Source organism: Danio rerio, chromosome 4 (genome assembly GCF_052040795.2).
Source record: "Danio rerio strain M-AB ecotype USA chromosome 4, GRCz13ab, whole genome shotgun sequence".
Taxonomy (NCBI): Eukaryota; Metazoa; Chordata; class Actinopteri; order Cypriniformes; family Danionidae; genus Danio; species Danio rerio.
Genome location: NC_141024.2, coordinates 32,320,047 through 32,392,135, shown reverse-complemented (window position 1 = coordinate 32,392,135; position 72,089 = coordinate 32,320,047). Strand labels below are relative to the sequence as shown.

The following is a 72,089-nucleotide window of genomic DNA, read 5'->3' as shown; positions in this document are numbered from 1 at the left end:
GGAGAACAGAGTTTGCTTTAGTTGGGCTCTTAGCCCTGTCATTTTTAACATTTATATATTTTGGCTGCTGCATTTGTTAAGAACTTTGTTTAAAATGCTCTTTTGTTGTGGCAAGCCAGCCAAAAACCTAAATAAGATCTGGTGATGTTCATGTTGCTATTAAATGGCAGAGTCTGATCTCATTTAGTATAATAAAATTTACTGCTCCTATTCAATGTTAAATCTATTGTTTTACATTATATGTCTATATATGGCAATGATTTCTGGAAGTTTTTAAGAATATCTTGGACAAAAACACTGCTCTATGGTGTAAATCGCACTCAAAGAGACATCAATAATCAGCATATGAACCTCAATAATGGTGAAAACAAATTTAACAAAATTAACAGTTTAACTCACAAACAGGCAACTGAAAGTCTAAACATAAACAACAGCAGAATCAAACACAAATAAAGAAAACTGTTAAACCATTATACAACATTTATTTATATTACAATGCATGCTGGGATATTTGTACCGTGCCACTCCCAGCATGCATTGCAGCATGAAACATTTGAGATGTTACCATTGTTGAGATACAAGGTCAGATTCATGAGGTCTGAGTGTGTATTTGTCATAACTGAACTGTTTTTGTATGTTATTTCTTAACTGTTAAGTAATTACGGAGGTATTTTTTCTGTTTCCACTTCTCATTAATTACATTAATACCTGCAACTAATCATAAAATCTATTGCACGAGGCCCTTCTTCCAGATTTATAACAAAACATTTATCAGAACTAATTTCAGACAAATAGATTTCTCTATTTATTGACTTTCCAACTTGATTGCTATAATACAAGTATTTTGTTAACTCTTTATTACAGTAATTGGAGAGTCTGAATTAATAAGTTCAAGGGTGAAGAGCCCAACTAAACCAGCCCCTCACTCCATTACGGTGACACAAAAAACACCTTAATTTCTGTTGGATCTCAATGAGAATAGTATGGAAGTCAAATCAGTCAGTAATAAGTGTGTGTCTGCTGTTGTTTGTGGAGTTGTTTAATGATCCTCTGCTGAGACTGAAGCTGTTTTATTTTACTTGATTTTATTTAATGTTGTAACTCAAGTCACTGTTTGTGTTTCTTGTTTATTTTCTTCAGTAATTGTGATTATTAACAGCAGGTGTTCATCAGTGTCTGAATTCACTCATTAGTGTTCATTAAAACTGTCAGGTGAACTATATTAGTTAACTAGTGTATGAAATAGTGAACAAGAACACAAAGCGTGATTTCAAACACAGACTTCAAAACATCGAATCTGAACTCTGATAGCTCACAGTTTTCTGCAGTTGGTTACTTTCTCGAAAACAAAAATGTTACCCAGAAAGCACTGTTTTTAACAGAATATTACTGTTTTAGTGAAAAAACATTATTTTACCGTAGAATCTGACCGTTTTTTAACAGCAATTTTTTACAGTGTACCAATGATTTCCTATCTGATCCGATACCAAGTAAAATGTAGGCGAGTATCGGCGATACTGATCGGATACTGCCCAAAAATGACTGTTTGGGAAATTAAAGTGACAAGTAGTGTACTTAAATGTGTCACTTTATATTAAATATGAGCCACATTACAGGTTATTCTTGTTTATTGATGAAGAATTATCATGCAAAAAAAGCCAACTTACAAATTTATTGACAGCATCTGAGCATGTATATCTTAAAAAGCCTGCCTGAACATCTTTAAAAAAAACATTCACTCTTTTACATTTAGTCCGGTTCCCATGAAAGTGTTTTAGATCTTTTTTCGTTGTTTTATCAAAGTCAAAAAAAAAAAATGAATAAACCAAGGCCCCTAATAGGCAAGGCAAGTTTATTTATATAGCACATTTCATACACAGTGGCAATTCAAAGTGCTTTACATAAACAGGAATAAAAAAGACAAGTTTAGGAAAATAAAATGCAGACAATAAAAATTATTAAAAACAGATAAAAACAATTTAAAATGTGTTAAAATAGGTTATAAAAGAATGAAAAAGAAAACGAAAAACATAATAGTGCGATCTGTCGGACGCAGCACAGTGCTCATTCAGTAAAGGCACAGCTAAACAGATGTGTTTTCAGTCTTGATTTGAATGTGCCTAATGTTGGAGCACATCCGATCATTTCTGGAAACTGATTCCAGCAGCAAGGGGCATAGTGGCTGAAGGCAGATTCACCCTGCTTTGACTGAGCTCTTGGAACTTCTAGTTTATATGATCCTAAAGATCTGAGTGATCTGTTAGGTTTGTATTCAGTGAGCATATCTGTAATGTATTGAGGTCCTTGGCCATTTAGTGATTTATAGACCAGTAATAATACTTTAAAATCTATTCTGAATGTAACTGGCAGCCAGTTTAGAGACCTGAGGACAGGTGTGATGTGCTCTGATTTCCTGCTTCTGGTCAGAATTCTGGCTGCAGCATTCTGGATGAGCTGCAAGTGTCTGACTGTCTTTTTGGGAAGGCCAGTGAGGAGTCCACTACAGTAATCCACCCTGCTGCTGATAAAAGCATGAACAAGTTTTTCTAAATCTTCACTAGAAACAAAGCATCTGATTCTTGCAATATTTTTGAGATGATAGTATGCTGATTTACTGACTGCTTTGACATGACTATTGAAACTGTTAATACAGCCACATCGCCGCATTTTATCCCTATGTACTTAGATGGTGCCTGCCTGCTGCACCTATTACTCTGAAAGCGATGTCTGTCTCGCCCTAGCAGCATCTGTACCTCTCCTTTCCTCCTCTTCTGACTGCCTAGTCATGTAGTTGTCATAATCTGTCTTGTGATTTCTATGTAGATGTTTGATTAGATTTGTAGTATTACCACAGTACCTCACTGTTTTGTTACTTGTGTCACAAACCGCATCATTTCAGTTTATGGAAGTGAAGTTGCTCCACACATAACTTCGCATGTGACAGGCCAGCAGACTGAGTGGCTAGCTAGTGTGATCTGCAGTTGTAAAGTGCCATATTACGCACATGACATTGCAGGCGGAAGAACAAGTGGTCCGACTAAGTTGACATTATTTAGAGAAAGGCTGTATTTCTACTTCCAATAAAATATATTTGCTCTGAATTATTGAAATATTGATATTTTGATAAGACAATCGATTCTAGAACATACAAAGCTGGTATCGAAGATATCAATATTTAAGTATCAATCTGCACATCACTACTCTTAAACGTGATTCTGTTCTGTGCTTTCACTTTGTTTAGGAATGAAAACATGAAAACATTTATAAATAAATATAAAAAACGTCGCAATTCACTTTACTTTTCATTACAGGTGCCGCCCCTCCTATACAATCATCAAAATAGTCATATAATGGTGCATGACTGTCATCTGACGTGCTCCATACTGATAAATAGACGATGTTTCCCAAACGGTTTCTGTACACGTGATTTGAAGCGAAGTGAAAGTCTGGCTTTTGGGTGCGTGTTAAAACAGCCATACATATAATAATATTAATAGCTTTTACAACTGAAGTTTGTATTGAATTTTTTTATTATTGCGAATTGCATATCTTTTTCTTTGTCCTGCCTTCTTGTAGTTGTTTTTTGTTATCCCATAGGCTCCCATACCGGCATTATCCCGTGTGCTGATTATCTGATGGTCTCGAAGGCCTGTATAAAAAGGAGCTTCTGGCAGGGTTAGGGGATTTTATATGTGCTGCGTTCAATGCTGGAAGTGGAGCTCCTGGATTTCCCTTACTCCTCCGGCCGATGACCAACAATTTTGTACCATTGTTAATACGTTACCCTATTTTGAGAGTTTGAGCATGTAGGGGTGGCCTGCCTATTTATTTGAATATTTTTGAATATGTTTATGTTTAGGGAGAAAGGGAAGCTTCCTGTATTTTTCTTTAAATAGTAATAGGTAATTTAGTGCATTTTACTTTATAGATTCTTTTGTTTGTTATTTTGGCCTGTGATCACCCAGAAGAGATGCTCATTTATATTTACTACATTTATTTCTATAATCTATTCAAATACTCTCAACTGAGTGTCTGAGTTTGGTTGTCGACCGAAGGATCTTTTGCATTAAGTTTTTGTTTTATTTGGGAAATCCACCACCCCAACACATTTGTTTTCTTTGTTTACTATGCCCTTGTTGTTTTCCCCTAGACTTGGGGCAACGGCGTAATAATAACATATAAACATATCGATTTTGGTGTATTTTTTTTTTTAAACACAACTAATTTCGTCTTAAATGAGCATAAAAGCTTAGGAAAGCAGTCGAATGCTTTCATTATAATGTTAGATGTGTGCATTTTTAAAGTGAGACCTGTTATTTAATGTAATAAAAAAAATCTAAACAAGTGAGAGATTCATTTGTTGCTCTTTAATCAGAATGTGTAAGTTATACAGTGGAGAAACTGCTAATGAGATTTAATAGCTTGATTATATTTCATCATAATAACTATTAATTTTAATAAGCTGACCTGTTTGTTAATGTACTTGTGCTAGCGTATACAAATCATGAAATATTTACAAATATATATATAACATTTATCAAAAAAAAAATCTTATGGAAATAGAAACACATAACTCTCAAATCAATAAAAATTTTGGGAGGAAAGAAAGTAATTTATTTGATATTTTAGGTGCAAATACAATGACAGTCAGCACGGACATGTGAAAATTGTTATGTAATCATGAAAAAGTATTAGAATGACCTAAAATGTTTACATTAAAAGTTTTGATCAACTCCAAATACTGAATATATGTGTGTCTCTGTATGTGGGAAAGTGGCAAAACGAGGGAGAAATGTATCAGTCATGACTGCAACAGTAAGTGGCAATAAAAAGCTAACCAAAAATGACTTTTATTTTGGCGTGTCGTGTGACGTCATAAGGATGCGCCGCTCCTGCGCTGTGATTCAACTGGAGAAAGGTTTGTTTGAATGCTTTTACATATATTTAAACGGATTGATTAAAGTTTCAGGTTTTCACCCAATGCTAGTATACCTGCTGTTGACGATAATAATTCTAATTTTAACCCTTTATACAACGTAGTACTTTTTCTCTCACATTATTTGAGGGCTTGTTTGATTAAAGCAGGAGAAATGTGTGTAATAAGTGTTTTAATGAAGGTTTTATTAAATAGCATAATGTCATTCCATTCTAAGTATACATCACTATATAAGAAATGGAGTACTAGTTTTCATCAGGTTATTTGTGGCTATTGTTTCTTGCTCGGACTTACTCTTTTACCTGATTTCCTGTTGAAGAGAAGCTATTTTGTTTCTGTTCATTGTTTTATTTATTTTAAACAGGATAGTGTCTAAATGCAGAGAAAAACTCCTGTTGAAGCGACTGATCTCCACACTGTTATAAAGATGGCGTTTATTAAAGAGGAGAGTGAAGATGTGAAGATTGAAGAAACATTCACAGTCAAAAAGGAAGATCTGCAGGAACAAACAGGTTGGTGTTCATACCAATATATTTTTAATAATAAGAACATTAAATGAAATCCATCTTGCAGCCCTGATTGTGCTGCCTAGTTCTCCTGAATGCACATAAGGACTCATTGAAAGACGAAAATTAGTTTCTTTCTTGTTACTTGTTCTCATGTCTTTTGTAATTATTTTATGTATTATTAGTCTCCCATTTTCTCAACCATTGAAAGTTTATTGATTTTCTTGTTCTCGTACTGTTTTTTTTTTCCTTTCTTTTTTTTTTTTTTAACTGTTTCATCCTTGAGCACTGGCGCTATATAAAATATATAAAAACAATAAATCAAAAAGGTTTAACTGTGCTGTGATATTTGATCTACAGTATTCTCATAGAAGATATCTGCTATTACAGTAATAGTGTTGGCTTCGTACTTTCTATTTGCATATGTCACGTTGATCACAATTCCCTTTTTTCATCAACTTCTTTATGAGTTTAAGCTTGTTTCTAGTAGTTGTTGCTAGTTCTCACAGATAGTATCTGAGTTAGAACTAGATTCTTAAAGTTTGAGAACAAACTTTGAGGCTGGCTTGTGAAAGCCTGATGGTAATAGTTTATTTAGTTTAAACAGTTTTAAAAAGTATGAAAAGATAGATAGATAGATAGATAGATAGATAGATAGATAGATAGATAGATAGATAGATAGATAGATAGATAGATAGACAGATAGATGATGGAGGGATGGATGAATGGTGTGCTAGCATAAGTCAAACAAGTCAACCCCCGCTTCTCTACGATGTTCTGATACTACGATATAGCTGCTGTTATATCGTTGCTAGGTTAGTCTGTTTTGTTGCTATGGAGTGGATTGACAGCTTAGACTGATGATGTATCAAAGCTTCTTGCCAGTATGAACAGTTAAAAGCAACACCCATGTCTCTATCACACTGCAGCATGACAATATCAATCTAAACCTCTATAATGGCAGTCTATGGGACCGTTGCTAGGGTGCCGTATCTGGTTGTTAGGGGTGTGGCTAGAAAGTTAAAAGCTCATCAGTTATTGGTAGTTTGGTAGTCTGAGTTAAATGAGCCCAGTTAGAAGTCTGTGTGACAGTCTGATGTAGAGTTATGAGCTCACAAAGTTTGACCCCATGTAAAGTCAATAAGAGTCTTTTGCAGTGGAAGTCTATGGGACAGTTTCTAGGGTCCCAAAAGTGGTTGCTAGGGTGTGGCCAGAAAGTAAAAAGCTCATCAGTTATTGGCAGTTAGGTAGTCTGAGTTAAATGAGCTCAGTTAGAAGCCTGTAGGACAGTCTGATGCAGAGTTATGAGGTCACAAAGTTTGGTCCAAGGTTAAGTCAATGGGATTTTTCAGAAGGTCCCGGGACGTTTTTCGGAAAACCAAAAGTCGGATCAGTCGGAAAAGATATAGCAACCCGAGTCAGACCAGTTTGGAGGTCTGGTGTGAGTTTGGTGGTCATAGTTTGAAAGCTCTAGGAGGAGATAGAGTTTAATTTTTAGTCTCAGAAGAAAAATAGGATAACAATAGTCTGGCTTGCTACACAAGCCAGCCTAATTACATCATTATTAAAATAACTAATTACCACCGCTATTGTGTTTAAACAGGGTTTTTGCAGGGTCTTATATTCCAAAATCTAAATTAGGGACCTTAAAAAGTCTTAAATTTACTGAAATATTTTGTTGTAGGTCTTAAATCTTTTTAAACAAGTCTTCATTTTCCTTTGTTTCATGTTTTGCTGTCAAATCTGGCCTAAACCCATACAATCACCAACATGCCATCACAATAAAACTTTAAAGCTTTTATCCAAAAAGGTAATTTTTACTCTATCATAATGGATTAATAATTTTCCTCACAATAACATTTGTTTAAACGTGCTCCATGTATTTACTGCTGAGGACATCGACATGGAGATTGTTGTGCAAAGATTTAGTTTATTATAGTTTTTAAAACATTTAAATGTTTTTTATTTGAAAGAAAATTTTTGTTGAAAAAAATTGTATGGATACAAGTAGAGCTTGCTTGTTTTTACACAATATTTAAGATCTTTTGCTAGGAAATATCTAAAATATTTAAATTTATTATTATTCATTTACCAATTTATTATTACATGTATTAAATTATAATATTTTTTGATAGGACAAATAAAAATATTTTCCATCTGGGCCATTTGAAAAATTCCTTAGCCTTATGAGTCTAAAATTTCATTTATAATGGTCTTAAAAAGTCTTACATTTAACTTGCAGAAACCCTGGTTTACAGTATGTCAAATGTGGACGCCCCAATAATAAATATGCTGAATGAAACGGACACTAAAATAATTAATTATTATAAAACATTGTACAGTATTCTAAACTATATGTTGATGTTGTGGGACAACATGAGACAAAATAAAGTATAGTGGAACAATACAGTTTAGCATTTCACTAACTACAACTGGCCAACAAACTAGTCTAAATGACTTTTGCTGATTAAGTGGATTATGGATTACAGCATGCTGATGATATGCAAACATTTAAGTGTAAAGTTCATCAGTATTGACCATATTCTTCACGTACCAGCAGGCGCCGCCATTGAAATCTTGTTGCCTGAGACTTTTTTTAAAGAATACATTTTTAGATCCTAAAAACAGTGTTATGCTGCTTAGGCATGGGATAACTTTTTCAAGGTATACCACGGTTTGAAAAAGTCAAGGTCTAAAACTGCCAATATTTTCTTCAAATTCAAATATATAAATATATATTACATTTTTGTACAACTGTATCTCAAGCAGAAAAGATATCCAAAGATGCCGTTTTAAATCTTAAAGAAATCTATGTTTCTGAAACAAATGAAGACAGCAGAAGTCAATGATTCATTATAATTATTCAGCATGTTTACTGCTCAAACATATTGTAAAAGTTTCTCAAAAGAAAATGTTTTGTGTTCGATGGGGAAAAAAGTGTTTGTTTTTTACCTAGACATTTAAAAAGAATAGATTTTAGAGTAGTAATCACAGTACTGTGAAACCGTGATATTTTTATTTAAGGTTATCATACCATCAGAATCTTATACTAGCCCATGCTTAATGCTGCTTGATGTTGCAAACTCATATTTTCTCATTTTATTATTTTTCTTTGTATGTATAGTCATAAACACATTTTTGTGGAGCAAGTACTTTAAGTAGCCGTTTATTATTCCTGGTCATTTCTCTAATAGGAAACTGAAGTTCTAAAACAATAGCATATGAGATCAGGGGCCGTTTCAGACAGAAGGTTAAGTGAAAACTCAGAGTATGCTAATCCTGAAATTAGAGAAACTCTGGGTTGTCTGTTTCAAAATAGGTCGAGAAAGCAGGTTAAGTCTGTTTCTGAAAGAGAGGTAACTTTAACTCTGGGTCAGTTACGTGGTAACTTACTCTGTAAATCTAACAGTAGCAGGCTTTATTATCTAAACTCCGAGTTTCTGTCGGTGTCCTTCCCTTTTTATAAAGATGAAGCGGTATTTATCACTCAGCTTTATGTCCAGCCACCTATTTTTATGTGCATTTTGGATAGCTATGAGCATAGAAAAAAATTAAAAATTGGTTGATGGAAACTTCATGATGCACATAACTTTTGAAACATAGGCATAAAAGCATGCGCAAATCTGAGCAGGATAAACTTTTTATTCAATAAAAAAAAGATAAACTTACAGTACATAAACTACACTAGTACTTTTACTGAACAAATTCAAGTATGTGCATTAAAAAAAGGTTTGATATACAAGATCATATGATGATGAAAATCCGTGTGAAGCAGACTGAGCGCACTGTAAAACATCTGAAATGTTGTTTTGATCATTCTAACACGCCTTTACCGTTTTTGTATTAAAGTTATTATATTATTAATGATCTCCAGTGTGGGGTTATTGCTGTGTATCTATAGGTTGGCATTGGCTATACAACGCCACTAGATGGAGCTATAAGTACACAAAAGGTCCAGCCGGATGTATGTATATTATGTTGTTTTGACATCCAGAGCGCCCGGAGCCTGTCAAGAGTGTCTGTTGTCCGTGTCTCATGGCTTCATATGCCACCACGTGTTAATTGTGTCGCCATTCATTAAATAAAGAAAAGATTTATGTAGCATCTTCTACCGCAGAAAATTCTTTTTTTTTTCCTTTTAAAGAGCTCATATTTACGTTTTTTTTAAATGCCCTTCCATGTAGTGTGTAAAGCTCTAAGTGAAGTGAAATACCTAGCTAAGGCTTAAATCTGTAAGTGTACATTGTTTGAAACCGTTCATTCATCTATAAAAGAGTCGACTCAGAGTGCTTTAAACGAGTCGTCTTGATAACGAGTCATTAGGTGTTTCGCGGTGACGTGACAACGAAACCAAGTAGTTATGCATGCAAACTCGGGAAATTTGGATAAAAGCATGGATGAGTCTTTCAGCATTAGGCCTCGAGAGGAAAGGACATAAGCGGGCTATATTACGAAGATGATAAAAAGCCATTTTAGTTGCATGTTTAAAATGAGGCTTCAGACTAAGCTGAGAGTCAAGGAGAACACCAAGATTACGTACCTGCAGAGATGGTGATAAGACAGACCCATCACTGTTAACTCAAATTCACTACACCTCTTGACGTTAGAAAGAGTGGCAACCAATAAAATCTGTTTTCGAACTATTCAGTTTAAGATAATTATGTTGCATCCAAGCTTTAATTTCAGTTAAGAAAGCGTTAAGCGATGACATTGATGCAGATGAATTGGGAGATGTGTTAATGTAGATTTGTGTGTCATCGGCATAACAATGATACCTAATACCAAATTTCTGCAAGAATTGACCAAGAGGCAGCATATAAATACTAAAGAGAAGTGGACCAAGTACTGACCCTTGGGGGACACCATGACATAAAGGAACAGTCTGTCCAACAGTATGCTATGAGAAATTGTATCAAAAGCTGCGGTTAAGTCTAAAAGCACTAAAATACCACAAGCCCCCGAATCGGCAATCAGGAGAAGGTCATATTTAACCCTAACCAAAGCAGTTTCTGTGCGATGTCCTGATCTAAAACCAGACTGAAATGCATCAAACAAAGCGTTTGCTTGCAGGTGTTCTTGCAGTTGCCCCACGACCACCTGCTCAAGAACCTTCGCCAGAAAAGGTTAATTAGAAATCGGCCGATAATTAGTCAGATCAGAGGAGTCACTGCCAGGCTTTTTTTTTAATCGGTGTAACAGCAGCAGTTTTCAGTGCAGTTTCAATAAAACCAGTGCTAAGTGAAGCATTCACAATAGTGTTGGGAAAGGATCAAGAACATAAAATGAAGAGTTCAGTGACATAACAGTTTTCGCAATAAAATCATAATCAGCAATGTTAAAAGTCGAGAAGCCGGAAGCAGGAAGAACAGAGGGTGAAGGCTCAACATATGTGGAATCAGGATCACCAGCAATGGAAGAGAAAATATTGTCAATCTTAGTTGTAAAAAAATGTTAAAAAATCCTCACAGTACTCAGCAGTTGTAGGGGTGTAATTCTTAGGAGGTCCAACCAGCTTAGTGACTGTTCTAGAGTTGGAATTTTGACTACCAATGATATGCGAGTAGTATTCCCTTTTGGGTAAATTGGTTGTTTTTGCTTTATTTCAAGCAAATTCGTACTTCCTGTTTGAAACTAATTTTTGAAGCTGCGTCACGGTCATGACATAATAGCGTGTGTTTCAGCGTGCAGACTGGGCGTCTGTGCCAGAGTGAGTCTTATTATGTCTTACAGTGTGTTGCATTAATGCATGAGTAAGGCTTGGTTCAAACCAATCAGCACGCTCTATTGTGCAACTTCATTAATATTCATTAGTGTCACCGTGTTTACGCCACAGAGACGCCACGTTGTGTTGGCAAAACAAGCGTGAAGTGTTGCTTTTATAGTTTGCTGCCATTAAGTTTCGTTTTCATTTTCTCTCTGTGAGAGCTCAGCTGGATCACGTGTGGATTAACAGTGTACGCGACGCTCGACAACAATAACTTACGTGTCTAAGGAGGAACATTGTTTAGCTGAGAGCTGTTCTCATCTGCAAACGCTGAAATCCGGATTCACTTGTAACGTTAGTCTCCTCTTCATAAAGACGCGGCTCTTGTTGCTGGTGATTGTCCTGTCTCTACAGATTTGGTAAGTGAGCGACCAGTGCTCTTTGTTTATTCAGTTTGTTCGTATCGAATTAAGTTAACTATTGCACTGAGTGCAAACATAGCACCGCATTTTGTGACCGGAATAACACACGCGGCTTTCTGACACTACCTGCCGTGTGCATCTAAGTTTCTGGGAAATGCAGAGTTTTTTTTTCTCTCATTCGCCGTGCGGTATCAAACATTGCATGAAAAATACACGCTTAGAGCAGATCCTCGAATCAAATATTGCGTTTGTCGCGAGGGGCATGAATGAATTCCATGAATGAAAGAGCCAAACTGCAGTTAAAGTCCAACATTTAATAATCTGGCAAATAATTCAACTACAGATGTCCATGTAGGTTAAACACCGTCACTTTCTCGTGTGTGTGTATTTTGACTGAAACTCGCGCGTGCCCAAATAGACACTCCCACACCATCCCACTTTATTTCCTCCGACACTCCCCCCTAAACAGAGCTGGACATGCCCACTTTTCTGACTTTTTCCAAAGTAGAGGTGTGAAAACACCCTGCTGAAACGAGGGGGTTTCATGGCCCTTTAAATACTAATCCAAAGTTTAAAATAAGTTAATATATAAAAAATCTATTAGTAATGTATTGTAGTAGAAGTACATTTTCCCAAAAATTGTACTTAAGTACACCTGACACTGTTTAGCTGACCTCCACTGGATGATGAAGCCTTCTGGACGGGTGCAAGATTCGTCAAACAAACCCATGCTGAAGAGTGAGGACGAACCACTCGCCTCCGAGACCAGACCGTGTTGATAGACCCAGCCTGGTGAGCCAGAAAACTCCAGTGAGAACCCCTATGAGTGTACGCGGGGCGCCGTAGTAGCTTTAGAGAGCGAATCACTTGTACCAAGTCCTCCGCAGGAAGCATAGTGTGTTAAAGTTGGTAAAGATCCGTTCCAGAATAAGTAAACATGTTAAAATCCAAGCGACCACTGTAGGCCTTGTCCAATTCTTTAATAAAAACCAGGATGAGGAAAAACAGATGAGTTAGCCGCATGCTAGCACCAAAGACTCAAGGTTATCAGGTTAACTCGCTATATTCTCATATCGCGTGCAAAGCCACGTTAAAAACGCGACGTGTACCGCTTTGTTTACGGACCTCCGTGGAGGAGGGTAATGTGTGTATGTGTGTGCGGTGTCCTCCTCCGAGGGTAATGTGTGTGTGTGTGTGTGTCGTCCGAGGAGGGTAGTTTGTGGGTGTGTGTGTGTGTGTGTGTGTGTGTGTGAAGAGCAGAGTGTGACAAGCTAGGAAATCTCTTCGCCAATTTTTGGAGTTTTTGCTTAATAAAATAGTTAGTCTGTATATTCAAATCCATCGTCTGTATTTACATTCACCCGCTAGCAGTCAAAATCCACGCCTTACACTATGAAGCGTGTTTGCACTGTGACTAATTTTATATTGTTGATTAGCTGCTGGGCATTTCACATTGGCTCGCGCTGAAGGCAGTCAGTGTCGACCAATCGCAACAGGCTGTCATGTGTAATTTTATGTGACATTCCATTTTTGCACATAAATTTAAATAACATTTTTGGATGGAAACACAGCTATTGCCTACATTTCAGTCACACAAAGAACAAAGTCACGTACAAGAATGGCCTGTCATTTTTTAATGAATAATTGGCTTAAATTCACAGACCTTCGACAGGGACATGTACTGTAACTAACGGGATCATTAGTTGTTCTAAAAACTATTTTTTAGTACTGCTTACATTCTTATTTTCAAATATTTTAATTGATTTTTTTAAAAGTCTTTAATTTTTCCTTAACACGCATATTAAACAACAAATTAACATGGTACATAGCTACAAACATAAGCAGGTCGCAAACCAGAAGCGCTGCTCGACGACGCATAGTGTTGCGCCACGCAGTGATTTGCATTTTAGAATTCTAAACATAGGTTTCTGGTTATAAAGTTAACAATAATAAAAGTGCCTTGCTATTACTAAACAAGGATGAAAGGAGAAACTATACAAACAATAGGCAATTTTTCAGTTCACAAGAAGAGCTTACGTATTTAGGAATTAAGATAGTCACAAATATAAAAGAGATTATTTCAATTAATTATGACCCATTGTTAAAAAAAGTCATGGACTCGCTCGAGAGATGGAATGCAATGCCAATCTCAATGATTGGACGTATAAATATTATAAAGATGTCAATTCTACCTAAATTCTTGTATCTCTTTCAGTCAATTCCTCTTCCACTTCCAGCTACATTCTTTGTAACACTCAAGTAAATGTTCACAAGGTTTATATGGAACAACAAGCGTCCTCGGTTACGTCTGTCCCTACTTTATTTACCGTATGAGCGGGGAGGGCTTAAACTACCTAATATAAAACTCTATTATTGGGCAGCTTAATTATGTTCTGCTATGTATTACTTCATAGAAACAGACCCTCCAGCATGGATAGATATAGAAAAAAATTAAATAACAACTCCATTACAGATGTATCTTTATTCTTCCCCAGTTAAAGTACTAAAATATACACAAATAATACTTTCCTTAGAAACTCAATTTGTGTATGGTATGAAGCTCATGACTTTTTAGGTGAAACAATTAAACTCTCAAGTCTGTCGCCAATTTGGGGTAATACAATGTTTGTGCCTGGGAGAAATGATGGGGGATTTAAAAATTGGATGTATAAGGGTGCAAAACAAGTAAAAGATTTATATAAGGATGGTACAATGATGTCATTCCAACAATTGATATAAGAATATGATATTCCTCAGAAGCACTTCTTCAAATATCTACAGATAAGAAGTTTTATACACTCTGAAATTAAAACTTATGTAGAGCCCTCTTTGTCAACTATAGAAGAACATACTGTGAAACATTTAAGGGATAAAGGCATTGGATTCTTGTTTGTTTGCGCAAACATATAGTGTAAATACTAGATGCAAATTGCTGCAATATAAATGGCTCATGCGGACATACATTACCCCGGTTAAATTACATAAGTTCAACCCAAATATTCCTGACATCTGTTTAAAATGTAAACAAGATATTGGAACCCTTTATCATTGTATGTGGGAGTGTACTGAGATTCAAACATTTTGGAAGAGTATTCTGGTTATGATTGGTAAACTGACTGAAGAAAATGTACCTTGCGATCCCAAACTCTGTCTATTTCATATATATCCAGTAAATTTTGTGGTGAGCGCCAGTAAACGCAAACTAATTGATTTTAGTTTGCTTCAGGCCAAACGGGCTATTGCTTTAAAATGGAAGGAGATACAAGGTCCTTCCTCTATACTCTGGATTAAAGAAATGACTAACAACCTCGCCATGGAAAAACTGACTTCTGCAGTTAAAGGGAAACTTAAAGACTTTTACAATATTTGGACTCCATTTTTATGCTATTGTAACCAAGAGGACTTGACAGGGATGGACGACTAATACTCAACATTCATTTGTATTGGGTATCTCCATTACATAATGTGATCTCCTAAAAATTACCGAATACTCAGTAAAGGTAAAAGGTTAAACTGTAAATTGGATGGCTGTGGATGCTGGTGTACGGAAACTAGTGAGAGATGTTTTTTTTATTTTTATTTTTTATTATTTTTTATATAAATTATTATTATTTTTTTTTTTTTTTGGGAGGGGAATTTTAAAGTTCTGCAAAGTTCTCTTACTTATGTGTGTTTTTTTCACTTTTATTTAATGTATTATGTGTTTAAAACAAATGCAAATAAATATATTTTGGAAAAAAAAACAAAAACATAGGTTTCTATCAGGGTACTTACACCGGCACCACAAGTCAGTGGTGCTATAAAACTCGACCGGGAAGCCATCAGGGCCTGGTGCTTTTCCGGTTTGCAATTTTTTTTATTGCATTTCAGAAGGTGTTATATTTCCTTCTTATGCCTACTGATCTGAATTACAGAGGGATGAAAATTCTAAATAGTTAAAAAAGCTCTCAATATGTTCAATTTCGTTTATCTCAGAGCTGTAATGAGCTGAGTTTTTTTAATTGATTATTCTCTGTTGATCAGTAATAATACGGTCACCATCCTTACTAACTGCTGCTATAAAACCAGCTGCTGAGGATTGTTTCACTTGGTAACACAATAACCTGCCAGCTCGTTCACCATGTTCATAATGAATCTGGCATGACCATATGTAAAGATCCTCTGCAGTTTCACTTGTCAAGGAGTCAAATTCCATTTCTAGAAGTAGTCTTTTTCTTAAGGAGCTCTTCGAAAGGTGATGTTGAGTATATCTGATCAATTTTATTAATTTTATTCATAATCTCTGTAAGCCGTTTTGACTTTCTTTTATTTTCACTAGCTTGATATAAAATAATCTGTCCTCTTACATAAGCTTTCAGAGTATCCCATAGGATACTATAACCTATCTCTAGGGATTTGTTTTTCTCAAGGAAGAAATCAATTTGAGCATCAATACATTTTTCAAGAGTCTGAAAAGAGCCAAGAGTCTTAAGTTAAACCGCCATGTAAGTTGGGGGATTACATTGCCTGGAAAACATAGCTTTAGTGAGACTGGACAATGGTCCCAAATAACAATACTACCATACTCTACTTCAGACATTAAGGGAAGTAACTGCTTGTCCAGGAGAAAATGGTCAATCCTGGAATAGGTTTGATGCACAGGTGAATAGAAGGAAAATAGCTTGAAATGGATATTTAAATCTCCAGGGTTCACTTACAGCATATGTCTGAAGGAAGGAGTTGATACATTGTGCTGGCTGACTTAATGTATTACTCGAAGAGCTAGAGCAGTTCAAAATTGGGTGCAAAACACAATTTAAATCACCTCCTCAAATTAAATTGTGTGTGTTGAGACTAGGCAAAATTAAAAATAAATCACTGAAAAATGGTACATTGTTCCAATTAGGAGCATACTCATTGGCCAGGACCACAGACATGTTAAAAAGGTAACCTTGGATTATTATGTATCTGCCATTTTTGATCCAACAGATTTGACTTTAAAACAAACTGTACAATCTTATGTATGAGTGCAGCAACGCCCCTACTTTTGCTATTAAAGTTAGAATGATATATTTGTGTATAACCTCCTCTATTAAGTTTAGAATAGTCTTTTTTTTCAACAGGTGTCTCCTGTAAATATACAATATCAGATTTTAACTTGTTGAGATGTGCAAAACCCTTGTTTCATTTCACTGGGTGATTCAGCCCCTGCACATTCTAACTGGTAAAGTGGCCAAAGCCTCGCTGGTTCTTTTTCAACCATGCCAGGACACGCAGCTAATGCCTAGTTCACACTAAAGGATTTTAAGCCTGATTTGAGCCCGATTTGGAAGTTAACGAGCTTGCCGACAGATCGGGCTGTGATCGGGAAGAAATCTGCGGGTCGGCGCTCGCCGCTCTTAATGTGTGAACTACTGAGCAACGCATCAACGAGGCTCGCTGACGCGTCGCCGACACCTCGCAGACGGAAATCCAACATTCAGCATGCTAAATATTCCAGAGCAGTCGGCCGACTCAACCCCACGTGTGGTCAGATGTAGTGACGAGCTGCAGCCAATGAGAGAGCATATCAGCATGAGCCGCGTGCCTGTGTGTTCAGGAGCTCAGCAGAAACATCTGTGATTGGTCAGAATGGGTTATCGGTGCACTGGCTTCATTCTGTGTTAGCACAGACATGAGAGGAGGATATATTAACAGTGGAACTAGAGTTCTGTAACTATTAGAATTACCATACTGCTCATTCTGACGGTTCTCATATAAAACGCCTTATTGTCACAACATATTTACATTCAAAGCTATTTTTGAGATATTAAAATTAAGCTTTGAATGTCTGGCATCATATTTAATGACACCATTACCCTAAAAATATAATCTTTTTTTGTAATACAGCCTATAAATATGTAGTTAAGATACTAAAACACTTAAAGGTCTTGGCTTTCATTTTCACTTTCAAACAGGAGCTATTTCACAGCACATAACATGCTGTTTTGAAAGATATCTAAAGTAAATTGATGTTTTTGCGATCAGAAAGTTTTGTTTATGTTAGCAGGAAGTTGCTAGGCAAGAAAATGCACACATATTTAAAGTCACAGTTCTTTACTGTTTTGTAATAAAAAAAAAAAAAAACAATGTTAGAAAGAAATACACTGATAGTTAGAAAACGGCAGGGTGTTATAAATATGTTAGTTTTATTTCAAAGAGTTATAAAATTACAAAAATTAAAAACTCTCAGTTTATCTATCCACTGGAACCTGCAGATGAGTGATTAATCCGCTGATAAATCAGCTGATTTGACGATGTTTTTAAATGCTTTCTCCAAAGCTTGAAACGCTGTCAGTGATGTAATCAGCACACAAGCAGCCAATAGTGTTCAGCTTTTTCTGACAACTCCTCCCTCAAAATTTCATTGGCTGTGGTTTGGTAGCTTGAATGAACTGATGGGGAATGAGTTGTTGTCAGATCATGTAGTGTGTGACCATCCTCTTGTGGATCATTCACAGAGTGTTGCGTAGTGTGAACACCACAGAGATTAAAAGACACAAAGTCAGGTCATGTAGTGTGAACTAGGCTTAAAGGCCCGCAAAAAACGGACGCGCTTGCTTGGCTATACAGTCTGGCCAAAGACCCCCTGGTTCTTTTTCAACCATGACAGGACGTGCAACCAAGGGCTTGCAAGAAACTGACGCACATGCTCTGGTATTAAGCCTGGCCATAGCCTCTTTGGTTCTTTTTTAACCATGCCAGGACGTGCGGCTAAGGATCTGCGGGAAACAGTTGCACATGCTTGGGTATACAGCCTGGCCAAAGACCCCTTGATTCATTTTCAACCATGCCAGGAAGCGCGGTTAAGGGCCCCCGGGAAATGGATGCAGTTGCTCGGGTATAAAGCCTGGCCCAAGACCCCGGTTCCTTTTTAACCATGCCATGACGTGCGGCCAAGGGCCTGCGGAAAACGGACGCACTTGCTCAGGTATACAGCCTGGCCAGAGAACTGCTTGGATCTTTTAACTGCACATCCGCCCAAAACAAAAAGTTCATGATTTCACTCCTTCCCCCAAATCCTGATGGCAGGTCAGAGACTACTGTTGTTGGGTACGTACCTCTAGGCACCGGACGTCCCGGAAAGGTGGTCTCCCATCGAGCTTGACCTGGCAGGCTTGGGCTTAGGTCTAAACAACTCTATCGGTGAGCACCGTCAAGCCGTCACCACCAGCCGTTCCAGAGACCACCCATCTTCCACTGGACCTTGCTCATTCCAGATGCTCTCTAGAAAGACCCACCATCCCCCCAAATGGATTTCATCCCTCAAATGAGTGTTTGTTGGCAGACAGCAAAAAAATAAATAAAAAAAACACCATATCCCCAATGATTTATTTTACTTTCTCAGATTAGGATTCTTTTTGTGCTGTCCCCATAGATCTGCTATCTATTAAATCAAACAAAACACTGTTCAAGTGAAATTTCGTTTTTTTTTTTGTTTTTGTTTTTTTCGCCCATGTGGCACAGATCGGATATGGCCCATGTATGTGTAAGCCGGAACAAATCATGTGGATTCTGATTTACTTAAATCAGATTCAGGCCTTGTTCATATGTGAAAATTTATCCGATATGAATCGGTTCTGTGTTCTCGTGTCTGCAGTGTAAGCAGGTAGATCAGATTTTCACCTGTCAATAAGAATTGCGCATCATTAAAAACCATGATGTTTAGTCTGACACTTTCTTTTCAGAACAGACTTCAGCAAACCCAAAGTCCCAAACCTTAAATCTCATACACGAGAACTTAAACAGCTTTTACATTGTCATATAGCACAGGTATTTAAGCATGTTAACGAGAGCGAAAGAGCGCAATGTTTGCCACGTAACCAATATAAACTTATATAAAACTAGTGCATACATCACATGCATAAATCACACCATGGACATTACATTAAGATGCCTAAGGGTTTAAAAAAGCTTAAAGGTCAAAATAAGATGAGAACCTTTCTGTCCTAAACTATAGCAAAACAGTTTGTAAAAAGAACAGATTTCATACAGATTTCATACAGGAATAGAGAAAAGAGCACGCTTTCATTATCAGCTGTAAGTCAGCGTCCGCTCTTTTTTTTTTTCTCTCTCTTAGTCATTGCGCCTTTGCCGTGTGCTGTGTAAATGCAGATGATCGGATACGAGTCACTTTTAAAAGATGATGTAAGCAGGTCATCAAAAAAATCGGATACAGTCACAAAATTGACCATTAAAATCTACTAAGACCACTAAGAATCTCCTCGAGGAAAGGAGTGTGTTGAATATAGGAAAGACACACCCTTCACAGTGGTTCAAAAGATATCTAAAGTTATATATTTATTGTTTTGATTGTCTATTTCTGAGGGAATGAGACCATTGTACCAGTCGCACTGAGACATTCAAAATTATATCAAACATGATAAAGTCACGTGGGTTGATATAGAACATTCATATTTTGAAATGATCATTTTGTGTGAGTAGAGTGAAAAGGGGCTGAGTGACCAAGGGGAGATGTTTCAAATGTAAATAAAGGAAAGGAGGGGAGCTGGTTTTCCCGCATTCCCACCTGCTGTGAAGCCGATTGTCTCTGTGTTTTCAGCTCATGTTTGAATTGTCAAAGACATCAAAATGTTTGTGAAATCTTAAGTCTTACAATGCACAGGTATGTCACGTCTGAGAGGTAAATATTCAGGTGTCTGTTCAGCTGTTACCCCAGAACTTTTTTTTTTCTGATGCGTTTACCAGTCAGGCACAGAATGAACAAGTATTCCCTGTCTGCTTTACAAATTTTAGAAAAACATTTTGTTGTAATTATGAATATATACAAATAAAAATAGCCATTTACAGCTTTCAAATCTCTGTCTTATCAATATGACTAAAATGACTTTTATGATCAATTATGTAAAAACTGACAACTGGACAGATAGTTTGAATTTATTATAACTTTCATGTTAAGCTGCTTTGACACAATTTACATTGTAAAAGCACTAGATAAATAAAGATGAAATGACTTGAATCTGCTTAAATGTGCTCACGTTAATGGACCGAACAAAAAATTATTTGATTTATTTTACATTTAATGTGCATCAAAATTAGTGTGTGTAGCCAATGTTTCCAGTGTCTTCACTTTTCTGCTTTTGATGAGTTTTTAAGACTTAATGAATTTATTTTTTTTTTCAGACATAATTGAAGAGAATATAGGGAGTAAAGAGGAGGAACATCATGTCAAAATTGAGGAAAAAACTCAAAAAAAGGAAAAGGAAAAAAAGTTACAGACTGGTGGTATTTGGAAAAGGAGAGACAGAAATCGTTTCACCTGCACTCAGTGTGGAAAGAGTTTTGGAAGAAAAGTCAATCTTAAGTTTCACATGATGATCCACACTGGAGAGAAACCATTCACATGCACTCAGTGTGGGAAGAGTTTTGGAAGAAAAGGGAATCTTAAATTTCACATGATGATTCACACTGGAGAGAAACCATTCACATGCACTCAGTGTGGGAAGAGTTTCAACAAATCATCAAACTTTAATAATCACATGAGGATCCACACTGGAGAGAAACCATTCATATGCTTTCAGTGTGGGAAGAGTTTCAACCAATCATCAGCCCTTAATCTACACATGAGGAGCCACACTGGAGAGAAACCATTCACATGCACTCAATGTGGGAAAAGTTTTAACAGCTCATCAAACCTTAATCAACACATGAGGATCCACACTGGAGAGAAACCGTTCATATGCACTCAGTGTGGAAAGGGTTTCAACCAATCACCACATCTTAATCTTCACATGAGGAGCCACACTGGAGAGAAACCATTCACATGCACTCAGTGTGGGAAGAGTTTTATCTGCTCATCAAACCTTAATCAACACATGAGGGTCCACATTGGAGAGAAACCATTCACTTGTACTTAAGCTGCGGTCACACTGGACTTTTCTCCTCAGACTTCCATTCATACGCACACGAATACATCAAACTTGAAACACAAGTTCTTGCGTCAAGTTTTGCAGTTCACTTCATAAACTCTGACCTGCGAAATCACATCAATTGACTGTGTGAGACCAATTGAAGATCAAAACATGACCTGTCTGGACAGAAATGTAAATTATGGTTGTCGCCAATAGCCTAGTGGTTAGTGCATCGACACATAGCACCAAGGTGCTCACGGCGACCCGAGTTCGATTCCTGGCTCGAGGTCCTTTGCGGATCCTTCCCCTATCTCTGCTCCACACATTTCCTGTCTGTAAAAATCTCTACTGTTCTATCCCAATAGGGGTGAAAACCCCTAAAAAAAATTATGAAAAAATAAGTAAAATTGTTTAATCCCGCCCCTTTTTGCAGCGCCGTACAACAGAACTTTGCATGCTTAAACTCTAGTGTGACCGCAGCTTCAGTGTGGGATGAGTTTCAGCAACTCCTCAGACCTTAATAAATGCATGAAAACCTACACTGGAGAGAAACCATTCACATGGACTCAGTGTGGGAAGAGTTTCAACCGTTCAGTAAACCTTAATGAACACATGAAGACCCACCCTGGTGTGAAAGAGTATATGTGCTTGAGTGTGAGAAGACTTTTATTACAGCGCCAAAAGTGAAACTGCACCATACGATTCACCCTGGAGAGATTGTACTAGTGTTCACACTGTGACACAGGCCCAGATTGGCTAATCGGGAGAACCGGGACAATTCCCGGTGGGCCGGTCCGTTTTTTGGCCGCTAGGGCCGATGTCCCTAGCTGCTTGCACTCTCAGCAGTTGCACTTTTAAAATTTTAAATTAATTTAACCTCACTCTTTTTAATCATTATTTTGCCGCAGCTCCGCTCTTTTTATTTATTTTCTCGCAGCCCCGTGAGCAAAATGCAGCCCGCAGGTTAATGATGATCATTAACCTGCGGGCTGCACCCCATTCCACCACAAACAGCGGCACCTTAGTGAATATTAATTAATATGAATGAATATTACAGCTGCTCAATGAAAATCAGATGATTCACTACATTAATAAATCTGACATAACTTGAAAGGGGAGGAAAAAGAGTAGGGTGAAAAAAAAAAGAGTAGACATCAATAGCAGCAGATAACGTTACAAAGCTTAACAGCGCCATCGTGGTCTAGTGGTCAGCAAGTTACGCTTTGAAGCAGCCAACCCGAGTTTGAACCTCACTTGTATATAATATGTTTTTTTTCAGTGTTAAGACATAGAATACTGTTTGGGTTACTTTTGTAGGGGTACATTTGTGTGTGTGTGTGTGTGTGTGTGTGACGACCGTTACAAAGGACTGGATATTTATAAAGAATTAATGTTCTCGGATTTATGAAAAACATTTGAAGTTCTAAAGCAGCTGTGTCCTTGAAAAAGTCGTGTTAGTGTCATTTTAAACTGAATTGGAAATGACGTTTTTTTAATATAATCAGTCGTCGACTGAGGTGGGCCGGACTAAGGCTTGAAACTCCAGAGCTAAAAAGGAATCCCACTCCGGCCCTGCTGTGACAAGAGGTTTAATCAGTGAACACATCTGAAAACACAAAAGAGAATTCACACTGGAGAGAAACTGTACAGATCTGATCAGTGTCTACAGCAGGGGTGTCAAACTATTTTTAGCTTAGGGGAAACATGGAGGAAAATCTATTGCTAAGTGGGCCAGACCAGTAAAAACATGGTATATATCACTTAAAAACAATAACGTCAGATTTTTTTCTTTGTTTTAATATGATCAACATAAAACATAAAGCTGGAGCGTGAGGACAACACAATCTCACAGAAATTTGTAACTTTTTGATTTAGTTGCTTACTCATATGGATTCATACAATATCATTCCTACAATTTAGTACGATTTGCTTTTCCATTAATGATAGCTGGGTTAAGGGGTGTGGGTGCCATGTCTCTTTTTATATATGTTACATTTTCATACCACTGAACTTGTACGAATTAGCCCCAAAACTGACGAAATGTGAAATAGTTACATTTCCATGTGAGATCACCTCAGTGTGGTAAGGCAGGGCAGAGGGTCTTTCTCTCTGAGAAGGCTTTAAAACTGAAACTTGTAATTTTGGCTATTCGAATGTAAAATTAATGAAAATGCAAGACAAATACTATTTAAATTCAAAATATAATTCATTATTAGAATTTTTGTTTAACCTGTAACACAGATTTCTTCATGTAAACAACATACCCACAATATCTGTGCACGCTCTTGAATATGTTTACCAACTCCCATTCTATAAAAGCACAAAAGCCCTATATAGGAAATAACGAGAGTTGACAAATTAAAAACTTAAATTTTTTTATTATAATAGAATTTAAATCTACACTGGAAATGTGGGTGCCTGTGTGTTTTGAGGGAGCCCAATAAATAATGAACATAAAAACTGCCTGCTGATGCACACAGGTAATGTTGATTAATAAAATAAAGATAAATAATAAAAGTAATGTGTCAGAGACCCTAAAAAATGTTTAACTCAACAATGAAACATCAAACATAGCTAAAAGATTTTACATTGTCAAACAAATGAAAAATAATTGAAACAATTGAAAAATGACAACAAATATTTGTTTAAGCCCGAACTATAAAACTAAATGTTGCTTAAGTTGCACACTAGTTTGGTCATGTATAAATATAATTACAACCATATTGTATAAATATTATTGTCACTATAAGCCTACATCATGCTGATGATCGAAAATACAATGTCATGATATCTCATGCGATTGTCTTCTGACCGAAGTGCATCTTAAAATACGTAAATGACACCCCTCATAGAGCTTGAGAAGTAGACATTCTTTATAATTTTTCAAATAAAGACTTGCAGGTTAAGGAAACAACATAGGAGGAAGTTGCCGCGGGCCGTGGTGCAGATTAAAAGTAAAAAAAAAAAGTATATTTATATGGACAGATGGGTAACTAGATAGATTGGACAGGTATAAATTCATCTGTGCTCCGCTGCACGCTGCAGACGCGAAAGGCAAGTGCCTGCTCTCCCGCTGAACCGCACGTAAGAAACAGGCATGACTCTCAACTATTTTGACAAATACACACCTACGTTATAAAGCCCAACATGGAAGTTTGTGATTGTGTCAGCCCAATGTCAATAATGAAAAGAACCAATGGGCTGCAGATTATGTCACATGGCCGCTCTGTCAGGAAAAGAAATATCTTACTTTCGGAGTGTGACAGCTCACAGGATCACTTAGGGAGAAAAACATGACAGTGTTTTATAGGCCGATCAGATCATAAGAAGATGATCAGCCCGGCCCAAAAAGTACGACCCAGTCTGCCCCTGCCCACAACAGGAAAACAAAAAAACGGCAACTGTGTTAATTGCTTAAATTTTTTTTAACGCGTTAGTTATTTCAAATTAATCGCATACGTTAATGCATTAATTTTGACAGCACTAATATATATATACATATATAAAGAGAACCACAGGTCAACAGGGAGACTGCAAAGCTTCTGCTTTAAGCTAAACTGACTTTTAAATCTCTACTATAAAATACATCTACTCTAAAATATACAGACAAATGTAAAATATAGTAAACACCCTAAATCTGTTGAAACGCGTCGATCTGATGGCGGTTGAGTTTGCAGCTGGATATTATTGGGAGATCGCTGACAGGTACAGTAAAGACTAGTGGGCCACGGCGCACCGGTTGAGAATCCCTGCTTTATCAGATGAAATTAACCATTTGTAGTTGGCCATCCAGTGGACACAATTGGAACAGCAGCTTCATTTATTGAAAAATTGCAGCTCGTTTTTAAACTTTACAGAATCATCTCGCGGGCCGAATTAAACCTGTTATTTAAAGCCTGATCCCGTACATTTGACATCCCTGATTTACATGGTCAAGAGATTTAGAGATTTTTTTATTTTAAAGCATTCGTTAGGTCCAGAATTACAATGGATTTGAAGTATTACAAGGCCATAAATGTTGCTGAAAACTTTGAACAACAGTGATGTTACAAGGACGCTGTCTGGAATGTGGAGGAAGGAGAGCTGCTGTTAGATCTGCTGAGGACTTACAATTTGTGAAATGAAAAATTTGGTAACGCTATCTTTTACAACCCGCAAAGTACCTTTTAAGTACAGTGAAATAACAGTGTACTTTTCTGTACGTGTAGAGTAAGTTTAATAAACGTATGTGTAGGTTTAAGGAAACAAACTGTAATGCTTGCATAATAAGGGGTAACAACCAGATATTCAACACAAAAATTAAAGCGTATGTACAGTGAAATAATGGTGTACTTTTCTGTATGTATAGTGTATGTATAAATAACGTTTATGTAGGTATAAGGGAACAAACTAAAACGTTTGGGTAAAAAGGGGGTAACAACCAGATATTCAACATGGAAAGTACCGCGTAAGTACAGTGAAATAACGATGTACTTTTCTTTAATTTGCAAAGGAACAAACCGTAATGTTTGCGTAATAAGGGAGTAACAATAAGATTCAACGTGCAAAGAACCGCGTAAGTATATTACGTTTAGATGTACTTTTCTTCATGTATTGTAAACATATGAAGAATTATGCAATGGTGGTGACAACCTAATGCAACCTGCAAATGTACATGCACCTGCGTAAGTACATTAGTACTCTTATTCAGTGCTTGGGTTTTATATGGGGTGTTTAATGAATAAAAGGTTTACAACATGTAAAATTATTAACCCTTGTTGTATACTGTATGTATTTTAAATCTGCAATTTAATATAAAAATATATGTCCTTACACTACTTACCTTATGAATGTTTACTTGTTGATCTCACCACAGCCATCAATGTCTCAACATCACTATCAACAAATAACTTTGCATGATATAGGCCTACCGTCAGGGTTCAATGCAGATGAAAACAGGCTCGCATTGTTGTAAAAAAAAATAAATGAATGAAAAGAGAAGAGAGAACCCAGTCCAGGAGACTCGGAACAAGCAGAATTCCTTTATTGAGACGTGTTGGTTAATCTGCAGTCATACAGCGTCTTTAAGATGTCCGTGTCTGCAAGAGCCTACTAGAGGTCCACAGTCTGCAAGTTCTTTCACAAGTCTCTCACAAGTCTCACACAAGTCTGAATTAGTCTGAATAGTCTATATTGTGTTCTTAGGAGGAGGGGATTTGGCTAAACAAAGCATGCAAATTAAGCGTTGTGGTCGGCAGGGTAAACTGCTCTTTCAGGCATTGATCTCATCATGTTCTGGAGACAGAAACCGCCTGACCATTTGATCGAAAAGAGTAAACAATAGACACCCCATGCTGTGAAACTGATAATTGCATCACTTTGGCTTAGCCTGTAGTCAGCAAGGCAAAGGTTATATGACCCTCCTAGCTGGCATGTCAATGAAATAATATAATTAAAAACCAGAGAATATAACTTTTTAGTTATACGTAGATTATTGTTAATTTGAAATTAGATGATATAAATTTATATTTCCACAGTTCCCCCTTTGAGAGTTATTTAAAAACTCTCACAAAAAAAATATAAATTTGTAAGCTTTCCTAAAACCATTCAATGGCTTCTGTTTGATAACAGAAGCCCCATCTTCTAGTCATGTAACTTGAAAAGTTACAGGCACATTTAACTTATTCTGTGTCATTTCAATATCTACATAGATGTAAGTGTAGATTTCTAAAACTGTTCACACGTTTATGACAATCAGTTGTAATGTCATAAATCCTACATGATGACACAAAAAAAAATCATGTAGTTAAACTGCAGATCTTCTGAAAGTCCATGGCTTGTGAATAGTGTTCAGTCTTTTGTGAGGTGTGTTTCTTGTGGTTCTTCTCCAGCACAGAGTTGATCTGATGACTTCCTTTCATTCATGGATCTCCGTAGTGATCCTCTGGTTTAGAGTGTTTCTTGAGAAGATGCCGTGTTTGTGTTTACCTGCACACAAGAAAACAAGGAAACAGCAGACCAGCAGTATTCATGCATAGACTTGTATGATCATAGTTCGTGTGTCTAGTTATTCAGGTGATCGTATAGTGGTTGTGTTAAGTTGGTGATCGTATAGTGTTGTGTATTTTCTGTCTCCTAATCTTAAAGTTATGACACCTATAAAACAGTGAGGTGAGGATGGGGGGAGAAAAACAAAAAAGAAAAGGGAGTCTTCACCACAGGGTGCGGCCCCTGAAGCCTGTTGCTTTCAGTTCTGCCCTGGGCTCCTCACTGGTTTGTGTGTCCTGTTCTGTCCCTGAGTGTGGTGGGCAAACTTTAAAATGTGAGACACAAACTATCATTCAATGAATATCAGTCCTATCAGACATCATAACATTGAATGGGTAGTGATTGGAAAATGTGTTAAACACATTCAAGGCTGTAAGTGGACTTAAGCAGAGTTCCCCAATAAAAAGGAAGAAGTTTCCTTTGTGTCTTTTTACAAAGAGTCTTTCATCTTAATTGTAAATGAACTGGGACATTAAGCACTCACAGCCAAAAAATGGTTAGCATCTTTGTGGACAGCTCAATGGATTTAGTGATGAGGGGAGGGGTATGTTGAGGGCATTTAGCAAACTGTTCAGAAGTTGATTTACCCTGTTCATCTCTTTAAAGTTCTTTTTATTCTTTCTACACTCCCTCATCCAATGTCCTTTTTTACCACAGTAATGACAACAGATATTTTTCCTAAGACATTTGTGATTTGATGTCTTTTCTGTGTTGACCTTAGTGGCAGCTGCTTCAAATCTGACTCTGTCTTTGATGTAAGAGTCTCTTTCCCACAAAGCTAAACTGTTCATATTATTTCTGAGAGTGGTGGAAGACCAGGTGATGTTAAGAAATGACAAAGCTTGTCTGTATTCAGTTGCAAGGCCATCTGACCAGATGCGGACTAGGGGTCCCTTATCATCTAGCACACTGTCCGAATTATCAGCTAATCCACTGTAAGTTATGGCGGATTGACAAAATCTCTCAGTGAATTCATTCACAGATTCATCTTTCCTTTGCACACAACAAGTCACTTTTGACCAGTCAATCTTTGGGCCAACAATGTTCTTTAGAGCTTTCAAAACACCCTCTCTCAAATCATCCTTACTGGCATGTTGTAGTTTAGAGGTCACAGTATGCTCAAAACTGTTGTATTCAGATTCAGTGAGAATTTGAGACATTAGCTGGGTGACTTCTGTTAATGTCATGTCATAAAGACGCATTTTGCTGATTAGTGCTCTGCTAAACTCTGAAAAATTTGTGCGTGCTGATGGTAAGCTTTGAGACAATCTGTCTATTTCTTTAGGTCCTAGTGTTCTGGAAACTGTTTGAATTTGAACAACAGAAGTGTTGTTGTGTGAACTTTCAGTTCTCTTAGATCTTCTGGCACCACAAACCTCCACTGAACCTATGAGCAAATCACTATCTGATTGGATGGAAATGTCTGTTTCAGAGACAATTTGTAAGTCAGGATGTTTATTATCAGGCTGACTAACCTCCTCAATGTCAGTTTTTGATTTCTTGAGGTTCAGTTGTTTTGTTAATGAGGTTATCTTAGCATGAAGCTCTTGGATCTGTTTCTCTAATTCAGATTTAGCCTGAGCTTTTTGTTTAGCTCGACATAAACTGAATTCTCTGTAGCAGCAGATAATGCCTTTTACATTGTTTTTGCGAATGCATGCATCAAGCACTTTCTTGCATTCTTCTAATGTCCAAACATCATCTGGGTCAATGCTAAATTTCTTTGTCAAATTTAGTCTGACTGACTCTGTAATTGAGTCCATGTGCTGTTGTAGCAGCGATTTGAAATCCTGATCTGACAATAAAGGAGTTTTTAAACTACCTTTTTCAGTTGTAGTGATCAGTCTTGTATTCTGTCTGAACATTTTGTGAGCTTATTATCACAAAGTAAAAATACTAAAACTATATTAGCACATGTTGCTAAAACTTCCTGCCTGAACAAGAGATAACATCAGTTAGCTTGTATAGCTAAACTTAAACTTCTCTGGTTGAACAGAGGGAAAACAAAAAAAAAAAAGAAAAGAAAATAGCGCATAAGGCTTAACTTCTCTGAAAAGAGGATAACTTTTTAAAAGAAAATAGCACGTAAGGCTTTACTTCTCTATTGAAATAGAGGATAGCTTTTTGTTAAACAAACCCTGCAGCTGTTTGTTAACTTTTCTCTGATGGAGCAGAGAATAACCATGTGTATAGACTGGTCTGTATGGTTCTTTTGATAGAGTGAAACTCACCAAATCGAGGTTGAGCTGAAAAGATTCAGTCTGGAGTGATCTGATCTTTGTATTCAGGTAGCTTCAATGTTCATCAGGGTTGCAGTCAGCAAATAGTTGAGAATTTGTGACGTCCGCTGAGTGACTTCAAATTGCCGTTGAGCTGAAGATTCCGTCTGAAGAAGTTTCCTTGATCTTGAAGGTTCAAGTTGAATTCCAGGTGGATTTCAGTCTTTTGTGGCAAATTGATGAGAATTTGTTGTAAGTTGTTGTAAAAAAAAATAAATGAATGAAAAGAGAAGAGAGAACCCAGTCCAGGAGACTCGGAACAAGCAGAATTCCTTTATTGAGACGTGTTGGTTAATCTGCAGTCATACAGCGTCTTTAAGATGTCCGTGTCTGCAAGAGCCTACTAGAGGTCCACAGTCTGCAAGTTCTTTCACAAGTCTCTCACAAGTCTCACACAAGTCTGAATTAGTCTGAATAGTCTATATTGTGTTCTTAGGAGGAGGGGATTTGGCTAAACAAAGCATGCAAATTAAGCGTTGTGGTCGGCAGGGTAAACTGCTCTTTCAGGCATTGATCTCATCATGTTCTGGAGACAGAAACCGCCTGACCATTTGATCGAAAAGAGTAAACAATAGACACCCCATGCTGTGAAACTGATAATTGCATCACTTTGGCTTAGCCTGTAGTCAGCAAGGCAAAGGTTATATGACCCTCCTAGCTGGCATGTCAATGAAATAATATAATTAAAAACCAGAGAATATAACTTTTTAGTTATACGTAGATTATTGTTAATTTGAAATTAGATGATATAAATTTATATTTCCACAGCATTTTTACTGCTGTTTGCAGAGGGGGGACAAACTGTTGCATTTCAGTGAATGTATAGCTGATGCTTTATGGAAAATTGTAGTAATTTGGTCTTCAATGAATAAAAACTGATGCTGTAGTTTTCTCTGTTCTTAGTGTTCAAGTATACACTAGTGTATATCATTTACTACTTCTGATGGATATTTACTTATTGATGGATATTTGCAGAACAACTGTAAAAAGTCAGTAAAAAGTATTGACAAATTAACATGTCAAAATTGAATTGAATTTGTATTTTAGAGCTTTTGTGTTTGCAGTGCAATTTAACCACAGTTAAATTCAGAAGTGGTCTGGTTGAAGAAAGTTAATGCATGGAATTTTTAACATGGAGATCTAGTGCATAAAGGGAACATATCTCAAAGTGTTATGAATATTTGAAAATATTTATTAAAATCTACATCAATCTCAGAATTTACATCTCACCTATCTTTTTCTTAAAGAACTGCCACTGAGATATCATTTGCTCATTACTTTCTGGCAGTCAGTCAAAACTTTACTTACATATAAAGATGTTCAGCAGCTGATTGGTTCTAGAACCTTTGGGCTCCTTTTAAGATGCTGTTGAAAACAAAAGAAAAATAGAGAAAAGACATGACATATATATCATATGTAGACCTTTTTCATGGAACGCGAAATTACCCATTAAAGTTTTGCGCGTACGCGTAGCGAGAATGCGACGAACTTCCGGTTCACACTAGAGATCAATGAATTGCGTTCACGTTAGAGCTATTTAGACGGATTTGAAACGATGGTTGTTACCTATTTTACCTTGTTGAAACGTCCACAATGTCGACAAGATGCAAAATTAGTTTGCGATGGCAGCACGATCAAAATTACTTAACAAAGACCGTAAACGAGGTAACTCTGTCTGTTCCTTACCCCATGTTGATTTGTGCCTCCTCCTGGACTGATGATATGAAACAATGGCCAGCCCTCACATATGTTGACATATTCAGTTATCTTGTTTTGTCCGAGGGTGTAGATGGTGAAGAGCTTAGAAATTACAAAAGCACAAAAGCATACAGTTATCTACACAGTAATAAAATCAGACGCATCCTTTGTCACAAATATCAGCAGTTCACATTACTGAAAGCGGAGGTAGACCCGAGTCAATCTGTAAATAAACCCAACCACATGGCGTGGGTTATGTTACAAAATAACGGAGTAGTAGAAACAGCTGGACGTTCCTGTGTAGCTGGCCCTGGCAGGTCTTGTAGCCATGCTGCTGCAGTGTTGTGGAAGGTGAGTATAATAAATTGCGTGACAAGCTGTTTTGATTTTGATTTTTTACCACATGCTTCCGTTTAAATTCAGTTGTTGATTTTTAAAAAAAAAATTATTTCTTTAAATTATGAACATTCACACCAACTTTTTATTTTGTACTTGTACATGTATAACTTTTTTTAAATATATTCAGTTAAATACAAATCTGATGTCCAAAATTCATACAATGCATCGGATCATAAATAACCATTGTTGTTCTTGAACAGAATTTGTGTGTGGTGAATGAATAAATGTCAAAAGCACTTGCCAATAAAGCAACACTGCTAGTATGTATAAAGTACAGCAAACTTAATTAAACTGTCTGCATGTGATTCAGGAATCTAATGCAAACATATATTGTACAGCAATATTTAACAAATGTTTAGCTATTACAAAAAGTGCTAATGGTGATGTATTGTGCAATAACAAATAAAACAATGTTCTTATTTTTGAAAGGTGCAAAATGCAGTAGCCAGTGGTCTGACAGGGCTATCTTGCACTGATGAGCAGTGTAGATGGAATGCCGCAACCAAAAAAAAAAACCTTCAACAAAAAAGAATTAGTCAGATGACATTTAAACATCACAAAGCTGAAGATTTATAAGATGCATCATCAGCAAAGGAAGGAGAGGCAACCCTCTACACCAGTGGTTCTCAAAGTGGGGGTCGGGACCCCCCGAGGGGTCGCGGGGCAATGAAGGGGGGTCGCCTGGTGATTTCCAAAAATCGATTTATTTTTATTAAACCATAAGAATTAACATATTTTATCCATAACTATACTGAAAATAAAAATAGTCGTTTATAGTTACTATATACTATATAGTTACTATAGTAGCTTATAGTTACAAGTTCTATTGGATTGCGACCCCTGGGGTAATTACATTATATTAAAGGCAGCAATAGCGTCAGATGCATTTTGATTTTATAAAATCAGGTTATACTTTCTGGCACATTTAAAGCACTGACACAAATTTAATTGGTGTGTCTGCGTCATTGCATGCAAGGTTTCTGTATTTATAACCACCTCAGAGGATATGGGGGGTCGTGAGTCACTGGCATTGTTATTTTGGGGTCGCGGGCTGAAAAGTTTGGGAACCCCTGCTCTACACCAGGGGTCTCAAACTCAATTTACCTGGGGGCCGCAGGAGGCAAAGTCTGGGTGAGGCTGAGCCGCATAAGGGATTTCACAAAAAAAGTCCTCAAATGTCTTTATTAACAGTTTTAATTATTTCTTCTGAACATGAAGTGTCCTGAACATTAATAGAACATTGAGTGAAGATTATGAACAGTTCTTCTGAACATGGCATCTTTTGCCTACTCCTTGCTGCCAGAGACTTGACAGCGCTTCTTCTCACAAATCTGAACCACATTTGGCTTTAGAGCGGAAGCAGTTGAGACCCTCAGTATGGCTTGGGGGAACTCACTCAAAACTTCCATTCCCACACCTAAAAAAAAGGCGTATATATGTATAAATAAAACACCCCCTCCCCACTCCAGTCACATCAGTCTGTACCAGTCTGTATCTACCTATAATATATATATAAGATGAAGGCTGTAGCTAGGTAGGTGGCAGGCTGCAGATAAGTAGTTAAGTGGCATGCAGGGGCGGGAACAGCTTACCTTGGTTCTGGCCAGCGCGAGTTCCCTCCTAACACTTCCCGCCTGTCACAGCGTCTAACAAAGGGGCGGGGTGCGTGGTGACGTCACCGGCATCCCCGCCCCTTTGTTTTCACGGCGGGCGGGGAATGCCAGTGACCGCTGTGTACGGGTAGAATCAGCGGAGCGGGGAGCGCTCTCTCTCCCCGCTCCGCTGATTCTGTCAGTGTACAGCGGTCGGCGCGGGCCACAAAATATTGCACTGAGGGCCGCAAATGGCCTGCGGGCCGCGAGTTTGAGACCCCTGCTCTACACCATGTTTTGACACACATCAAGAGTTCAGGGAGAGAGTTAGTTCTTCAGACACAAAACCACTTTTTGAACTAAAAAACAGTCTTTTGGAAAAGGTGGAGATAATCAAGAATGCCGGAATCACATTGTGAAAAACTTGTCACTACAGCGTCCCCCATATGCTTCAGATATAAACATTATGACACCACATGGTGCAATAGCTATTAAATACTTACTACATAGTGGCTGTACGATTCAGACCTTGAGTCTAAGTTTCTTGGTCTCTGCACCTCACTTTCACTGCAGTCTAAGATACAAGTGACATTATGATAATGTTGCTTAAATGCCTCAGGCATTGTGGCCCTTATTGTTTCCTTGGGGAGCCATGGTATTAAATCCTTCAATACCACAGCTATGGTGTCAATCCAGTAAGAAATTTTTCTGCTCACTTGACTCACATGCTAAATCGAATCGCAAGATCTTCTATTAACGAGTTTAATTTCAGTTTCATTAGCGTGAGCAAGATTTGATTTTCAATATCAGTCTGGAAAGCCTGGTTTGCATGGGTACGCAGAACTGCCACAAGAGTATGAAATGTATGGAGAGGGAGACCAGTGTATAGATTTGAGTTAGTGTCATTCAATAGAGTAGTAGGTTGAAAAGAATTGCATTCCGTTGACTTGTTTACACAAGTTACACTGTTTTCTCTTTATATAACAATGCTCTTCAAAGATGTGGTCTTCCCACTGAGTTGCAATGGAGGCAAAGTTTTTAAGTGTACAGCTGTTGTCATCAACATCTGATTGTGACTTGTGACTGGGGACGGATGCAAGACTCTCATCTTCAGGTTCCAGCTCATCCATTCCAGACTGCTCATCCAAAACACTAGTTCCTGTAAATACAGACAAGACATAGCTGGGTAATATTATGTAGTGCAGAGTAAGGTTTATTTTGAAAAGTGTGAGATTTAGATTATTTTTTTTAAAATAGCTAATGAATGCAAATAAATAAAATAATAAAGCATTTTAAGTTTTTAGAGTTCAACAATTGTACACTTATTTTTGGCATTAAGAAAGAACATACTAACGTTCACCATATGTTATGTGTTTTAAAAAAACATATTTATAGGTGTTATTTTGTTAAATATTGTAATTTGAGCTACTACAAATGGTAAATATTTCAGGTACCATACCATTACAGCTGCTAAAATGTTTAGACATATTTAGTCAATATTTAAGTGTATGCACACTTTGGTAACCACTTGGTAAATACAAGACTGAAGTCTGAGAAACAAATTATTATTGATTTACTATTAGCACCCTTAAAATGCAGTATTAAAAGATGCATTCAAGTCAGACTTAAAATCCATATACATCCCTAGACCACAAAATCAGTCATAAGCAGCATATGTATATAAATAGCACACAATACACAGTATTTGTCAAAATTATAGATTTTTCTTTTATACACATCTAATCACTGGAATATTAAAATCATGTTTTATGAAGATATTTTTTAAATTTCCTTATGTAAATATATATATTAAAAAAGGTCTTTATAATGAATAAGCATGGCTAAAAACCTATATCACAAACACAATTGAAATGCTTATTTATTCAACTACCAGATTGTGCTTATTTATTAGCTTCCAGAGTCATAAAAACAAACCAGTCAAGTTTGTTGAACTAATTAGACTTCAGTTTTGATCTTCCGATTTGTTTTAATTCTTATTACATATTAAATGATCTTAATGAATATTGCCAAATATAAATGTAACTTTACTTAAATGCTGAATAAAATGAAGGTTTCTTAAATACGTTTAACATAAACATACATCATTAAAACCAGGTCGTAGACACACTGAAAAGGCTGAATCATAAGATGGCTTTTAATTACGTTTTGGCCATTTCCAGGCTGGTTTCCAGCCATTTCAAGCCTGGTCTTAGCTGGTCAGGCTGGAAAATGACCCGCCAATTCCAGGTAAAACCAGCTTGACCAGCCTGGTTTAAACTGGACATAGCTGGTTTTGGCTGGACGCTGGTTTTAGCTGGTCATCTCCCAGCCTGACCAGACGAGCATACATTGTCGTCAGACGGCATCTTGTGCAGTTTAAAAGGTCTGGGGCATGCACATTCTGCTCTAAGTAATGGCTTGTGTTCATAACACGGCTGATCAGCGAAGTTTTTAAGTTTCTGTAACTACTGGTACAGCCTCTTACCGCGCAATTTGTACCTGATCCTCGACGACTCGCCATTACTGCTAACATTCTCTAGTTGATAAAAGAAAGTTTATTGCATTCTTCCGGAAACCGCTATTCGCAATGGCGCCCTCCATAGAGAAGTGAAGAAAAAGGTCTATATACACATCAATCTCACTAAAAAGTGGAAATTGGTTGTTTTTGTGTTATTTCGAGCAAGTTCGTACTTCCGGTTTGAAACAAATTTTTGAAGCTGCGTCACGGTCATCAGATCTTAGTGTGTATTCTAGCGTGTAGACTGAACGTCTTTTCCTGAGAGTACCTTATTACGTCTCCGAGTGTGCTGCATTAATGCATGAGTAAGGCTTGGTTCAAACCAATCAGCGCGCTCTATTGTGCAACTTCATTAATATTCATTAATGTTACAGTGTAGACGGCAGAGACGCCACATTGTGTTGACAAAACAAGCGTACAGTGTTGCTTTCATAATTTGCTAAAGTCAAGTTTTGTTTTCATTTTCTCTCTGTGAGCGCGCAGCTGGACAGTTGACTACAGTGTACGCGATGCATGACAACAATAACTTACGTGTCGCGGAACATTGTTTACCCAAGAGCATTTCTCTTCTGCAAATGGAGATCCGGATTTGCTGCTCATCTCCTCTTAATAAAGACGCGGCTCTAGTTGCTGGTGATTGTCCTGTCTCTACAGATTTGGTAAGTTAGCGACCAGTGCTCTTTGTTTATTCAGTTTTTTCGTATCGAATTAACGGTTGCACCGAGTGTAAACATGTTGGCACCACAACCAACTATTAACCTTCGTGTAGGATTTTCACCGCATTTTGTGACCGGAAAAACACACGCGGCTTAATTGCCGAGTGCATCTAAGTTACAGAGAAATGCAGTTTATTTTTTTTCTCTCATTCGCCGTTCGGTATCAAACATTGCATGAAAAATACACGCTTAGAGCAGTTCCTCAAATCAAATATCTCGTTTGTCACGAGGGGCACGAATGAATTCTAAATGTAAGTGCCAAACTGCTGTTTAAGTCCACCATTTAATAATTTGGCAAATAATTTGATAACAGATGTCCATGTAAACACAGTCACTTTCTCCCGTGTGCATGTGTGTGTGTTTTGAAACCCAGCATGTGGTCAAATCAACACTCCCACACCATCTCTCTTTTGCTACTCCGACACTCCCCCTTAAACAGAGCTAGACACGCCCACTTTTCTGTTTTTTTCCAAAGTAGAGGTGTGAAAACACCCTGCTGAAACGAGGGGGTTTCATGGCCCTTTAACATTCTTCTCCTTTTGCAGCCAAATACCTAATCTGTTAAACAAATTGGCCATAGTTCGTGATGCTTGTAAACTTTGTGTATACAAAAATACAACATGTAGAAACAGAATCTATATGTTGATTTATCTCAAAGACAAAGTCATAAATATCACAGAAAGGTGACATTACTCAATAATATATTAAGTTTCACTATTGTTAGGTCTGTAGCACTTTGTTTATAAACATTGTGTGCATGCACAAAAGTACTCATGTAGCTTTCAGGTTCCTATTTCTGTAGGTCATTAATCAATACATTTGTGTACAATAACTGTAAAAAACCTAGATAGTGCAATGCAAGTAATTGTTATTTGTACATATTCTTGAGCTGAGTTTTACTATTTTATCAGCTAAACAAAGAAAAAGTTTAGCACAAAGAACTGTTTTTAGCATATACAGTAGCATAAGTATAATGCCACACACACACACACATACATGTTTGGACTCTGGGGGAAACCGGAGCACCTGGAGTAAACCCACGCGAACACAGGGAGAACATGCAAACTCCACACAGAAATGCCAACTGACCCAGCCGAGGAATATAAGACTTTCTTTTAGCAAAAAAAAAAAAAAAAAAAAAAAATTCGATATATTTTAGACAGAATAGTTTAAAATGTAAGACCTTGTTTATAACCGTACGTTCACACCAAAAGCGGCGAGAGCATCAAAGTAGTCGGAAGTCATTCATTTTCAATGAGAGCCGGCGGCGAGGAGCAATGCGGCGCGTCTTCGCTGTTGTGGGCGTTGAGGAGAGTTAAAATCAAGTCAACTTTATGGTAATGAGCTATGACGCGGTTCGGCGGCAAGCAATCAGAATGAAGACATCCACCGCTTGAGAGGAGTACAGAGAACTCAGACCTGTGAACTTTGGTTCCAATCACAGTTGTTCCTAAGGGTTTGATTATTGCGGTCGCCGGATTTCCAATAATTTACAATGTTTTCTTACAGGAACATGCATTAATTAAGTTACTGGTGAGTTACTGATGTGCATTAATGTTTTATATATACATATACATATATATATACATATACATATATATATATATATATATATTTATCTTAAAAAAAACGTGACAGTACAAAACAGTACTGCTGCTTCAGGATATTTTAGACATATGGACACATATTGGATAAATAAAGCAAAGCCACACGACACGCAACTTGATCTTTCATTGTTATATGAATTTGATAAGAAGAGTGCAACATTTTCTTGCTAGAAACATGTTTATGCAGGAATGTAACTGATCTGCTGCAACGGCTCTTTTAAATACAAGATCAATGTAGCGAGTTTTGACGCCCTCGCCGCCGTAGCTGAATGCAGACAGCATTGTCGCCAGGGTGGCCAGAGTGATCTTGGATGCCTATGCCGCTTTCGGTGTGAACGTACAGTAAAGATATACTGGGTTGCAGAATTATTTTTAGAGTGTATGAACATGAATGGCAGCTGTTGTTTTTAAATTAACAGCCACAAAACAAAACATGCTAAATGCTGTGAGTTTGCATATGGATGATGATACATGGGCTCTGTTAGATCACCATCTCCACGCCAGATAAATACGATCCAGCCCCAGATGCCAGATCTTGACAGAAAATGTCTGTTTCTCCAGGTATAGGGACAACGAGTCAGCAAAGTTTTCAATACCTAAACCTGTTAACCAGTATTCAACTGAATTGACAGTCTCTTATCAATACAGGAGTTGACTGAGAAAACCAGAGAGGAGCTGAAGCAGGAGAGGAAGTAATTATGATAAAGAAAGAGCAAAGTTTATTGAATAATCTTAGTTGCGTATGATTCCTTGCTCAGACTTCGTCTGACCAGGATAAATCCAACAAGTGTTATTATACCACAAGCAACAGCAGTAGAAAATTACTGCTTCACAACATTGTCCAGAGACAATACAGACCTTGAAATGGAGACATTCTCTTATCTCTTACTCATGAAAACAAGTTTTGCTTGAATCCACAGACATAAGATTATAACAACATGGAATAATGGAAATAATAATGTAAATAAAATGACAAATAATTACTAATAATCAAATCATGAACTACTGATCAATAAAATGATATAATAATTATTATATAAATGACTAATGATCATTTGATTAAATAAAATGAGACTAAATGAATAAAAACAAGTGAAAATAAAACACAAGACAAATGAATAGTTGTTTTCTTGAAACAACACACGCTTAAGTTTGCTACAAGCATTCTCAAATCCTAAGTTAGATTCTTCAGCTCACTTTTTAAGCAATGTTGTTATGCAGTATTACAGGATTTGATTCTGCTTAACTACTTTCATAAATTTGGCAACAAACATTTTACATACACATTTTTAAGGAAAGTTGGTTTATATTAATGTATCAGTAGAATGTGAGTTCTAGTTACCTACCTATCCTCACTCACTATCCTTTAGCTTCGTCCCTGATTAATCAGGGGTCGTCACAGCGGAATGAACGCTAATCAGCACTTACAACTACTGATAATTTAGTTTCCTATTTTACACCTATACCGCATGTCTTTGTGATTGAAATGGGTATTTTTACTTTTATATATTTTTTCGGGCCGTACTTTTTTTTACTTTTACTTGAGTACAAAAGTGTAGTCAGAACTTCAACTTTTACCAGAGTCGTTTTAAACATGAGTATTTGTACTTCTACTTAAGTAAAGGATGTGTGTACTTTTGCCATCTCTATTGTAATGGATCAGAATCAAACTTTAAACAGAGCAGTAATAACTGTACATAATGTGTTTCATGTTTATTTCTGTGTTCTTACTAATTTCTCTTGTAGTTCAGCATTGCTGGAAAGCTGATGCTTAAACTCCTTGAGCATCTGACTGTCCATCAGTGGCAGCTCAATGCCCTCTGGCAGAGCTATGTCCTCGTAGCCTTTAATGAACTGCATCAGCAGATTTCTGTTCATATTGGCCTGATACTGAAGCTCTTTTACATCTACTGACAGTTTTCTTAAGTGCTTAAGTGCAGTTCACATATGACTTAGAAACAACAATATAAAAACCACTGCAATGGAATTTGCTATTTTATACTGCAGTTACCTTCTGTAAGTCGACCTGCAGGTCCAAATGAAAGAGAAGATTGTGCTATATGGGAGATACATTTTTGTTAAATAACCATTAAAATGCAAAATAAAAAACTATATTTTATTAATATATTTATTTTATATCCTAATATTTAGCTTTTTCAGGTGGTGACCCACAGAGCTCCAATAAAACTAAACACACTATAAATGCAGTTGCATTCTGCTGGATATTGTCTGTCCAGGAGCAGGACTACACTCCCCTGATCTAAGTTTGAAAAACTACAACTGCACAATTTATCAAAATTATAGAATAACCAAATCAATAAAATTGTTGCGAAAAAAAAAACATTTAAAATTGGTTTGTTGCTTGACAATCATCTATGCAAGAAGACAAGAACAACACATCCATCAACAGTGAACTTTCCTCAATCTAGGACATCTAAATTAGGTGGTGCATGAAGAAAACCAGGAGAATTAGTTATCATCCATTCATATGGTTAGTTAGCTATAGATAACAAATGGCTGCATAGTTTCCCATTAATTGTATTTTATTAACATCTACCCCAAACCCAACTGTCAGAGTAATGTAAAAAAACAAATCTTAATCTTAAGTCTTCTCTATTAGTATAGCTGATAAACTACAAGTATTATTTATTAAATTTCCCGTTACTTGTATTTTTTTTAACGCAGAAAGCCCCTACTGGCCCATATCTATCAGCTGATAACGCTCATTTGAGTGATAACATTCAAAGCAAATACAGCACTTAATGAGTGTGCTTTCATACTCTAATGATTTATTTTTTATTACTATTAAGAAATATTGCATTATTTACTAACTAGTTTTTAAAGAATAATTGTTGTTTAAGATCATTCAGAATTCCTAAGTAAATGATTGGTAAACTATACATATTAACAATTTATATATCGTACGATTCATACATATAGTAATCGTTACTTTGTATGTTAATATATGCTTCATTTACTCAACTTCATACAGTTTTGTGACCTAATCGAGTGAGGATTACACTGTTAACCCTTACTGTAGATTATGCAGTAAATAACTGTAAAATAGCCAGTGTTTAGCTGTAATGAAAATAAACAGTATTTTACTGTAAAAGGAGCAGGATTTGTATGAAATTCTGTAGTGCAAAGAATAAATTACAGTAATTTACTCTATGTACCATTACAGATATTTACTGTGATAATAAATGGTAAATTACTGTTCAACCATTACTGCCCCATCTATTCTGATGCTTTATGTTGCTATTTTATATTTATTTTATCTCTGTGTTTTCTTTGGTTCCTTTTATGTTTTTAACATTGAGTATCAGGAGTCAACCAATGCCACAGAGCTTATTAAAAGGTAAGTGTAACATATGGACGAAATGCATTTAAAGGCAAAAATATTCACAGAGCAAAGAAATTGTCACAATAATTTTTATAACTTTGTTTACTTTTTCTATAATTAATCTAATTTAATTGCCTAGTTTGACCTATAGTTAAGATTTTAAATTGCACTTTCAACTGAATATTAGTATTTTGCTAAATAACTAGTAAAAATGTGTTATTAAAAAAAATATATATATATATATCTTAAACAACACGCACATACATTTTTGCAGAGACTCAATGAATTTGTCTGGAAAACTGGCAAGTAAAAGTGCCATTAACAGTATAAAGGCTTTCCTAAATAAATGTATAAATCATGATATTTGTTGTGTTTTTTATTATTTTTACTACAGATTTGGAACGACATGAGAATCAGATTATTTATTTATTTTTTTCTATGGATGAAGTTTATATTATAGTATGTTTTTATTGTTTTTATTAAACGATATGTGCATAACTGTGATAAATGTAGGCAGTTGCTTTGGAAATATGCTATGTACCAGGGGTGTCAAACTCCTGGAAGGCCACAGCCTAGTAGAATTTAGTTCCAGCCCTGCTTCAACACACTACCTTTAGATTTAGTTTGATCAGGTGTGTTTAATTAGTATAACTGCACTGTTACTCTGTAGATTGTGCAGTAAATAACTGTAAAAAACAATGATTTAGGCATCACCACACTCCCACAGGCTGTCCGTCTTATTCTAAACACAAAGGTGTTAGAAAGAGTTTTCAGAAAATGCTGGCCCTTTAAGAGAGCCAGGTGTTTGATTTGTTTACTGCTGAGTGTGCTCTATTCTCTGTCCATCAATTCAGATGTTGAGTCTGATATGTTTTAGGCTTTAAATAAGAATCTTAAATGAGTAAGTAAAATGTGTTCAAATGTTTTTGAGGGTTTATAAAATAAGGCTGTGTACTTGAAAGCTACATTGTTAGCTAGTTAGCCTCTCCTCATATAACTTTTTACATTACTTTTGTTTAAGTATATGTATTTATTGGATATTGCATACTGCCATAATATACAGATGCTAAAAGTTGTATGTATCTTTCTGGCAATTAAGCCAAAATTAAATTCCATCATCTCAGTAAGGTAACATGTGCACATCATCACAGGGAATCACAAAAACATGACACACATAGCCATCCACACACAAAAGCTCCCCTGTCCGGTCCCAGGTTGTGAGTTTGTTGCGAAGTATTTTTCAGAGCAGTGTTTCCACCAATGAATTTATATTTGAAACAATAAAAAAGTTTGTTGTCATGAGATAATTATAACAATCCTTTGGTTTTTCGGTGTTGCCAACTTTATTTGTTTTCTATAATTATTTTAAACTTTTTGAGATTTGACACAGCTTTTAATTATTTAAAACTTTAAAATTTAAAATAATTATTTTGTTTTTTGCTGTTCATTTTTTTTTTTTTTTTTTTGCATGGTCAGCATTGAGGAGAGAGTAACACATTTCACTGCAGCACTTTGTGTGTGTGTTTGTGTGTTTATTGGATATGTGATTGTGATAAATGTTAGCAGTTGCTTTAAAAGTATGCTATATACCAGGCGTGCTTAATCCTGTTCCTGGAGATCTACCTTCCTGCAGATTTCAGTTGCTATCCATATTAAACACACCTAAACCAATTAATTAGGACTTGAACACCACGTGATAATTACAGGCAGGTGTGTTTGATATGGGTAGCAACTGAAATCTGCAGGAACGTAGATCTCCAGGAACAGGATTAAGCACCCCTGCTATATACCATGGGGGTCAAACTCCAAGTTACTGGAGAACTGCAGGGCAGCAGAGTTTAGTTCCCACCCTGCTTCAACATTACCTGTAGATTTCTAACGAGCCTTAATTAGTTTTATCAGGTGTGTTTAATTAGAGTTACAGCTTAAAGTCCCAGTCACACTGCACTTTTCTCCCTTTGGACTTCCATTCATACGCATGTGAATGCTGCAGACCTGGAATGCATGCTCATGCGACAAATTTTACAGTTTGCAGCATTGGAAAGTTCAAGCTTGGAGAACTCTGAACTGCAAAATCACATCATGTGATTGCTTGAGACTAATCAAAGATTAAACCATGACCTCTCTGAACAAAAATTATGGACCAGTTGCTCGCTTGTTCAATCTCTAAATATTTTGTTTAATCCCACTCCTTTTCGCAGAGCCATATGACAGAATTTTGCATGCTTAAACGTTAGTTTGACTGCAGCCTTGCTGTGCAGACCTAGGGCTCTCAGTAATATGCAAGATGATATTTATATCTGCTGATTTCTTAATTTTGTTATACATTTTCTGTTTTATATTTGTTTGCTGCCAAAACAATAAAATAAATTTGTCAGAATTTACAACTTAATTAATTTAAAGAATTAATAACAGATAAAAATACTAATTAATTTTAGTAACACCTTGACATACTATTGTGTATGCAGTATAATGCTGTGAGCACTACTGCTCTATTACAGTGATTAACTGGCAACACTGTTGCCAGCTACTCACTGCAATGGTTCAGTTACAGTAAACAACTGGCAACACTGTTGCCAGCCACTCACTGTAATGCTTCAGTTTCAGTAATTAACTGGCAACACTGTTGCCAGTTACTTACTGTAACCAAACTTTTACAGTGAGTAGCTGGCAACAGTGTTGCCAGTGTTCTTCTGTAAAAAAGCCTGGTAAGGTCTAACAGTGTATGTATGTTTTGAAAATCCCTTATAAATGATCATTAAAGGCTCTGTTATATTCTAAACATCTTTATTTCAAGATACACAAGTGAAACTGTATAAAATGAAAAAAATAAAACTAATCTTTGCAATCTTATCTAATTAAAATAATTGAAATTTCAGTTCACTGTAATTACAATTATTAATAATTATTATTTACTGTACATCACTAAATAACATTGAAATATTGTATCGTAGTATATTGTTAAATTATATTGTTATTCAATTTACTTATACTTTGACACTTCAATTACTAAGCAATGTTTAAGCTTTAAAGTAATATAACTAAGGTATTATTGCAAAGATTTATTTTTCATTCAATACGAAGCATTTAATTGTCATTAAAGGGATTTACTAAGCATAAATAGTCCTTACATTTGGTCATAGACAAAGCATTTTTAACACACCAAGTAACTACTACTATTTCCCTGAATAAGATACAGTATGTGTGTTATTTTGAATACATTAATCATTTACTTTTGCATTTTGAATGATCTTAAATGCCAATTATTCTTAAATTAATGTTTTGTAGATAATGCAATACTTCAGTCAGTATCAAAAAATTAATCATTAACAAAGTAAATTGTGAAAACACAATCATTAAGCAAGTGCTTTTAAGTTAAGACTGCAGCATTTGTACAATAGATGCAGGCCTGTTTATAACTGCTTACTAACATCTATTAATGTAAAGTTAAGGCTAAACATAATAAATTAACCATTTGCTCATGCTTAATAAATGATTTATAGTTTGTAGTTATTATGTAGTGTTACCACATATGTAAATACTTGGAACGAGCAACAGACATGCATACCTGTTTTTTTTAGTAATGTTCTGATATTTAAGCACAGCTTTTTTGCCTTGTACAGTTAAAGTCAGAAATTAGCCCCCCTTTGAGTTTTATTTATATTTCCTAAATGATGTTTAACAGAGCAAAGAAATTTCTATGGTATTACTTTTTTTTTCTGGAGAAAGTCTTATCTGTTTTATTTTGACTAGAATAAAAGCAGTTTAAAAAACATTTTAAGGTTAATATTATTAGCCCCTTTAAGCTATACTTTTTTCCCCTAATAGTCTACAGAACAAACCATTGTTACACAATAACTTCCCTGATTACCCAACCTGCCTAATTAACCTAGTTAAGCCTTTTTGTCACTTTAAGCTGTGTAGAAGTGTTTTGAAAAAAATCTGGTCTAATGTTATTTACTGTCATCACGACAAAGAAAAAATAAATTGGTTATTAGAAATGATTTATTAAAACTATTATGTTTAGAAATGTGTTTAAAGTCTTCTCTCCGTTAAACAGAAATTGGAGAAAAAAATAAACAGGGGGGCTAATAATTCTGACTTCAACTGTACATCAGAGGTCAAGACAATTTTAGCAGGTTTAAAACCCCTTTCAGACATGCAAATAATTAAAAGGACTGTGCAGTGCTTTTCCACATTGACAGATGTTATCTGATGTCTTGTTGGTATTTGTGGCTCTATTTTCGGCTCCTGCTTAAAAAATACAACATAATTCATTCTTTTGCAAAATTTGTAATAGCAAGGCTTTCTTATATTTAGTACACTAAATAAGGGGCACCTACCCTCTGCAGAGACGGAATGTTGGCAGTTGACACTTGGGGGTGCTACTGTAAATTGTAGAAATGACAAATTTAACTTTATACTGTACATATTACAATGACACTGTGCATAAACAACTGTTACAATACAATACATATTTTGACATACTTTTTTGGCTTTAGCTATAGCCCTTTTTGGGGCAAATTTGGGGGGATTTGGTGGTGGCGGGAGATCATAATAATCACCATCAGGTTCCTCAGAATCTGTCAGATAAAATTTTGGATTTCGTCTAGGAATAAGCAAAATAATAAATTAATTAGTGCAGTGTTTTTGTAATTTATCTCAAACAATAAATCTTACTTTCTCTTTCTTTGATGAGACTCTGGCTCTGTTTCCATGCCTAAGCCTTTTCAGCCTGAATTAGGCATTCCTGAGCCTTGTCATATGTATCTAAAAACAACAGAGAGGGGGCTAATTAATTTAAAGTTTGTTAATTACACATTTAGTGGTTTGATATTAATTTGAAAGTCTCACTTTTTGTCTTTAATAATTTACATTGTTGTATTTCCCATGATTCAGGATTTGGCTTTTCATGTCCCATTACTGCTTTTCTCATTATTTCTTGGCTTTTGAACGGAGGCCAATAGCATCCATCATCGGTGCACCAGCTTTGTGAAATGACAGTGGTCCTCATTGGGAAAATGAACGACAGCAAACAATTAACTGTGATCAAAAAATAAAAAATGGGTTACTCAGTTTTACAAAAGAAGTTTACCAACTTAATTTTAACATATCTTATAACAAACAGACCTTTTTTCAGATAATTGGAGGAGAAAACTTTTTTACACTTTCCTTAAAAAGAGGGGGGAAATCAGACTTGGGCCTCACATCCTGCGAATAGAGTATAGGCATCCCAGCTAAGTCTTTTTTATATGGAAGCAAAACAAACTTTCGTAGCATGTTGGTGGCTTGTGTAAAAGAAAGGTCTCCCTTCATGCCAAAGAGGAGGAAAATGCCTAGTTGTGATAATGGCAGAGGATAGACAAAAAGATCTGTCTTGCTCCAGAACGTTTTGTGCACAATGAAAACCTCTCCATGCTCTTCCACCACCAGGTTTTGCACTACAACAACATCCTTGTTCTTCAACTGGACACAGTTGTTCCCAGTAGATGTCTGCACTTCGGAGAGAGTGAACTGCATTTTTGCAAACTGCTCTTTTACATTCAGTCCATTGGCATGTTGCTTTTGTAGGCTTTCCTTTGTGTCTGACTCTCTTGTTCTCATTGCCTCCTTTTCTGACAGACGGCGTATGATTTGTTCTAAGGGCTTGTTGGGTTTTCTTATCATATTTTTCAACTGGCCAAGATGATTTTCGAAGGGAAAGCAAGAAATATTGTCAAGTACACCAAATGTGTGCACGTCGTGAATTAGGTTAGTTAAGCCATGCATGTTGTAGGTTAAGGTTTCTTTTCCATACAGGCTGCTGCAGCATCTCAAAAACAAAAACAGGAGGCTTCCGGCGTAGTCGGCATACTCCGCACACAAGGATGGACTTATAAAGATGGTCATGGCAACTGCAAGCAGCATGAAGTTTTCATACATTGCCTTTGGAATATTTCCTTTTAGGCAGACCGGTGCAGTGTACAAGAGAAACGTACGGAATTCAGTAGCCTTCCAGCGGTCTGACTCAACAAGGGATCTTGGTTTTCTGTTAATTTCTGATGGAGTATGAGGACGTAGCTCTGCAAGTTGCGAAGACACATTCTGGACAATCATTGGACCTAAACGTGTTTTTACACGTCCTTTCTGCCAGAGAGATATCAGTTTGCGTGTAACTCCCAGACACACAAGATGCATATAGTCTAGAGGAAATGATGTCACCAGACCGATAGATAGGGAATCTAAAGGTGTGTTTTCATTGAAGTGTGAGTCCTCACCTAATGAATCAAATCAGTCATGATTGGTCCTTAGACAAACTGTTGTTTCTGGGAAGGTCATCCAAATATTCGTGTAGACTCCCTTTTGGATACATTTATCACATCCGTAGTAGCCATTGTGACCTTTGGAATTTCTGATGAAGGCCCTTACTGGTATCTACTGTACTGCAAGGACTGCCAAATGTAGCTCGCTATCTGGATGATATCATTGTTTGGGGTCGTACACAGAGTGAACATGATGGTATGTTTAAAAAAGTTGTTCAGCTTTTGCAGAGTGTGGGACTTCAGTTGAACACTTCGAAATGCCAGTTCAGCAAGACAAGTTTAAGCTTCTTGGGCCATACTGTGTCTGCACAAGGTGTTCATCCAAATGAAGATCACCTTAATGCTATGCTTCATGCACCAGTTCCTAAAGATGCACATCAGCTTCAGCCTTTTTTTGGACTAATTTCATGGTACAACAAGTTTATTCCAAGATTTGCCACTGTAGTGAATCCATTGCGTGCTTGTATCAGAAAAGGAGTTGATTGTTTAGTCAGCAGAAGCACAGAACAGTTTTGACACTGTGAAGAAGGTGCTAATCAAAAGCCCTGCATTGGCGTTATTTGATCCTAATTTACAGATTGTGGTTTCAACTGATGCTTCAAGCTATGGAGTAGGAGCTGTACTGGCTCAAATTAATGAAGATCAATCTGAACGTATTGTTGCCTTTGCTTCAAGAACACTATCACCCTCTGAACGCAAGTATTTAACAATTGAAAAGGAAACCTGTGTCTGGGCTGTTGAAAAATGGAGAATTTATCTCTGGGGACGAAAATTCTTCTTACGTACTGACCATCATGCTTTAACAGTGCTTCTTTCTTCCAAAGGTGCTGATCGTGCTGGAATGAGAATTGCACGTTGGGGAGCATGACTCCTGTGCTTTTATTATGAGGTAATTTACCGTTCTGGTTCTCAAAATCACACTGCTGATTGTTTGTCTCGATTGCCTTTGCCAGCTTCTGAAAAGGAACTGGTTGATGCAGAACCTGAATTTGTTGCATTTTCTCATCTGAGATGTTTGCTGTGACTCCAGCTGAGTTTGTTGCTGCCTCTGCATCATGTCCAGAATCAATTGCATTATGTGCACAGATTGACCATGGTTGGCCTTCATCATCAGTGGTTGTGGACAAAGATCTACGTTCTTATTTCCACGTAAGAAATAAGTTGAGTGTTTAAAACAACTATGTTTTCAGAGGATCACTTCTTATTGTTCCTGTTTCATTAAGGCACACATTGGTGAATCTGGCCCATGCTGGTCATCAAGGAATTGTCCGTACAAAACAACGTCTCCGGGAACTCTATTGGTGGCCAGGTATGGATTCTTTGGTCTGTCAGATGATTAAAAACTGTCTAGTCTGTGCCTCCTCTGATAAGACAGTTGTTGTTTCTGCTGCACCTCTACAACCTGTACCATATCCGTCTGTGCCTTGGGAAAAAGTGGCTGTTGATATTGTAGGCCCATTTGAAACTGCTACTTGGGATTGTCGGTATATGATAACTATGATTGACTACCATAGTAAATGGCCTGAAGTTGCATTTACTTCCTCGATCACAACTCAAAATGTGATAAAGTTCTTGAGATCAGTTTTCAGTCGATTTGGAAATCCTCAGTACCTGGTATCTGACAAAGAATGTCAATTCCGGTTAATGGAGTCTGCTGCTTTTCTGAAAAAGAGAGCTATTAAACATACATTCACATCAGTCTATCATTCAGCTGCAAATGGTGCCATTGAGAGATTTCATCGTGTGCTCAAGAGCTGTATTCAGTCTGCTATTGTGTCTGGGAAAGCATGGAATCCAACAGTAACACAATTTCTTCAGGTGTATCGTGCTACTTCACATTCTGCAACTGGACTCTCTCCATTTGAGTTGCTGTGTGTTAGAAAGATGCGGACTTGTTTGAACATTCTTCCTCCTGCAACTAGTGAGAGTGCTGCGAGTAAGACAAGTGTCATTGTCACAGAAGAAAATGAAAATGTATGCAGACTCTAGATTGAAAGCTCGCACTCTTAACTTTAAACAGGGAGACTGGGTACATGTAAGGAGTCCAGTTCATGTTCCAAAGGCACACCCAAAGTTCTCAAGACCTTTGCAAATTACTCGTCAAATTTGTCCATGTACCTACCAGTTGTCTGATGGGGAAAAAGTGGCATGCATCTCATCTGTCTTCTACTCTGGCACCTAAAGAATGTTCCACTAAAAATCAACTTGTGGCTTTACCTCTTTAGACTTCTTCCTCTTCTGTGAGATGGCACCTCCACCTAGCCATCTAAACCATGAGATGGCACCTCCACCTAGCACTCTAAATCGTGAGATGGAACCTCCACCTAGCACTCCAAAGAGTGAGACAGCACCTCCACCTAGCACTGTAAACCGTGATATGGCACCTCCACCTAGCACTGTAAACCGGCCGATGGCACCTCTACCTAGCACTCTAAACCGGCAGATGGCACCTTCACCTAGCTCTCTAAACCATGAGATGGCACCTTCACCTAGCACTCTAAACGGGCAAATGGCACCTCCACCTAGCACTGTAAACTGGCCGATGGCACCTCCACCTAGCACTCAAAACTGTGAGATGGCACCTCCACCTAGCACTCTAAACAGTGAGACGGCACCTCCACCTAGCACTCCAAAGAGTGAGATGGCACCTCCACCTAGCACTGTAAACCATGAGATGGCACCTCCACCTAGCACTCTAAATTGTGAAATGGCACCTCCAACTAGCACTCTAAATCGTGAGATGGCATCTCCAACTAGCACTCCAAAGAGTGAGACGGCACCTCCACCTAGCACTGTAAACAGTGAGATGGCATCTCCACCTAACACTCTAAACCAGCAAATGGCACCTCCACCTAGTACTGTAAACCAGCCGATGGCACCTCTACCTAGCACTGTAAACCGTGAGATGGCACCTCCACCTAGCATTCTAAACCGGCAGATGGCACCTCCACCTAGCTCTCTAAACTGTGACATGGCACCTCCACCTAGCACTCTAAACAGTGAGATTGCACCTCCACCTAGCTCTCTAAACTGTGACATGGCACCTCCACCTAGCACTCTAAACAGTGAGATTGCACCTCCACCTAGCTCTCTAAACTGTGACATGGCACCTCCACCTAGCACTCTAAACAGTGAGATTGCACCTCCACCTAGCACTCTAAACCGGCAGATGGCACCTCCCCCAAACAGGCAAATGGTACATCCTACTATCACTCCAAACCAAGAGACCGCCAAGGTGACAGTTGTTCAAAGAAAGCAGGAGCAAAGGGTGAACTGTCCACACTGCAATATTTGTATTTTAAAGAAAAATCTTTTAAAAAAAACACACCCAAAGAGCTCATTCAAATATTGAGCATGACATCACTGCACTGTCTTGTCTTGTCTTCGAAGCCTGTGCATGGATGAAAAAAATGGTGTGTTCGCTGTGGCAAAATCTTTAAAAGGCCCTTGCATTCCTGTCCATGTAATTCAAAAGACATGGAGCAGTTCGCATAAGGTGACTTGCGATGTTGACATCTGTAATGCGCTAATTGATTTAAAGGAGATCTGGTATGCGATCCTGTGAGTGTACCCACTTAAAATCAGTTAATTATTGCAGATCGGATGCTTCAAAAGTTTCACTACAGGAAGAGGTTTTGCAGAGGATTGCAAGAAACAGTGCATAAATTTGCAAAAAAAAAAAAAAAGCAAAGGAAGAAGATACATGTCTTGCATCGTATGTTGACATTGGAAGTGCATCTCATATGCATTAGATCTCCACATTTGAGTTTTGTTTTATAACCGTTTGGGCAGAATTATGGTTCTTTATAATGCCAACAAATAACACATGGCATTGTTGTCCTTGCAGTAGGCCAAGGCACTCCTGCATACACAAGGCAGTGTCCAAGTGGTTGCTTTTTCAATCAAAGCGAAATATGTTCCGAAAAGTAAAGAGCACTGAGGAAGACTTGGCCACAAAGTCTTTATTGCCAGCAGATGCTGATCATACTTCTTTGGCAAAAGATGATTTTGAGAGCATCGTGTACCCTCCAACAAATGATGACCTCAAGAAAATGGTGCAATACATTTTCACCATAAAAACGATACCATCTTCCCTTCCTTCATCAACAACCAGTTTTTGTGAAAAGGAGTTCCCAAAAGTACTTGTTCCAAATGAAATGCTCTGCTCATTGTGTTCAGAAAAAGTACTACTCAGTGACTCTTTGCTCATCTCGAAGAAAGCCAAAATTGTCACAACTATTGGAATAATCGAAGGTCGGTATTTGGTTGCTAGACGCAAATCATTTCAATGAGTATTTAATGTATTTACTATTAACCCCTTCTCATACCCTTAGATCAGACAACACATTCACCCTGGCACCACCTCGCACTCAATTGAGCACAATGGGAGACAGATCTTTTAGCTCTATGGCTCCTAGGCTATGGAACTCACTTCCAGTAGATCTTAGGTGCAGTGATAGTCTTCACAACTTTAAATCACGTCTAAAGACCCATCTTTTTAAGCAGGCTTTTACTTCATAATTTTTTTATCATGTTTTTATTATGTTCTTTTATATTCACTATTGCGTTTTAACTTGTTTGGTGACTGTTTTAGTAATGTTTAATTTGTTTAGCATGTCTGCTGATGCTTATTGTAAGGCGACCTTGGGTGTCTAGAAAGGCGCCATTTACAAATAAAATGAATTATTATTATTATTATTAACTGCATGCTTGTTTGCTTGTTTTTAGATGTTGAAACGTATTGCAAGAAATGCCCAGTGTGTGGCCTTTCATATCGCTACCAAGAATGGAACTCTGGTCTGCATAACTATGATGACCACATCATACTAAGTGTGAAATTTTGTCTGCTGCTTAGAAGTTTTCTACAGGTATAGTAGATGGATTATTATATCCTGGGGTGTCCAGACACCTAAGGACAGCTGTTCTGCATAGTTTAGCTCCATCCTGCCTCAACACATGGTGGGAGGTTTTTAGTGTATTGCTTATTAAGGTGTGTTACATTGTCATTAGAGCTAAACTTTGCAGAACAGTGGTTGTTTAGGATTGGAGTTATATTGTACATTGTTGTCAAAGATAATATGTAATTTTCTCTTTTAGTCTCACACTGCAGTTGAACGAGTCTGTAAAGCTCTTTCTGCATCTACTGAAATGCATTATCCAAGCAGCAAAACTATGCTTTGAGCTTATCTGCACTTTGAAGCCTTGACTGACCACAATTATCAGATTTTTTAGTATGCCAGGTATGATAACTGTTAAAAATTTTATGTTTGTATTATCTGCCTCTCTTTCTCCATTGTTTAATTTTTAAAATTTTGATCAATTCGTCCATCCTACCTAACTATCCAGTTTCCTAACTACCTTTTTTTTGTAGTAAGTGAAACTGAAAAAACGCCTGCAAACTTTGATGGACATGTAGATGTTGAGGTGTTTTGGAATTCCCTGAGATTGGAAATTATTGCAAGAGGTCTTGTGCCATGCAAGTTTGTTTATTTTGGGTTTGGTGCATTCAGTTTAGTAGATGTATATATAAGATATATTTATCTTTTCTTTAGCTAAAATTTTTACATTTTGATTTTGTTTTTTAAGTAAAAGTATATTTGTTATAATGATACTAATTATAGTATTATTGGTGTTGTTGGTTATTTTTATAGGTGGAAAAAACAATCCATTTGCTGTTAAATCAAATATTCACCTTTGGGCACCCTGAATTGGAGTTAACACCAGGAAGTCTGGAACTGTTTTGAATACTGAATGGGAAAAAGTTCAGCCATCAACCTCTAATCCAGTATCTGAACTTCTAGTTACTGAGGAGAGGCTAATTGATGAGCAGATGAAACTGAAGGTGACCTTTTCTGACAACTTTTAATATTGTGATAGTACTAACTGCATTCTCAATTATTTCAAGTTAGTTTTTTTATTAGTGGATTTGTTGTTGTTGTTATTTATTACTATAATTTTAAATATTATGTTTTAGGTTAGTGCTGTCCGACGCTTATGCGAGTCTTGTGGATTAGGTAAAAAGGGATCAAAGATGGACCTCATAACAAGACTGCGGAGTGAAATGCAAAGCATGTCATCTTACGATAAAATATTTCAGAAGATTTGGGGTGCATCAGGTTTGTGTAATTCTATAGTTATTTCTCTTTAATTATTTTATTATTCACAACAATTGCATTGGATTTATTTTAAAATAATAATATCGTTTTAAAAAACAAATTGCTAAAATCATTTTGTTATTATCTAGGGGGTTGGGTAGATGTGATGTGCCCCTGCGGTGTTGTTCACAGCCTTAAAGTTTTGATGAGAGCTCAAAATCCACATGACTTTACTGACATTTTGATATCCTGGAAACTGGAGCAGAAAGAGGACTGGCTGCTCATGCAAATCTTTGCAGTCCGAACATGATTCCCTTCAGTCCACATGAAGGTCGACTTTTGGAGCCAAAGGAAGCCAATATTACAGCAGCAGAGAAGGGAACCCTAAAAGTGTCTTTACAGTGGCTTAAAGAGAAGAAATTCTCTTCTGGTGTAAATGGGCATCCATTAACTGGCACATCTGAGCATTACATTCTTTATGACCGTTTCTATAAAAAAACAACACCAAAGATTCACGCGATAAACTTGTTGAAGTTGGCTTGAAGATTGAATTCTCACACAGCAAATCCATTGGTGTTAAATTTTAAGTGTTGTGGCAATTCAGAGTAAAGTGGTAAAATTCTAGAGTCGCTCCAGGGACAGACGAGTCTTCGCTGAGGCCATCTTCCAGCCTAAACCACGACGAATGAAGTTCTGCACAAGACTTTTGGCCAGCGGAGAAATTAAAATGGTCGTGCCCAACTGAGTCTGGTTCTCTCAAGGTTTTTTTTTCTTCACTCCCATCAGGGGAAGTTTTTTTTTCCCTCTCCGCTGTCGCCACTGCCTCGCATGGTTCTGGATTGGTAGAGCTACGCATCGATTAATTGGCTCTTCAGTGTTTGAACTCTCAGTAATGATTAAATCACACTGAACTGAGCTAAACTGAACTGAACTGAACTTAAACACTAAAACTTGAACCACACTGTTCCAGTTACTGAACCACACTGTTCCAGTTACTATGACCATTTATGTGAAGCTGCTTTGACACAATCTACATTGTAAAAGCGCTATACAAATAAAGCTGAATTGAATTGAATTGAATTGAATAGAGTTAGATAAAGGTAAAATAACCCTCTCGGCGTTAGAAGCTGATTTGCCTCCTTGTCATACAGAGTAACATGTATCTACCTTTGTAAAAACCCTTGTATTTGAGAACCTAATCAGAGTGTCTGAAATCTCACCATACACCCTCATTCACCTGGCCCTTAAATTAGTCTATTAGTTTAGTCCACTAGACAGAGCGAATGAACACAAATAATTGAATTGAGACACCTGCTGTTGAACACCTGCTGTTAACAAGCACAATCACTGAAGGAATAAGAAATTGAAGGAAGAAATAAAACTACAGACACAGCCTCACACCAAACCAACTGAATTAAAACAGAGGATTAAACAACTCCATTAAATAACAGCATTAGCAGCTTCACTGATTACAGTTTGACTTCATTTCTGTAAGAATATTTGACTGAACAGAGGTTTATATTTTTTTTATTAAAAATATTTAATTTGACCTCACCAATATGGAGATCAGAGGCTGCTTAGTTGAGCTCTTGAAGCTTTACTCTTCTATTTTAATGATTATCTGACTGCTATAGCTGTGATTTTAAAACTCATCAAATATAGCAAGAAGTATCATGAGAAACGCTGCTGTTTATGCTTAATTGTTATAGATATAATTTTAGGTGTTTAAAGAGTTGATTCATAAAAAAATGCAAATTTATTTGTATTAAAGCTGCAAGGAACAATACTACTGGCAGTCTGCTGCTCATTATATAAGATTAAACAAACAATTAGGATGCAATTAATAATTAGAGTGTCATGCACTAAACCCTCGAGCTCCAGCTTGCTTATTATGACACACAGACATCAGGATATGAACCTCAACCGTGGTTGCTAAAAAGAAAAAAAGCTGCATAGTTCATGCCGCAATGCATGCTGGGTGCCAGCATAGTACAAACCTCCCAGCATGCATTGCAGCATAAATAAATTATACAGCTTTATGTTCTCAATCTCTTTCTTTTCCTTTATTTTGTGTTGTTTTCGGGAGGTGATATTTCAGTAGAATGTTTTGTTTTGTTCTGGGTTGTTTTTTTAATTGATTTTTATTTTTTTGTTTGTCACCATTATTGAGATTCAAAGACTAAATGTTGATGACTGTGTGTTTTTCAATTCTGTCATAGATCAAACATTCTTATTGTAAATGGTGCTTTTAAACCTGTTATAATGTCATTAATTGTTGGAGCATCAGTAGTTTCATTTATGTATATTATTCATTCCTCTCACATGTAAGAATCAGCTCTTTGGTTTAAATCATGTTTAAACTTTGGGGATTCGAATCAAAGATTCGAACATGATTCACATAGAATTATTTAAAGCTTACACTTAACTTTAGTATTTGTCCAGCAAATAGAACGTTTAATGTAAAGCAATTCTGTATTATATTATTACGTGGCCAACAATAACAATATAAAAACAGTATTTAATTATTTAATGAGCAAGGTAGCAGTATCTGAAGCTGAGGCATTAACTTATAAAGCACACAACACACCAACACGGATCTTAAAACGAAACAAAAGTTTATTGCTACTCTATAACACAAAGTACTAATCTACGTAAAACAAACAAACGCACATACATACACACACGCACAAGCAGTTTGAGGAGAGTTTTGACTGAGTGGATTTAACTTCTAGCCTTTGCTAAGTTCTTAGCATTGCAACCTGAAAGAAACCATAAAAGCAGAGAATTTCGCTATTCTTTACTACTTAAACATAATTCACACCAGAGTCAGCAATGGATAGAAACCTTGTTTGTGCTACTTGCGTTCTGATGTAATTTGGTTTCCTCGACTGGTCCAAAGGGAAATCCCGGCGAAGCTGATTGGTCAGCGTAGCAACTTCAGTGACGTGATGGAATTCCCTTGTCGGTGAAGAGGGGTTTCCTTAGTCGGTTGCTAGGGATACGGATGTTGGACAAGGCGGCGTTCGAAGTCCTTCCTGGGTTCCTGTAGTTAGGATGAGTTTCAGAGTTTGGATGTGTTGACCCGATGGCTTGTTGTTGAAGCGGTTGCACAAGCAGATCGGGGGTCGAGCCGGCAGCAAGTGAAGGTCGCGGTCTGCTCCGTGATGTAACGAGGCTTCCGGCGAGGCGATGTAACGGCCACAGCACGAGAAGAGCGACGTCCGGGCAGCGACGGCGGTGACGACTGGCAAAGATGACCGGCAAAAGACGACGATGAAATTCCTTTGTTCAAAGTTTTATAGGCTTTGGTAGAGGCTGGGTCTACACAATACTTGTCCAATCAGATAAGGTGCGGGGTGGAGTCACACCCCAATTCTGCCCTCTAGGAGGCCGGGTTGACACCTGGTGTGGGTGCTGCTTTGATAGCATAGTGGTTAAAATAAAGTCTTATAACGTCAACACTTTTCATAGTATGGTTTCTTCATATAAACCAATGCATTTAAAATGTTCCTAGCTTTCAATCGATACCAAACATGAAGTATTTCACAAACATTCTGTAGATTTCATTTGTCACTGAGGGCTATTACTCAAGAACTATCTATAACAGTTTTGTTAAACACATGGAACATGTACACACAAAAACCTACTTAAATGTCCATTAAACTTTGGAAGCGTTTCTGATCGCTTCTGTGTCTGCCTGAGAATGTGTATTCCTTGCAGACGCCAAAGGACACGCAAACCAAAAGGTACTTCTCAAAAACCGGTTTGGTGGGTTTTTGATTGTAGAGCCTCTTATTGTTTTAAGGTGTAAAATTAATTAACACGCAACTGTGATGTTGACTGGCTAATTATCCTGTGGATTGCCTTTTGCTGGGTGCCTGTGGATTGCTTTGAAAATGAAATCAAAGCTCAGACATTTAGGCACCAACCAATCTTTTAAGGATAACATGGTCTGTGGCTTGTTCGGTTCTGAAACGATCCGTTGACTCCCCACACACATAATTAATATGATACTGAATTAGAAAACAAGCAGGAGAGGCTGGCTTTGATATCATAGTAAATCTCTTCACATTGACACTTTAATTTTCTTTTGACTTTTCATGCTACATGTATAAAAAGTGTGATTCGCACTAAAAATTACAGCAGCCAAAATAAAAGACATTTTATAGCAAGAAGTTGAAGAGCCCGACTAAAGCAGACTCTGTCCTCCATCATGGTGACTTCAAATGAACAACAGAAATTTCATTAAAAGCTTTTGTTCACATGACAGAAATCAAGTCAAAGGTCAGTAATAGGAGAAGCTCCATGATGAGTTGTTTAATGTGATGTGTTGTTTTAAAGTTGTCGAAAAAGAAAAAAAATTATTGTGTAATTAGTTTTTTTTAATTCATTATTATTTTATTTAGAGTTTTTTTTTTCTCAGTTGATTTCATCTTTGGTTTTGGCTGTAATTTTTGTTTTTCTTTCCTTCAATGATCTAGGCTTAATTGATGCATGGCTATCATTACATCCAAATCAAAGAGATTATTAATTTCATTCTAGTGTCCATAATACTTACTATAGAATTGGCATGTTTTTGACACCACAAATTAGTTTGTCAAAGGTTAAATCTTGTTTTTATTTAGCTGCAACTCTTTCTGATCATAACCCTATAAAGATGGATCTAGAAATAGGCCCACCTCAATTTACTTCTAAAAGATGGAGATTCAGTGGCTATCCTCTGAAAGACTATATTGATGTGTTCTTAGAAACCAATCTAAATTCCTCTTCTCACTCTAACATCTGGGAAGCTCTTGAGGCTTATATGAGAGGACATATCATATGTGGCACACAAAAATAAAATAAGGAGAGAAACTTTATCTCAATTAGAAAAAGATATAAGAACTTAAGAACAGGATTATTTGTTGACAAAAAAAAAAAACAGAATCTCTTAAAGTTTTAACTACAAAACGAGTACTATATAATAACCTATGTACTTGTAAAGCAGAAGCAGCCTTGGCAAGAACAAAATATAACTACTATGAATTTGAATTTGGCAAGCAAATTACTTGCCTGGCAGATTAAAAAAGAGGACAGTGAAAAATATATTCACTCTATTAAAGCACCTAATGGTAAATGTTTAGAAGGTCCAAAAGAAATTAATTTGGAATTTTAAAAGTTTTATCAGACACTGTATAAAAGTGATTTTGAAAATGAAAATATTTACACTGAAATAAAAAAAAACTTTTTGGATAAATTACCTCTCCCCAAAATTAATACAGAAGATAAGGATATACTAGATTCTGAAATATCTGAGGATGAGGTACGTATTGCTATTAAATCTTTACAGAATAATAAGGCACCTGGACCAGATGGATTTCCAATTGAATACATTAAAGCATTTTCTAAAAAGCTATTGCCCCCTTTAACCAACATGATTAGAGAATCAGTAAATAACCAAGTACTACCACAATCACTGGAGCTTACAATAATAACTCTGCTACTTAAATCAGGTAAAAATCAACAAGAATGTAGATCTTAAATGCCTTAGTTTACTAAATTCTGATTATAAGGTTTTATCACAACTAATTGCTCTGCGACTAGAAAATGTCATCTCCAAAATAAATCAATCAGACCAAACTGGATTTATCAAAAACAGACAGGGAGCAGACAATGTTCGAAGACTGTTTCATGTGATTAACACTGCCCAGAAACAACAACACCCATTGATGATTTTATCAATGGATGCTGAGAAGGCGTTTGACAGAACAGAACCAGTTCCTCATATGCACATTAAAAGCTATGAACTTTGGGGATACATTTATTCAATATATCAAAACACTTTTTAACACCTTTAAGGCTCAAATTTTGACTAATGGAATATTGTCAGATGCCTTCTCACTCCACAGAGGCTGCAGCCAGGGATGCCCATGCTCACCTGGTTTATTCGCAATTGCTATAGAGCCATTAGCTATAGCCATTCGCTCGGATCCTTCAATTTCGGGTATAACTTATGGCATAGTCGAACATAAACTGTGTCTATATGCAGATGATCTTCTACTATTCCTAACTAACCCAACTCAGTCTTTCCCCCCACTATTTCAGTGTCTAAATGAATACAGTGCAGTATCTGGCTATAAGTTAAATTACTTAAAAAGTGAAGCTTTTCCAGTTAATATACTGGACAAGGATATTGGAATTCTTTCTGGATCTCTAAAATGGTGCCCCAGTGGTTTTAGCTATTTGGGCATAAATCTTCACAATTCTAAATAAGTTTTAGATGTTTCTCAAAATAAAATATATTGTGCTTAAACGAGAAAAGGGTTTTAATTTTTTTACCCAGACATTTTAAAAGAATATATTTTTGAGCAGTAATCACAATATTGAGAAACTGATTTTTTTTCATCTAAGGTTATCATACCTTCAGAATCTTATACTGGCAGTTGTCTACAATGGAAAACTGGAGTAATTGTATTAGCCTCAACCAACAGATCAACAGAACAGAACAGTTTTTTATGTTTTTTTTTTTAATTTTTAATTCTTGGCAGTAATTTGGGAAAGCTAGTATTTGACTATTACAACTAAGGCACCAACATTATGGTTTGGAACAATAACTTTTTAACGAGACCATTTATTTTTTCACAGCAAGACATAAGCAAATTAGAAACGTTAAGACCCGCTCCAGCCATTAAGAGTTCAGATCAGTATTCATGTAAGAACAACAAGTTGCTAACGAGACTATTCATACCTCCATCACTCAGCAACATTAGCAAATTAGTATCATTAACACCCACACCGGCCAACAATTGAGAGTTTAGATTGGTATTCATGTGAGAACCACAAATGTTGCAATAAAATAAATTCGTAATCATATCTTTTTCCTAGTGCCCATAAATGGACTAACTGATACTGGGGTAGTTTTTATTTCATTCCGCTCTATTGAAATCCATCTCACATCACTGTTCTTTGGAAGCTGCCAGATCCACAATGAATGAAACTGTGATGTTTGATAATAAAATCTAAAATTTGGGAGGTTTAGCCCTCCTTTAGCATATGGTGCCTGGAGGGTGGTTAAACTTACTCTTGGGGTTTTCTTATGCCATAAAAATGTAGATATGGCTTTGTCAAGATCTTTAAAGAAATACCTAGGAATTTTAAAAGGGATACTATGAAATGAGTAAATGAATTTAGGGAGTATGTTCATTTTTATTGTAGTAATTCTAGCAATTAATGATAAAAGCAAATCTATCCACATCTGAAGGTCAGTTTTAGTTTAGTTTAGCATCCTTACATAATTATCGTGATAAACTCTCTCCAATGAGCTACTTATGTTGGTAATAGTAAAGAATGAAAATGAATGACTGACTTCCGCTGTCTTTATTAGCTTCAAAAACACAGACTTTTGTCATTTTAAAATTACATCTTTGGATATAATTTCTGCTGTAGATACTGTTGTCTTTAAAAAAATATAATAAAAAACAAACAAACAAAAAAAACTTACATACACCGTAGAAATGATATAGCAGAGACTTTTTTTTACAGTTTTAAAACCTTTTCCAAACTGCGGTATACATTGAAAATGGTTATTGTCCCTTGTCTATTCGATTGTATTGAAACATTACACAAATGCATTTTAATTTCTAATCTATTGTGTGTGTGTGTGTTTATAATATATATATGTATGTATGTATGTATGTATGTATGTGTGTGTGTGTGTGTGTGTGCTTTCAGCTTTTCATTTCTAATCTATTGTGTGTGTGTGACACACACACACACACACACACACACACACACTATAGATTAGAAATGAAAATGCATTTGTGTAATATAAACACACACACACATATATATACATACATACATATATATATATATATATATATATATATATATATATATATATATATATATATATATATATATATATATATATATATATATATAAATCAATACATTAGGTTTAGGTTTACATGGGTATGCAAATAAGTTAAGAGGCATTTAGTCAATTACTAAATTTTAATTTTTTTAGAATAACGCCACAGAATAATGATAAGTTAATTTACTATTTTAAATAACTGTGTTGTAGTTTTAGAAGAGCATACATGCATTGGATGTATGGCTGAATCACGGGAAATGGCAATATGTGTGGCACATAATAAATGAGTTTAAGTTTCTGTAGTGTCCGAACGCCATCTGCTGGTTGATGTCGGTAGCGGAAGAGTATTGCTTTCAGTTTCACTTTCATTAGGAAATAAACAGCGTTAAAGGGTTGTGCTAATAGTTTAGATATTTCCATCAAGCGTAATACCCTGTAAGCATCATTTATGTGATATGGTATGATAAATGTAACGACTTTTCTGTTAAAGAATAGTTTTGCTTTGTATAACTGCTTATTCATAATGGCTGAATTCATCAGGATTACATTATTATGTAATAATTATCACATTATTGTTATAATTATGTGATTATTTGTGTTTCACTGTTTTACAAATAAAGAATAAAGACAAAAAGAGACAGTTTTGCAACCAAACTCTTCAAATTAAATGAATTACATCTTAGTTACTTAATTGTTCATTCAAACTGGCTTTTCATTGAAAATACTTGATAATATGATCAGAAATAGAGAAATTATTCAAAATAATGGAATAACAGCCACCTTTATTTTAAGTAGAAAAATTTGATTCTCAGTTTATCTACAAACAGTAAAGCTTGGCCATGAATTAAATTGACTTAAAGCTCTTTACTAGTTCTATAGTGAACTACTGAATGCATCTTTTTAAGTTCACACCTGTCACAGTCAGACCAGGTACTCCTGCCTTCTTGATTCCTCGTCTGGTCATCATCCTGTTTATCTTCCTTTGTTTCTGTTCCAAGACCTGCAGACAAGAACCCAATAACCCACCACTGAGCCCACAATAATCCAATAACCCACCACTGCAAACGAAAGAAATAAAGGCTATCTCTGTAAAACAGCATGGTGGTCTTGCACCCATTTGTTTAAGACTTTGAAACACTTGAAAAATATGGTGTATACATTAAATACTTAGAAGATTGTGTAAAAGGAAGTGTATTTTCGCTCATGCCATTGGCTAGATTACCGTTGGCTAGGAGAGTTTCACTGTTACACTCTCATATCAATTTTGCTTTTTCAGGAGTCCAGTCAGAAGCGTTCACATTAAAAATCAAAGAGGAACATGACTGACAAGTTGCTAAAGTGGTACATGTTGGTGTTTTGATTGAAGAGTTGGAAAAAAGTAGACCAGTTGAATCATATCCAACATGCTATTGTGTTTTGGTCTGTGTGTGCAGTCATTTTTAAATTGACCTTTATATTTTTGTTTGCACAGCTTATATGCACCTTTGTATTTTGGACTACTCTGAATATTGTTTACAAATAAAAGGTCACACCTTGTTGCATAATATAACCATAAAAGATGTTAGCAAAAATGTCATCTAAAAGGTTTATGGCTCTTCTGAAATATTAGACTTTATTAAAATGAATAAAAAGTATATATATTCAAATTAATACAACATATAGAGGGCCCTATTCCATTGCAATTATTTGAGGTATCAAATTGGTATTGGTGAAGAAATATGCTTACTAATGGTAATTTAAAATCCATGACTATTTGCATCTAAGGATCTAAAGCAGGTCCTTGTCGTGTAAAATGATTTAGGCTATCATGTTGGTATTGGCATGAACAGCTATACCTGTTAACAGGTTTCTTATAAATGTAAGAAGGTCCTATTCAGTTAATGGTCTGGCCTATCAGGCAGCTATTATTAAAGGTAATTGCACATAATGATGAGCATTTGTTTAAATGAATATGTGACACAAATATTACTGTCATTGTTGCAAATAAGTTACGGAATTAAGTGCAGATTTTGTTTTATGAGATGTCCACCAGACCACCACTGCAATTCCATCATGATGAAAAAGAAGTCTGAGAAATGCTGTAATTGGTGTAGGCGGAGGTTAATCAAAATCAAAATAATGCATTGAAAGTGGACTCTTTTTATTGACGTACCCTGTATAAACTGCCTATACAATAGATTTTACTTGTGATATAATTATTTTCTATTTATAAACGTATAGCTGCATGACAGATTTGATTGTGGATAACACCACAAAGGTAACGCCAAACTTAATTTACAGTATTTTATTTCTGAACAAAACAAAAATACTGTTACAATCATTGCTGCTGCATGAAAAAACGAATGCAGAGCAGTTCTTGCATCTGAGCTCTTATAAGACTGTCTTTCAACATCTTCATCAAAACCACCGGTGGGCACAGGTTACAGGTTATGCAGTGTACAGCATGTCTCAACCACATCAACAACAGCATTTACATTGCAGTCATTTCTTTTACTGAGACATTTCCACCTGCCTTTCAACCTCCCAAATGCATGTTCAACCACACAGTGGGCTCGACTTGGTCTTGTGTTGCACAGTTCTTGAGCCTCTGGATACGGTTTTAACAACCATTTCTGCAGTGGATATGCAGAGTCAACAAGAATGAAGCAGCCTAAATCATGTATTTTACTCCAGGAAAAGCCGTGGTGGATGTCGCCCAAGTCCAAAAGCATGTTTTTTTTCTGGACACTGGCGTCATGTTCTCTATACCAGGCTGTACAACATTAAGGTCCCACTAAAGGCCTTTACCATCCACAGCTGCTTGTAAAATGATGGTATGCCAGCCTTTTCTATTGTGAAAATCAGACTGGTATTGTGGAGGTTTCAGTGTAGGAATGTGTGAACCGTCAATAGCATCAACACATTGTGGAATTTCACATTTTTCATCAAAATAATCAAGCGTGTTTATGAGTTTGGGTTTGAGCACTGCTATCACAGCCTTACACAAACAGCCCACACATTAGATTTTTGCATTATATTGGTGTAGTAGTGATGTAGTATCTAAAAGATGATGCAAAAAACAGGAACAATTACTTAATATGAATACATACACAAACAAACTATTGGAAAATCTATCTGAACACCAACAAATTATTTATACATGTAACATCTGAAGAAAATCATGAATACTGTAAGTCATAATTATGTAAAGAAGTTTTGTTTGGAAGCAACTTAAACAATCCACAATTTATGTATTATCCTGACATCTTCTTCCACTCTGTGTGCTATTAACAGTCAATTTTATAACTAAAATTACTATCACAACAAATATTACTGTTCATTCACTATTACACACAATAGTGAATGAACTAAATTACTCTATTACATTCTTAGGATGTGATGCCGCGAGCTATTGGCCCGACAGTGGAAACGCGACATGATTTGGCGTCAGTGCTTAAGGTCCCGGGCTATTGGCTACAGTGAAAGCTACAAGAACATTTTGAGTCCAAAAGAAATGTTAAAACAACATTTGTTCTATTCCTCCTCAGGGACTGCGTTTACTATTGACTGATATATTGCCAGTAGAGTCAGCAGCTAAACATGAAAACATCATATTGTCAAGGTCAGGTCAAAGGACACATGCAGTCTCTTACAATTTTTTTGCAACTCAACAACATAGAGGTAAAGTTGGTTTTATATTTACACATTCAGGCTTTCAACTTCATTTCATTTTCTTGTCAGCTTAGTTCCTTTATTAACCTGGGGTCGCCACAGCAGAATGAACTGCCAACTTATCCAGCAAGTTTTTACACAGCAGATGCCCTTCCAGCCGCAACCCATCTCTGGCAAACATCCACACAAACATTTACACTCTCATACACTACGGACAATTTAGCCAACCCAATTCACCTGTACCGCATGTCTTTGGACTGTGGGGGAAACCGAACCACCCAGAGGAAACCCACGCCAAAGCAGGGAGAATATGCAAACTCCACACAGAAACATCAACTGAGCCGAGGTTCGAACCAGCGACCTTCTTGCTGTGAGGCGACAGCACTACCTACTGCCCCACTGCCTCGCCCTGGCTGTCAACTTAATAAATATAATTTCATGAAAGTATTATTTGCAAAATAGCAAAATCATATTAGCAGCCATGACTATCAAAGTACAACATTGTTCACCAGGGCCGGAGTGGGACTCTTTTTTAGCCCTGGAGTTTCAAGCCTCAGACCGGCCCACCTCAGTTCACCACTGACTATATTAAAATAAGGTCATTTCCAATTCAGTTTCTAATTACACTATCACGTCTTTTTTTGAGAAAAAAGCTCTTTTAGAACTTCAAATGTTCAACAACCCTTACAGTATTATGTCTTAACAATAAAAATGAAAAAAAAATGTTACTCAGACAAGGACCGAACCCAAGTTGGCCGCGTCATTACCTAACGCACTAACCACTGTACCACAATAGCTGTTTGTGAATTGGTGACTTATCTAGTTATATCATCATTAACCTGCAGGCTGCATTCCGCTCACGAGGCTACGAGAAAATAGATAAAAAGAGCAGAGCTGCGGTAAAATAATGAATAAGAAGGCTGTGGTCAAGTAAATAAATAAATTATTTTTAAAAAGTGTGACTGCTGAGAGCAACAGATTCTGGAACTAGGGACACCGGCCCTCGCGGCTAAAAAACGGACCGGCCCACCGGGAAATCTCCCGGTCCTCCCGATTAGCCAATCCGGGCCTGTTGTTCACATTTAAATAAACAGTGTTGTTGTTTTCAAGTCACACTCGTATGCTAATTCCGATGGAATGTTTCAAAGTAACATGGAAAATATACAGTTGAACAAATGTGCGACTATAAAACCTGTAAAACTTTACCTCTATCTCAACAAAAGGGTCTCAGAGGGAAAAAAAAACTTATATCTTTAAAAGGTTAAACAAAAACTGCTCCGAGGAGGAAAAAACTAATAGACGCTGATTGGGGAACGAAAAACTCCAGAGGAAAAACTCCAGCAACACAAACTCTCCGTATAGAGGGAACAGTCATAAAAGACTAACGTTGATATTAAAAGGAAAAAGGCTTCTCGGTAGAGGGATTGACGGTCTTCTCACAGGGGTGTAATAACAATAATACCCGACAGAGGGCGATACCGCAGAACGACACACCTGCGAGGAAGAGTGAGCGCTGGGAAGGGGAGTGCTGGAATATGCTGGCGAGCAGCAGGACAAAAATCTAAACGGAACATGATCAAGGACACCAAAACTGACTGGAAATCAGACTAGAGAGATGAAGGAGAACACGTGAGTGACATTAGCTTAATATAGTAATAGAACGAAAACAATAGAATTAGCGGGGATGTAGAAAGTAAACAAAAGACATGTGGCGAGTGATCTAAACAAAACTTGCAAAGATGAATTGACGAACACTACAACAAGATTGAGTTAACGTTGGTTTTATATTCACACATTAAGACATTCTCACTATTAATAGTTTCAAAAAGTATTATTTGCAAACTCTAAATAGGGAAATCATATTATCAGCAAATGACTATCAAAGTAGAACATTTATCACATTCAATTAAATAGTGCTAATGTTGTTTTGAAGTCATTCATACTTGCAATTTCAGACTGATTATTTAAAGTACCATGGCAAATAATATAGGGAGCATGTCACTGAACGAATGTTAGAATAAAACCAACTTTACCTCAATAACAACAAGTAGCCCAAATGATTAAATAGAGGTAAAGTCTAAACTCTACTCTAAATAGCGAAATCATATTAGCAGCCAATGACTATCAAAGAAAACATTGTTCACAGTCAAATAAACAGTGTTAATGTTGTTTTCAAGTCACACTTGCATGCTAATTCCGATCGAATATTCAAAGTAACATGGTAAACAATATATAGACTTCTAAATGAACGAATATGCGAATATAAAACCAACTTTACCTCTATAATGATCAAACCATATTGGCCCAACACACACATTTAACTAATGTGGAAGATCGAGGCAAAGTCATATTTACAGGTTTCTTGGCATTCGAAAGTGTTCTTGGAGCTTTGTATATTTATAGTTGAACCATTGAGGTAAAGTTGGTTTTATATTCTCACATTCATTTAGTGACATGCTCCCTATATTAATTGCCATGATACTTTGAATATTTAATCTCAAATTGCATGTAAGACAGACGTCAAAAAAACATTTGCACTATTTAATTGACTGTGAACAATATTCTACTTTGATGGTCATTTACTGATAAAATGATTCGGAGTTTGCAAATAATACTTTTTGAAGCTATATTGTTAAGGAGAATGTCTGAATGTGTGAATATAAAACCAACTTTACCTCTACAGTTGAACCTCGCGTGGACAGCAGTAATGAAGGCCAAAAAGGCTTTAATGAGTTTTTTTTTTTTTTTTTTTTTCCAAATAATGGTAACAATTTAACAAAGCAAACTCTTACACCTTGATCAACTGACAGGCTTTATAGAGGTAAAGTTGGTTTTATGTACACATTCAGACTTTCTCCTTAATATAATTTCATAAAAGTATTATTTGCAAACTCTAAATAGCGAAATCATATAAGCAGCCAATGACTATCAAAGTACAACATTGTTCACAGTCAAATAAACAGTGCTAATGTTGTTTTCAAGTCACACTTGCATGCTAATTCTGATCGAATATTCAAAGTAACATGGTAAACAATATAGAGACTTCTAAATGAACGAATGTGCGAATATAAAACCAACTTTACCTCTATCCCTCTCGGCTGGAAACTCTTGTTTGTGTAGGTAACAGTCCGTAGCTTTACTTCTCTATTTTAGTTTGACTTTATATATAACAGATAAATATATAATTGACTAAATCCTGTTCTCAATAATATATCTAAATCTGTGTTTGCCATTAGTGGTGTAGTTTAGAGGGATATATAGTTGATAGAGTTTATATTTATAGGCTTTAGGAAGAACCTGAGAACTAAAAAAAAATTAAAAACAAAACTTTAGAGTTCATCACTGAGAGAGCTGGAGAAGATCTAGAGCCTCTAGACCTAATCTTTTACTTTTACAAATCTTTGTACTCTCCTATGTTTTTTAATTTAGATTGATTCATTTTGTAGAGAATCGTTCCTGTTAGCTGCACAGCCACTAGCCGCGTTTCCACTGTCACTTCCGGGGCCTAATCGGGCCAAAGCGGGGCTTTTTTGGGGCCAGCGGCCAGCCTTTTTCGGATACCTTGGGCCAAGGAGAGCCAGCTGGGCTTCGGGGCGGAGTGAAAGGAGAGGTGGGCAGTTTTCTGATCACACATGAGTACATGCGCCAAACAAATAAAGAAATAAGGGAAAGAACACATCTAGCCTTATAGTCTGGGGTCTTTTTGCGTATGATCACCCTTATGTTTCCTTTTTAAATGTAAGGCTGCTGCATAAAATAATAAAGTAGCTTTAATTTATAGTGACGTTCTTTGCTGCATCCTCCTTTATGTTTCAATAATGCATCATAATCTTTACACCATAGTAAAGACACAGGAGACAGTAAAAGTTTTCAAGAGTTTTTGTCTAGTTTAAAATGTTTGTTTGTGCGCGTTTAGATGGCTGTATGTGTGTGTGAGACCGGGCAAGAGCACTCCTTCACAGCTCTGTTATGCCGCGAGCGGCTTTTTTCTTTATTTATTTTGAAGATAATACACAATATAAATATATAAGTGTTTGCGTGACGCGCTGTGAGCTACTAGCCCGACAGTGGAAACGCGACATGATTTCGGCCTCATTTCTCAACCTCCCAAGCTATTGGCCCGGCACGGCCCGATTAAAGCCCTGGCTCGCACTGGCCCGATAGTGGAAATGCGGCTATTGTCACCCGGAAGAAGGTGGCTGGGCTTCTGTTTTGAGCTGTGTCCTGATTGGCCATTGACCGGAGTTCAAGTTTCAAACCTAGTGTCTTCATTATTCTTTACACTTGCTTTGATTCACTTGTGGATAACAGACAAACGCTATCCCAGAAATCAACTCTTTTTTTTTCTTCTTCTTCTTCAGTCTTCTCCAGAAAGTTAAGAAAAGGGGAAAAAATGGCATCTGAAACGTAAGTACAATTTTTGTGTATGCCTTAACAGGGTTCAATGCTAAGGATTTTTTCTACTAGCCTGATTGGGCCAGTGGTTCTAATTTTTGCTTGACCTGCCAAAATTTTCACTGGCCCTACCAAAAAAAAAAAGAAGTTAATAGCTATTTCTTAGCCACATACAGTATTTTAAATTATGTTTCAATAGCCAAACAATTGTAATACCTACCCTTTTCATTTAAAAAAATTTTTCTGACTATTTAAAAAAAAAAATCAATTGTAATGTGTGTGTGTGCATGTGTATATAAATATTTTTATTAATAAAATATATATTATAACTATAACTTATATTAGTTATATATATATATATATATATATTTTTTTTTTTTTAAGGTTAGGGTCAGGTTATTTTTTAAAGAAATTATTCAGTAATTAAATGTAAAAAAAAATCTTAAATTGTTAAATATTTATAAAAATAAGAAAAAAAACTGCTTTCTTATTGTAGTTTCAAATAAAATTATTATTCCAGACATGATTACTTTTATTGCTATTACATTTATGACTATAAAATAATAATAATGATACCAACAATAATAATTAATATTAGTGATTTCTGAAGGATCACGTGACTCTGAAGACTGGAGTAATGAAAAAGAAAATTAATCTTTAAAATCACTGGATTAATTTATTAAATTAAATGCTAAACTACTTTTGAACATTTATTTTAAAGTGCAACTTTTCACAATTTTGCTGTATTTATAATGAATTTAATGCAGCCTTGGTGAGCAGGAGAAGCTTATTTTAACATATTTAACAATCATACAGATCCCAAATTTTAGACCAGTTGTGTATAGAAAATTTTATGAGCGAAAGTGTGCACTTTAATTTCGACACCCCTCAGACATCGTCACCAAATGTGACTCAGAGAGGTCAGACTTTCAAATACAGAGCCTCATGCCAGTTGTCAGGTTTTGTAAAAATCTATCTATTGAATTAACCAATCTATTAAAAAACATTGGATAGAATTCTGCATTATAGGCTTAAATTATAGAGAGACATAGCATATGAACCGAGACTGCATCAGATCGCGAAGCGGATCAATGTTGAGCAGCTCTCGGTAATATTTCAGAATGCTTTCACTTTCGCATTAGACATGAAACTCACATTTACCCGTAGGAATGACATCTCGCCCTACTCATAATTCTCTCTTCATATGCCTATTACGCAATCATAAAACACGGTGACATAGCCTGGGTCGTTAGTTCGTTGCATTGTTTTGTTTTTTCACTACAATCGATCCACTCAATCGAGCAGAGACCATCTCATTCAGGTGATCTTGGACTGATTGATTTGGCGTAGATGCAAGCGCGATTGCTGGATTCACATATGCCAAACAAACCGCTCTAACAGGGGTAACGAGACAGATTCTGAAATAAACGTCTATATGTGAAAGCACCCTAAGATTGTATTTGCACGCAATAAACAGACAGTCACAGCCAAACTTTTGTGACAAGGCAGCAATGGCCCCATCGTCTCGATCGCTGGTCTGCGGCCAGTGGGCAGTCCTTATTGTCGAGCCCTGCTTAAGTAACTGTACTTTGAGACTAAGGGCCTACTCACTCTATGCTATCCGAACTGTGCCCAGGCCCGTTTCCTGGATCGTTTGAGAAGTGTGAGTGCGCTGAATCGAGCTCAGGCATGGTTCACTTGGGTTTTGGCGCGGTACGTTTGTGTGTGCAAAACACGCAAAAGCCAGAAACTGAAAGCAAGACGTGACTTTTAAGCGACTGTTTCATATGGATTTATTAATCATTCTTACCGTTCAATGAACGCAAACTGTCGTAGTTTATTACAGACACAAACTTCTCACTGCATCACAGCTGCACCTTCAGCAAACCTCCTAACTCTTGCAGCACGAGGACTTTATGACTGTTTATGTGCGTCAAAAGTGGCTGATCTGTTCAGCGAAATAATTGACTGTGTGTCACAGCATCCCAAACGACTAAAACAGTACAACTTGAAAAATCTCCACTCTGCTGAGCGAGAGCGCTTTTCTACTGAACAGCGCATCGTCTATGAAGTAAGCGTTCCCAGGCCCGAATGTAATGTGAGTGCGGGCCATCTGGGGAGACGAGAGGGGGGACAAGCGTGCTTTGGTCCGGT

At 36.7% G+C, this 72,089-nt stretch overlaps 4 protein-coding genes across 9 annotated transcripts in view; 3 read left to right on the top strand and 1 right to left on the bottom strand.

Moving 5' to 3' along the window:
* The first annotated feature begins 4,888 nt into the window (after nt 1–4,888).
* Nucleotides 4,889–26,273, top strand: LOC137490847 (uncharacterized). The gene is made up of 3 exons (XM_087249436.2): nt 4,889–4,918; nt 5,301–5,448; nt 20,731–26,273. Exons 2-3 carry the CDS (start codon nt 5,313–5,315, stop codon nt 21,462–21,464), a joined length of 870 nt encoding a protein of 289 aa, XP_087105562.2. The 5' UTR covers nt 4,889–4,918; nt 5,301–5,312; the 3' UTR covers nt 21,465–26,273.
* A 19,707-nt stretch (nt 26,274–45,980) lies between these two features.
* On the bottom strand, nt 45,981–49,614 carry LOC147844786 (uncharacterized). 2 transcript variants are annotated; one of them, XR_015942479.1, is made up of 4 exons: nt 46,768–49,614; nt 46,492–46,680; nt 46,126–46,407; nt 45,981–46,025 (listed from the first exon to the last, which is right to left on the bottom strand). XR_015942479.1 is itself a non-coding variant. In XM_088650035.1 (2 exons), exon 1 carries the CDS (start codon nt 47,812–47,814, stop codon nt 46,774–46,776), a length of 1,041 nt encoding a protein of 346 aa, XP_088506161.1. In that variant the 5' UTR covers nt 47,815–49,553; the 3' UTR covers nt 46,149–46,407; nt 46,492–46,773. The 2 variants fall into 2 exon arrangements, 1 of the variants encoding a protein (XP_088506161.1); XM_088650035.1 differs by lacking the exon at nt 45,981–46,025 and having other exon boundaries at nt 46,149–46,407; nt 46,492–49,553.
* Nucleotides 49,615–49,973: 359 nt separating this feature from the next.
* Nucleotides 49,974–51,604, top strand: LOC148680246 (uncharacterized). The gene has a single exon (XM_088650031.1). It carries the CDS (start codon nt 50,185–50,187, stop codon nt 51,289–51,291), a length of 1,107 nt encoding a protein of 368 aa, XP_088506157.1. The 5' UTR covers nt 49,974–50,184; the 3' UTR covers nt 51,292–51,604.
* A 15,419-nt stretch (nt 51,605–67,023) lies between these two features.
* si:dkey-23a23.2 overlaps nt 67,024–72,089 on the top strand; it is an 11,798-nt gene continuing 6,732 nt past the window's right edge. For 2 of the 5 annotated variants that reach the window (XM_087248599.2, XM_087248598.2), the window contains exons 1-2: nt 67,024–67,169; nt 69,902–69,947. In XM_087248599.2, coding sequence (XP_087104725.2) covers nt 69,934–69,947 — 14 coding nt within the window. In that variant the 5' untranslated portion in view covers nt 67,024–67,169; nt 69,902–69,933. Of the gene's footprint in view, nt 67,170–68,975; nt 69,151–69,901; nt 69,948–72,089 lie in introns of those variants that run through there. The other 3 variants (XM_088650022.1, XM_088650020.1, XM_088650021.1) reach the window with 2 other exon arrangements.

Coding starts and splice junctions, on each gene's coding strand:
- LOC137490847 (XM_087249436.2), top strand. CDS start 5,313: ATGCAGAGAAAAACTCCTGTTGAAGCGACTGATCTCCACACTGTTATA. Junction 5,449..20,730: donor AGATCTGCAGGAACAAACAG/GTTGGTGTTCAT, acceptor TTTTTTTTTCAG/ACATAATTGAAGAGAATATA.
- LOC147844786 (XM_088650035.1), bottom strand. CDS start 47,814: ATGCATCTTGTGTGTCTGGGAGTTACACGCAAACTGATATCTCTCTGG.
- LOC148680246 (XM_088650031.1), top strand. CDS start 50,185: ATGGCACCTCCACCTAGCCATCTAAACCATGAGATGGCACCTCCACCT.